The 71,167-nt window shown below is 51.1% G+C and overlaps 1 protein-coding gene across 1 annotated transcript; it reads right to left on the bottom strand.

Annotated features, from left to right (window-relative positions):
* Positions 1-5,381: 5,381 nt before the first annotated feature.
* Positions 5,382-36,326, bottom strand: SERINC2 (serine incorporator 2). The gene is made up of 10 exons (XM_054011812.1): positions 36,214-36,326; positions 20,715-20,876; positions 18,591-18,778; positions 17,458-17,537; positions 12,037-12,174; positions 11,416-11,585; positions 9,730-9,820; positions 8,572-8,707; positions 7,904-8,116; positions 5,382-6,081 (listed from the first exon to the last, which is right to left on the bottom strand). Exons 1-10 carry the CDS (start codon positions 36,250-36,252, stop codon positions 5,943-5,945), a joined length of 1,356 nt encoding a protein of 451 aa, XP_053867787.1. The 5' UTR covers positions 36,253-36,326; the 3' UTR covers positions 5,382-5,942.
* Between the last annotated feature and the right edge of the window lie 34,841 nt (positions 36,327-71,167).

Raw genomic sequence — 71,167 nt, forward strand, 5'->3', positions numbered from 1 at the left:
GTGCTGGGGGCAGAGCTGCAGCAACCAGAGCCAGAGGGGCCAGAGAAGCAGCCCAGGGAGCTGAAGGCAGAGCAGCAGCAGCAGCCGTGCTGAGGCAGAGTGGAGCTGGAGCAGTCCGGAGCTGGGGCTGGGGCAGTCCGGAGCCGTGTGCAGTCCGAGTGCGGTGAGCAGCTGGGGAGAGTGAGGGGGACCCTGGGCAATGGGCCCAGCACAGGGAGACACCTCAGCCAAGAGGCCCTGCAGGCCAGACTTGCAGGGGGATCATAACCCCGACCGGGCGGGGGCGACGCTGGGAAGAAGGGTCCTGCCACCTAGAGCCTGAGAGCGTGTGGCCACCGCCAGAGCAAGCGTCCAACCCACAGCGTCCCTGCAGCACAGACAGGGCCTGAGAAGCAGGCCTGGGACCTACAAGGAACAGACTGAACTGCCCTGACGTACCAGAGACACTGTTTGTAATGTTCCCTGCCACAGAGCAGGGTGATGTGTTTTCCTTTAACCTTTCCCATTTTTCCTTATTCTTTTTTAAAATTAATTGTTAATTAAACAACTTGTATTTGCTTTAAATTGTATGAAATGATCAGTGGGTCAGGGAGGTGCCCAGTGCAGAGAGAGTACCCCGGAGTGGGGACACCCTAGCCCCTGTCCTGGGTGACCACAGCAGGGTTGGGGGTCGAGCCCCCCAGGAATCCTGGGCCCAGCCTTGTTGGGGTTTACGAGGACTCTGCCAGACAGGAGAGTGGAAGGGGAGTCCTCAAGGGCAGGGAGGCCTCTGGGTAAAGGAAGTGGGAGCGAGGACTCAGATCCTTTCGCTAGCCCACTTCACCGGGGTAGTGCAGAAGCCAGGAAAGTTCCCCACAATAGCGGGACCATTCCCCCGCTTACATAATGATTGGCCTAGTTTTGCAACAGGCTACATAAAAAGCACTAGTGAAGTCAGTACAAACGAAAATGTCATACAGACAATGACTTGTTTATCCTGCTCTGTGTGCTACACACTGAAATGGAGGTACAGTATTTATATCCCGATCGATTAATGTTAGAACGATATGGTAAAAACGAGAACGCCAGCAATGGTTCACTCACACCGTGCTGGGACACTTGTACTTTGATGTCTGATTTTGTAAGCAAGTCGTCTTTAAATGCGGTGAATCTTGGGGGTAACGCAAGACCAATCAGACTCCTGAAAGGGGTGCAGAAGGCTGGAAAGGTTGAGAGTCACTAGGCTAAGGCTCCCAGCCCAGATTCCTGCTGCTCCTGCTCTACACAAGAGACTCTCTGCAGCAAGCAACAAAACTCCAGAGCATCCTTGTCAGGCCTGGTCTACACTAGAGCTAGGTCGATGCAAAGCAGCTTACATCATCGAACTAGGGAAGTGACTATAGTAAGATTTCGCTCCTGCCATCATAACTTGCTCTCTATGCCGACAATAATTCCACCTCCACGAGCGGCATAGAGTCAATGTCGCCGTAACTAGGTCGACGCAGCATCAGTGTAGACACTGCCTTGCTGACATCGACTGGTGCTGGCTTTCTGAAGCCGTCCCACAATATCCCGCACGGGCAGTTCAATGAGTGCAAGTGCTCCTGGTGAGGACGTGCACTGCCAACGCAAGGAGCAAGCGTAGACCGGCACCGTAAGCAACGTAATTACTGCGGCGGCTATATGCCAACGTAAGTTAGGTCGACAATTTTGTAGTGTAGACATGCCCTGAGACAGAGGGAACTGCCAGAGTCTGAGCGGTCCTGGGCTTTGAAGGCCTGGGACTTTCCAGTCCTGGGCCCCAAAGCGCAGCCAGCCAATCACGGTGGCTGCAGCTCGAAGGGAGCACAAGGCTCTCGGGTTGCTCTTCTGCCTGGAACTAGAACCAGGTCAATGGAGAGCGCTCGTGATGGGGCAGCAGCCAGCATGAGCACGTGAACTCGGGCCTCTGTCTCAGCACTGGCATGCTCTGAATCCACTGAGGAGCTTGGGGGCCAGATCTTGTCCCCCCGTACTCTGTGCTGTCATTGCCACCAGAGCACAGCACTAGCTGTCCTGCATGGGTGGCGTTACACCTTTTTTGCACTGGTATAAATGGTACAAGCTGCAGAGCAAGAGAGAGTCAGGCCCTGGATATCTGTGTGTGCACAATGGGCCCCACTGAAGTGCACTAAGTTGGTTCTGATGCTTCGTAACCCCTTTATGGTTGTGCTTTTTATACACTAGATGCTTACGGTTTTATCATCTTTTGTACAAATCCCCTCCTCCCCCCAAAGCTATAGCCAGGGGGGTTGCGGGATCCTGCTACACCGCGTAAGATTGGTGAGAGAGGGAGTAGGGGGAGCTGGGAGTTCCTAGGCTTCCTGAACTGCAAAACTGGGACTAAGCCAGATGTTGCCTCATGGTCAGTATCTACAGAAACCCCTTTGGGGGAACAAAACAGGCCCCCTTACGGACAGGTAAGGGAACACTACCCCCTGCTCTAGACATCATTCACTGGAATGAAGTATGAGACACTTCTGCATGAAGGTCACCTTCAAAAATCCCCATGAATCAGCACCTGCCTAAGTCAGTATCTTTCTCTCCTCCTGTCCCCCAGCTGCCCCACTCCTTTCTTAACTCCTGTGTCTGCTTTCCCCAGTCTCAGCCTTCTGCTGCCCTCTACACTTAACATTAATACTTCGCTCTTACATGGCACTTTTCTCCAAGAGGTCTCAGAGCACTTTACAAAACGGATCAGGATCTTTCACCTCATTTTACAAATGAGGAAACTGAGGCATGGGGAAGTGACTTACCCAAGGTCACCCAGCAGGCCAGTGGCAGAACTAGGAACTGCACCTAGGCTTCCTGAGTCTTAACCCAATGCTCTATCCACTAGGTCACACTAAGCCTTGTGTCCCTTACAGCGTCCCAACTAACGTACCGCACTGACGCAGCACTTGTCATTAGCTCTCAAAGCACTTGACAAAGGCAGGCACTCATCTTCCTCCTTTCTTCAGGTGGGGAAGTGAGGTAGGTCGCACTCTGTGCCTCAAGGCCACACAGCAGGTCGGGGGGCGAAGCTGGCAATAGAAGCCAGGTCTCTCGAATCCCAGTGAGTAGGGCTGGTCTCCACTGACAACTTACTTTGGCACAGCTGTGTCTTTTGGGGGGTGTAAGTCCTGAACCCAGGTGTGATAAATGAAGGGGGGGGAGTAGCTCCCCTTTATGGACCTAGCCAGCCAGTTAGTTAGTTATAAAAATCTCTCTTAGTAGCTGTTCTCTACTTGCTTTACCTGTAAAGGGTTTAAAAGTCTCCCTGCATAGGTAAAAGGAAGGGAGTGGGCACCTGACCAAAAGAGCCAATGGGAAGGCTAGAACTTTTTAAAATTGGGGGGAAAAAAACTTCCCCTTTGTCAGTCTGTGGTGTTCTCCAGAGAAAGGGGACAGAGCAGCGATGCTGTAAAAAGCTTTAGGCCAGGTATGAAAATCATCAGCTAGAAACTACTCATTTGAAACCTCAGATATGTAAGTAGATCAGGAAACGTCAAGGAAGACGTGATTAGGTTTATCTCTTATTTCTTTATGGCTTGTGGACTCTTCTGTGCTAACCCCAGGTGCTTTTGTTTTGCTTGTAACCTTTAAACTGGACCTCAAGAAGTTATCTTGGTTAATCCTTGTAATTGTTTTCTTTAAAAACCTAGCAAAAAGCCTAAGTTCCAGATGTATTTTCTTTTTGTGTTTTTAATAAAATTTATCTTTTTTTAGAACAGGGTTGGATTTTTGTGTCCCTAAGAGGTTTGTGCATATGTCATTTAATTAGCTGGTGGCAACAGCTGATTTCCTGTTTTCTTTCTCAGAGGGGTGTGTGTGTGTGTGTATGTACATATGTATGTATGTATGTATAAGGGCTTGAGGGTACCCCAAAGGAAGGAATTCCCAAGTGCACCTTACTGGGTTTCTCAAAGGGGTTTTGCATTTGGGTGGTGGCAGCATCTACCCAGCCAAGGTCAGAGAAAAAGCTGTAACCTTGGGAGTTTAATACAAGCCTGGAGTGGCCAGTATTAATTTTTAGAGTCCTTGCAGGCCCCCACCTTCTGCACTCGAAGTGCCAGAGTGGGGAATCAGCCCTGACACCTGGTCTCCCACATCCCATGAGTGCCCTAACCAGCAGGTGATTGGCTTTTCCGGGGTGTGAGCTTCTTCCCTCTCTCTGCCCACCACCCTCCTGTCAAACAATAGTGAAAGGTCTCAGTGCTAAAGAGGAGACATTTCTAAACTCTTTCCCACCCAGTTCTACTACTGAGCTATCAAAAGGCCCACAGCACCTCTCCTGCCTCCCGAGAACTCACCTGCTGCACAAAGCATTCCAGCCACACTGACCTCACCTACATTTGCCTGCATAACACAGCCGGCTGCTACCTGTGCCCATTGTGACCTTAGTGTCAGTTTTTCTGTGGGGACTTTGTTTGGACATTCTGCCTACTCTAGAGCTCCCTGGGCACTGACAGTACCGTGCACATCCCGCGCTGCCGGACAAAGGGATTTGCCAAAAAAAGTCTTTTATTGGTAGCACAATCTCCCTTTTTTAAAAACAAAACAAACAAGCGAAGACGTTTCCCAGCCAAAAGGAAAACCTGTCCTCACAGGCCACAGGAACCAGGATTTAGGCCCCAATCCTACGAACAGCCAGAGAGGGCAGACCCTGGCACCTTCATGGATTCCCATTGGAGCACCACATAGGGTGTAGGTTGCTCCTACATGGATCCAGTTACAGGATCGGGGCCTTAGGGTGCCAGGGGCTGAAGAGGCAGGCAAGGCTCTTTCAGTCACAGCCCAACCATTTTCATTTCTGCTCCTGGTTCTGTTGAAGCGTCTCATCTTAGACCACTAATGAGGAGAGATTTGGATGGATTTCAGCATGTCATTTCACCCTCCTTTGTCCTTGTATAACCTGTGCAGGGCAAACTACATATGGGGTAACGTGAGCAGCAGAGAGGACCCTGTGGCAAGGAGGTTTCAGAATGACACCTATATCACAAATACCATTCTTGTTCTCCAAGGCAATCGCTTGTGAGCGTCACAGAATTCCCCGCGGCGGCCTCTGGCCAGCGCCCATTGCTGTCAGTTTGGAGTCCGGGCTTCAGGGAAGAACAATTTGGAGGGAGGGGCTACAGAGTGCATTGACTGCTCATGGGAGGGGCCTGTGTGGAGACTGGACGGTGTGAGTCAAGTGTAATTTGTGAAAGGTTTCCATTCTGTTTCCGAGGCTGCAATTGGCTGTAACTGTTCCTCAGCCACATGCCTGGAGACTTGTAACCGTGAGACGGTTTGATCTATTGAAAGCTGGTTTATGAAGTTAGAATATTCCCTGGGGCCGACCACTGATTACACAGGGGTGGCTGATACTCAACCAATGCCAATTGATACTGAATTCTGGCTATTTATTTAAATCTTTGTAGGTCCATAGATAGGTACATGCTAAAATGGGCTGTGTAAGAATTATACAAAATGCCCCCTGGGTAACACGAGTCAAAGAATGCATTGTACAAGCATCCGCTTAAAAACAAACCTTCTCAAAGGTGATTCAACTGCCTCCTTGCAAAAGAGCAGCCCGGAGGCCACGCTGAAACACCAGACAAACTTGGAGATCTACAATAGTAAAACAAACCCCAAAACAACCCATAAACCCAGCAACATTTCCTCCGACACTTCCGACTTCACCCACAAGCTACAGACTTTCCCTGCTTGGCACTTTTTCCCTTTTAAAACAATAAACAAAGAAAGGCACAATTCCAAGGAACTGGTCTTGGTGCAGAAACAGGAATCCAGGGTCCATCCTAGGACTTTCCCCACCATGAGCACCAAACCCAGCTCTAGGGACAGGGATAGGGACAGGGACAGGCCTTTGGCAACAGGGCTCCTTGGCTTGGAGAGTCCGAGCTGTCCAGCAGGTTTGGACCATGGTTGTCTGCATGTCCTTTTCAGCTGAACTCCCGGCCAGGGAGTAGGATGGGGGCCACTAAGGTCCAGAGATAGAGGAGGAGACCAGCCCAGCTGGACGAGATCTTCACCCAGACTGCAGTCCATGGACTCGTCATCGTCTGGGAACCTTCATCGGGCCTGAAACACCAAACATAAGCCCCCCACAGTCAGGTGAAATCGGGGCACTGCAACGTACCGGGTAGTCTAGTTCCAGCTGGTATTTCCTGCCCATTCCCCTGCCCGTGCCCAGCTCTGTAGCTGGGAGAGAAGTAAGGAACTGAAGCCCTGTACCCAAGTGGATAAGTTGACTGTAGGGGTCAGTCATGCATGGGGCAAGGAGCGTGGGGGATTCCCTTAACTGGGACTGCACCCGTTTAAATTCACACCTTTAGTTAAACCGGTGCTTCCCTGGTCACTCCACACCAGCCCGCGTTACTGCCAATTGAAACCGCCTGCCCCCACTTGCCCTTGCTGCCCCATGGACAGCGAGAGCCGGACCCGGGCCCAGCTGGGGAGAGCACGCTGGACCCGCACAGCTGCTGGGGAGCGAACGGGGGTTCACTCTGACGCGTGCATTGGCAAGACAGACTGTCAGCGAAGGGCTGCCGGAGCAGGGACCCGAGAAGTGCCTGAGTGACTGCAGCTTTATCAATAGCGAAGGAGAGAGAGAGAGGGGAGGGGCAGGACGGGGGCAGCGACAGACACATCTTGGGGTCCCAGTTAGAGTCTCCAACAGCCAGATCATCCTGACTTACCCGGGAGCCTGCAGAGCCCCCCTCCCCCCCCCCCCCCCCCAGGACTCTCACCAGAGGTCAGGCTCCATTGCAAGTTCCCCGCTCGCGTGCCTGGCAGAGTTCAGCTGAGGACACCTCCAAGGGGACCCAGCCTGCACGGCTGCTGCAGCTGCTCTGCACTGGTTACCAAGGCAACCCTGCTCTCGTGGCAGCGCAGTGTGTGGGGGGGGGAGAGGGGGGAGCCTGCCGTGGCCGCATGCCCCCAGCGAGCCAGCCCAGAAACTCCACGTTCAGAGCAGAGCCACAGAGTCGCTTGGGAGACTGCACGCAGCTAGGGCTTGCTGATTGGCTGGGAAAGCTGTCAGTCACACCAGGCCAAGAACGCCTAATACTCATCTGCCTCTCGCCGGAGTGGCAGGGACAGGATGGGGAAAGGCATGGAGCCTTGGGCCGTATTACCAGCTCGGTAGCCAGCCAGGGGGAAACTCTCCCGGGGCAGAGGACCAGTGCAAGGCCTATGCACCACTCAAGTCCTGCTGGAGCCTCACAGGGCTCTGCCTGGCATGAATTTCGCCTTCAGAGATCTCTTGCTATGGTTGTTTTGGGAGTGTTTGTCCCTGTGCCTCTCAGTATCTGCGCTGTGGGCTCAGCGGCACGTTTACAACACAGATTGCGTCTGGGGGAGCCTTCCCTTGCCCTTGAAATCAAAGGTGACTCAGTGACATCATCGCTGTTTGATGGGGAAACCGAGGCACGGAGCAATGAAGCATTTTTCTTGCAACGCAGATCCAGGAATAGACCCCAGGTTCCCTGATTTCCAGCCCAGCGCCTCACCCACCAACCCATCAATCCCAGAACACGAGGAGATTGAAGTGCTTCAAGGATAACCCCGTTGCCTCAATGCAGGCCTAGCCTTTCCTGTAAGCAGTAATCAGGGGTCTGATGCTTCCTTAGCCCTGTCTGAGCAGGAGGGAGAACAGCAGTCAAACCATGGGCTGGGGACACAGAGACTCCACAGACTGCTCCCTCCACCCCAAATCACGGTGGAAACGCCTCCGCACAGCCAGTCACTGCTGAGGCACTACGCTGGGCTGCCAGGAAAGCCTGATCCCATGAAGGCGTCGCCCCCTTCTCTGCCCTGCAGCCCCCAACCAGAAGCACTGGCTCTTGGCACTCGCAGCGGGACCCCAGTGCGGACTCAGAGGGCGACGGTGGGGAGCTCCTACCTGTACCAGTTTGTGAGCGTCATCATGATGTAGAGGGAGGCCAGGAAGAGGCAGATGTGGAAGAAGGTGTAGTTGTAGGCCACGCCGTCCTGCTCGTTGTCATAGGCCCGCCGCGCCCCATCTTCCACGCCCGGGTCCCCGCCACTCAGCATGGCCGGGCTTTCCTCAGTCAGCATCATCTTGTTCACTTGGCTGTGGTCTGAGGAGCGGACGCTGAGAGCAGAGACATCAGGGAGAAGTTAAATCCACTGCAGAGAGGCTCAGAAGCTCTATACTCCTGCTGGCTTTGGATGATGTCTGCGGGGGAGTTCCCCTCCCCTCCTCGTTCACCCCTCTGGCTCACTCACAATGAACGGGGTCGTTAGCCAAATACCACAGCAGGCCAGGCTCTGCCCTCAGTTACATCTCGCTCAGGGGACGTCTCTGTCTAGCCCGGGCTGCACGATGCTCAGGAGAAAGCCCTGTGTGGGGGGCGCTGCCCTGGAGCTCCCAGGCCGGCACTGCTAGAACGCCTCACGCCAACTTCCGGAGACCCCCTGCTCTGGCTGCTCCGCGGCAGGGGACAGGACGAGAAGGAGCCAGGGGGGCTCCCCGCCCGGCGCAGAGACTCGGGCAGACACACTCCCCGTCGGCCATGGCAGGAGAGCTGCAGCAGCCTCAGCCCTCACCTGATGAAGAGTGTGCACAGGAGGAAGATGACCAATCCCACAATGCTCGGGGCATCCCACCACTGAGTCACCTGCCCGTCAGCCACGAGGCCAGCGGTGCTGTTCCTCACCAGGAGCGTGGGGTTACAGTACTTGTCTGAAAAGGAATTCAAAAGCCAGCATAAGCAGCAAGACCCTTTCCACCCACTCGGGCCTGCAGGGGACTGCGGCTCTGGCAGGTGGCCCTGGAGACCGGAGAAAAGGCACAGCGCAGTAACTCCCTGCTCCTCCTCCCACCATCCCAGCAAACCCGGCCCTGGCAGGAGAGGGGGTCGGGGTAATGCACTGACCAGCTCGGGGACCCCTGCGGCGGTTGCTAGCAAAGTTCGAGGTGAGAGCCAATTGCAAAGGTATTTGGTGTGCGCTGCACCCCGCTTATTTGACAGAGACCTGTGTCCCTTCCCCCACCCCAACCCCAGTCTGCTTTCCAATACAGACCTGAAGGTGAATGCCCGACAATACTGAACGACCCCGACCTCCGAAGCTGAGACCCCCTTCACGCGCTGGAATGCGGGCAACGATCCTCATGTAACTGACAATTTCCACCCACTCAAAGGCACACACACGAGCCCTGGACTGGCGCACACCCTACACCCACTGGGCTGGGTTGGATCTGGGCATGCATCACACTACCCAGCCAGTGGAGCCTCTCGCTACAACTCACCCGCTGCAGGGCTGGAAAGGGTCGGCCCTGAGCAGCAGCTACAGCTCCTGGGACTCGCCGGCTTTGGTTCTAGTTTGTAACCGGCAACAATCGCCAGCGAGGGGAGCTCAGTGCATGAGGGGCAATGAAGCCAACTGGACGCCAGATAGTAAAAGGTCACGTAGTCATTGGGAGAGGGGAGTGAGCAGGGAGAGGCCCTGGTCAGAGGGGTTAGGAGACAGACACCCCCTGCATTAGCCTTCCTGGATGGGTGCGTGCCATCCCAGGCTGCTCCAAGGCCACCTGCAGCCTGTGCTGGCCAGTCACCTGCTCCTTCGCACCCTACCGCGCCCTGCTCGTCAGAGAAGCCGGGTTGCCGAGCTCCACGGGCAGGTCTCCCCAGAGGCTGAGGCAGGGTTCGCGTGATTCACCCTCGAGACACCGGCCGAACGCCCTCGAGCGCCAGCGGCACTTACTTGGTACGTTGGCCAGGGCTGACCAGGTGATGAACAGGGTGTAGAGGGTGATGATGGAGGCCTGCAGCAGGCCGGAGTGAGGCTGAGCATCCTGCAAAGGCAATGAGCAGGTCACTCAAAGTCGGCACCGTCCCCAGCACAACCAACCACCCGGCTCAGCCCAGCAGGCAGCATCACCGCCAGCCCTGGCAAAGCACCAGGCCCTGCCAGCCCAGCCCAGGGCAATGCCAGCAAGAGGCACCTTCCTCCCAGGACTGCTGCTGAGTGTGCCCCGGCACAGCTAGGGCTAGCCTGACCCTGCCCAACAGACCCCGAGCGACCGGACTAGCCCCCTGTCCCAGACAAGCCACCGATTTCAAGCCCAGCAAGTCTGAACGGAAAGCACCAGATGCTTCAGAGGGAGGTGAAGGAACCCTGCAGAAGCAGTTCTGGGATAACCTGCCCAAAGGAAGTTTCTTCCTGACCCCAAACAGTCAGTGGTTGGCCTATGCCCTGAGGCAGAAGGCTTTATACCCCTACGTAGTGTAACTGTCGATACGCTCATCATTCATAGACATGGCTAACCCCATTCTGAATCCTGCTAGGCGCTTGGCCTCAGTGAGGTCTTGTGGCAGCAAACTCCGCAGGTTAATTTTGTGCCGGGTTATTGGAAGCATCAGACAATCCTGCGAGACGTCCCCGCCCAATCCTGATGACACTGCAAGCCAGGGGTCCTCAGTGCTGCGCGCCAGGTGACCTCCGCTCAGCAATCTGGGAGGCTGGCCCAGTGTTGCCGAGCAATGCCAGCCTATGGCACAGCCTCAGAGCATCACCAGATGTCCCGATTTTATAGGGACAGACCCAATTTTGGGGTCTTTTTCTTATATAGGTTCCTATTACCCCCCACCCCCGTCCCGATTTTCACACTTGCTGTCTGGTCACCCTAGAGCATCTCCACCCTTCCCCATCTCACCAAGCCGGATGCCAGGAGGAGCAGAAGTTCCCTTCTCCTCTTCCCCTTCTCCTGGCAGCTGCAAGGAACGAGCGGATCCCACAGCAGGGCCCCAGTCGCTCTGCACTCCCCATATCAGGCAGCACAGAGCGTGACAGACACAGGCAGAGTGCAGGGAGCCCAGCACACGCTGAGACGCTCTATATGGCCACACACAGCTTTTGAGCCATGATCTGAGCAGCCTTGCTGCAGACCATTGCTTGAATATTAACTCTGCTTCCAAGAGTCCATCACTTCGGCCAAGCCAGCAGAGACGGGTGCTGGCCCCCCTGGGGGGAGGGGGGTAATCGGAGAAGCTGGCTCCACCGCCCACCACGAATGCAGGCTGCAGAGCGTGCTGACTAGCTCCGATTGCAGACAGTGGCTGGCTGGCTTGGCAGGACTGAGGGGCTCTGTTATCCGAAATGGGGTTCTCCCCCAAGAGCGAAGTCAGGGGAGGTGTTATCTGAAAGCAGGCCAGAGCTGGGGCTGTCTCCATGTCAGACGAGGGGCTTTTGTTTCACAGAGGCTGGGCTGTACCGACTTCGGCATCAGTAACTCATCGCCATTACGAACTGGGCCTGCCGTTGCGCCAAACCCATGCGTGCAGCTCAACCGCTGTTCCCTGCTCAGCCACCAGATGGCGTGCGAGCTGCAGGGGGCGGAGCAGCCTGTGCAGCCCCAGGCTTCCAACAGCCGCCCGGTTCCCCCCTCACCTGGATCTTGGGCAGGACGGACACAACAGAGGCGATGACGCAGAAGATCAGGTTGAGGCTGATCAGCACCTTGTTCTCCGTGCAACCGTCAGGCTTGGTGTAGTAGACGTACAGCAGCACCACGGCCGCGAGGGAGACCGCGTAGAAGATGAAGGTGAAGATGAAGAGGGCTGGGGAGGAGAGAGGATGGAACTGGGTGCAGCGCTCGCTGGGGGCCTGCACAGGGGGGCAGAACCTGGCTGGGCTCAGAGTTCAACGTCACACGCCCTGCCTGGGTTTCACGCGCCCTGCACGGGTTTCACGCGCCCTGTGAAGTTTTGACCTGCTATTGGTTACCCGAGATCCCTAGAACTTACAGGAAGGGGTTAGTCTGTTTTTGTAGCTTGTGTGTGGTCACTTTCCCGGTCTTTCTGCACAGTCCCACAGCTGTAGGGAAGAGAAACGCTACCGGCAGGGAAACGTGATCCTTAAGCCACCACAACGGGCAGGAGCAGGGTCTCACCCAACTTTTAGGCTGATTGGATTTTAACACTAAAGGGGCCCCATCAACTTATCTGTCCCATTTCACGAAGAGACAGGAATCTCCGTGGGTGGATGGATCCGAATAGGCTCCGTACAGACCTGCATACCAGCCCTTGGCGTTGCCTTCATTCGCATTACGAAGCCAGATCTGACTCCAGGAGTGGGCAAAGTCAATCAGGAGGACGAGCTGGATGAGGATGAAGAGGAAGGACCCCACCACGCCGAAATAGAACCACACTGGAGTGGGGAGAAAGAGAGAAAGGAGTTAATGCTGGGAATTGTTATAAGTTCTTGATAATACCAATGAGTCCCTTGGGGATGAAGCCAATAGAAGAGACTTCTTCCTAGCTTCTCTGCCCAAGCACTGTGCTTGCTGAGGAGACACCAGCTCATGCGTGTCAGTGATGCAAGTCCACAGTGCATCCTACCGAGATGATCTCTGCACTGAGAGCAGCTCCAAGGAGAGACTATGGACATCCTCTGGGATACAAGGGAAGGTTCCCATTGCAGAAGGGAGTGCTTAAGATTCGTCAGGCTTTAGGCCAGCTTCTCTTCTCCCTCAGCCCCCACCCCGCATGCTGGGTCCTTGGCTAAACTACAGAAGAGGTGTGCTCTTAACGGGGGTTTAAAACGGCAGGGAAGACACTGCAACTTGGCTTGTAGCACAGGTTAAAGCCTACGTGGGAGCCAGAGCTGAACTCATGCTGCTATCCTGAGTTAAAAGCAGAGTTTCCAGGTCATCACTGCCATTTTAACCAGACTTAGCTAACCTGAGTGAAGGCCACAGCTTCGCCTGGGTGGAGATAAGCCCATACCCGCTTTTACCCCATTAGCAGGCAATTACACATCTAACGAGGCTAGCTTGGCCCTCCCCAGATATCTGTGGGTTATCCTAGGGCTCAGCTTAGAGCATTAGTTATTATTTGTATTGCACTGGAGCCTATGAGCTCCGGTCACAGAGCAGGGACCCGCTGTGCTAGGCGCTGTACAAACAGAAAAGAAAGACGGTCCCTGCCCCAAGAACAAACATTCAGGGAGTGTTGGGGCAAGGCGATTAATGCCTGTAAAGACCTGGGTTAATCAGCAAAACCAAATAAGATCTGGGCCCAGCAAAGAGATGTGGCAGGGTCGGGGAGGATGGGACCAACCTGGGGGAGCTGCAGGACTGGGCAATGCCTCACACTGCTGTTCTGGGGTTTGAAGAACTAGCTTGAATTTGTGAACCTGTTGACCTGTAATCTGAACTCACCAACCAAGGGAGAGTCAAACCACCAGTGTCTCGGGCTAGAGAGCAGCTCGCGCTCCCTCTCCATTCTGGTCAGCTGGATTTTTACCACTTGCTACCGGAAGAGCCTCCATCCAATGCTCCGGATGCCACCTTTGGCAGCCTCTTCAATGAGCACCCAGCAATAGACAGACCGGTCTGCCAGTCCGAGATCAAACAGCCCAGCGACAGAGTCACTGTAACAATCAATTACCCTCGTCTGAGACCGCACTAGAGACAGCCACCCCCGCCCCTGCACCAGAAAGCCAGGCTGGGACCCCAAGGATCCCGCACCAGGCCGCATTATTCCAGTTAATGGAGCTCTCGCCCTCCCTGGTTCCTTTCACAGCCAAGCACAAGCACGCTAACCGCACGGATGAACCAGATTGGGAAACACATGAACCCTTCTGTCCTGGAGAGTTATTTTCTTCTGTCGCTCTGCTGCCAGCGTGCCCATGTGATCAGACACAGAGCACTGACCCTATTACCTCCCAGTCTGCTCCCAAAGGCGGAGGCTGTGCCAGGGGCTAGTTAGATTTTTTTTCCCCAAATGGGAATTTTGCTTTGGCAGAGAAATGGGAGATAATTTCCTGTGGCGGGACTAATGGATGTTCTGTCCCCGCCCCGGCTAATGGAGGGGTTTGTTTTTATATTTCTATCACACTCACGTACGTCATCACTTGCTGATTCACAATGCGAACAACTCCAGCTAATATAACGGGCAAACAAATTCACGTTTACTGGAAGAGTGAAAATCATCCATCTTCCTTGAAAGCAATCGCTGTAGCACAGCTGCCTTGGGGGAGGGTCACTACGGACTCTGGGTACGTTCTCCACACGCCTCCTTGCTCAGTCGGCTCCGAAGCGATCGCACCCATCGTGGAGGGGGCATGTGCAATCCCACGGGGACACGGAAAGCTCCCCCGGTGCCTCCCCACTCCCATCACATCCCTCTCGCAGCACTCGGACTATTCCCATCCGTGGCCACTACCTAGGAAACTGGGCCACACTGACGATGGGTCAATAGATTTTACAGCATGTTGCAGACAGGAGTGAGGGTGTATTACAAAGGCTTATAAGCACAGCAGTAGAAGCTGTTGTAAATGGTTATAAGCAACTTCGTGACCCCCGGACCATCTGCAAAGGATTCAAACATAGATGAACGCTTCATCCACAGAAGCGTAATATGAAGCATGAACAGAAAGGGTGCATGACAAGCCCAGGGCCAGAGGACAGCGCTGTAACAGACACGGCAGCAGCGGGACATGGGGAGGTTTAGGAAGTATACTCAGGACACAGCTGGTCCCCACTCCCACCTTGAAGGGCTTTCTCCATGCTTCCAAGCCCAGCACTGAGAACTGCTGCACCAGACTGATGAGCCGGTATTGTTAACAAGATCTGGAGCCATAAAAGCCCTGCTCTCTCCGGAGAGAGGGATGCTGGGAAATTTACTCCGACCACAGAAGGCAGCTGCGCTCTAGGTAACAACTTCAGGAGCAAATAACCGTGTCCGCAAAACAGGAATGCCTTGGGCGGAGTGCAATGGGGCCGGCCCAAGAACATGCAGCCATAAGGCAGCTGCAAAGGGACGCACTTTATCAACCAGCTTACAGTTGCTGTGCATCTTGCAAGACACCATGTTGTTCCACCTGTTAACTCTTCTGGCTTGTCTACGCAGGGAAACTGACCAGAAGAGCTATTCCAGAATCAGAATGTCCACCCAGGCAGCTATAGCAGAATATCTCTAGTACTGCAAATTCACATCCTACCTTATTCTGGATTAACGCCCCTGTGTAGACCAGCCCTTACACAAACAAGAACCAGTTGCTGAGACACAGAATACAGCCAGGCTGGATTACAGCAGCATCAGTACTGGGTTTGCTTCATAAGTTACTTCTTGCTGTTGGTCAACTAAGCTATCTTAAAACCCGCCTCAGCCACAAGGAGAGAGCCATCTCCCTTCTGTGTCCTATCCTGGCTCAGCAGGGTGCACACCCACCAGCAGCGACTTTCCTATCCATGCCAGGCCGGGCGCATGAGCAGTTAATAAGGCATTAATACCATGCTTCTGTAGCTAGTAAGCACCACTGCCCTCAGCTGGGGGAAGTGAGCATTGCTCAAAAGTTTGGCAACTTGGTAAGGACACTCCCCGTGTTCCTATGTTGGTGATTCTCGCTCTTTCGTGCCAGTGAGCATGACAACGCTCTGACCAGCTGGTCAGCAAACAGCAGCTCCATTTCAGCTCCGCTTGTGTTACTTTTGGAGCCGATGGCTAATAGAGCTGTCCCCTGTGCAGTACGTGGAGCTGAGATGCCATTTGCATGCATGAGTTACTGCTTCACTACAGCTCAGAGATGAAGGCTTTGTCTGCACACAATCCTGCACTGGTACAGATCCATGTATGGGCACTATTGTTCCAGTTTAATTTACACCTGTTCCTAATCAAACTAAACTAAATGAAATAAGCCTGGTTTAAACCAAAATAAGAATGTGGCACCAGTATAATTAAATCGGTTTAAACCCACACCTTTAAGCTGGAGAAGTTCCGTGTATCGACAAGCCCAGAGAGGAAGTGAAGAATATGATGGTGACTGGCCAGTTAAATTATCTGCCTTGCTCCTAGTTCAACAGGCAATGGGCATTTTCCCTTCCCTGCATCAGAGGGCACTAAGCAGCAGAACCCTCAAGTGCTGTAGTACTTCTTAACAGTCAAAAATCAGGGGAGGGGGGGGAGATTTTAAATGTTCTGCCAGAAATCAGACCTTCCAAAGCACACGGTGTGTCTGTGAGCTATTTGTATGGCAGCATTTTTCAAACGTGGCCACCAAAGCTTTTCTTGTGGCCACAGGTTCTTGGGCTGTGATTGGGGTGGGTGGGAGGGGACACACAGCGCCCCCCCCCCAACTCCCTGGTGCTCCTGGATGCACTACTTTAGTGTTGGTTGCTGGGGCCACCAGCAGGGGTTGGGCCCTGTCCCCCTCTGCAGATACCTGGGGCACAACACTGGAGGACCAGGCAGCCGGTGAGTTCCCCATTTGCCATGAGGGGGTGGGGCTCGGGCTTTGGGCTTCAGCCCTGAGTGGTGGGGCAGCAGGCTCCGGTCGTGGGGCTTTGGGCTTCAGCCCTGAGTGGTGGGGCAGCAGGCTCCGGTCGTGGGGCTTTGGGCTTCAGCCCTGAGTGGTGGGGCAGCAGGCTCCGGTCGTGGGGATTCGGGCTCCAGCCCTGTGTGGCGGGGCAGCAGGCTCCAGTCGTGGGGATTCGGGCTCCAGCCCTGTGTGGCGGGGCAGCAGGCTCCAGTCGTGGGGATTCGGGCTCCAGCCCTGAGTGGCGGGGCAGCAGGCTCCGGTCGTGGGGATTCGGGCTCCAGCCCTGTGTGGCGGGGCAGCAGGCTCCAGTCGTGGGGATTCGGGCTCCAGCCCTGAGTGGCGGGGCAGCAGGCTCCGGTCGTGGGGATTCGGGCTCCAGCCCTGAGTGGTGGGGCAGCAGGCTCCGGTCGTGGGGATTCGGGCTCCAGCCCTGGGCTCTGGAGCTCCATGGCGGCAGGCCCCAGGCTCCAGCCATGCAGCTTCAGGCTCTGTCCCCCCGCTGCCTCCCCTGGCTACCCACTCCCCCACCCCTATCGCCCCTGGCCCCCGCTGCCTTCCCTGACCCCCATCCAGGGCCTACTTTGTCCCCAGGCTTGCTGGGGCTGAGTAAGTCGACTGCGAAAAGTGATACTTGTGTGTTTGTTAATATCACTTTTCACAACAGACGTACTAGCTAGCAATAAAAAAATTGCAATCATTTGGACGTGTATATGTGCCTGTTTGTTTTGTTTTTCCTAAAGCTAATTAAGTATCTCAGGGAAAAGTGTGAGAGCCACTCTGAGGCCACCAAATAATTTGTCCCGAGAACCCCTGTATCTATGGTGTGGTTACCCGGGGGGCTCACATCCAATTCGAAACAACACTCATTCAATTGAGATGACTGGCTCTTTTATGTCCTACAATGGGCACCCCGGGGCACTCACCTCCACCCAGGTGTAAGGCCTGCGTGAACCAGCATTGCACCAAGGCCCTGAGCTACCCAAAGCTGGGCTCCAGCAGACCACCAAGGGAAGTGGGCTTGAGAGGCCAGGGACCTCGCCGAGAACATCCCGATATTGCTCAAGACTCCAAGGAGCAGTCTGTAAGCACTGACTTATATTAAGGCACAGCCGAGGTTGCATGTAACATGCGGATAGGCATGGATGGGTTTATACATGTACGGGTCTTTACCTGACGTGAACAATCCACTGGGAATATAGAAAGCGCCCACTGTGATTCCAATCAAAATCAGGAATTTGAAGAACCAAAACCTGGATGGGAAGACAAGAGGTAAGCAAAGCCACCTGAGACCGAGGAAGGGAAGCAAACTGGTGAGCCCCATCTGGGCCGAGTCCTACGCCCACTGACGCTCTTTAATGCTACTTGGCGTTGAACCAGAGAACAGGACTGCAGTTGACTCATGCTATTTATAGTGCACAGAATCTATGGCAGGTGTTGGCTTCCTGCCCTGTTTCCAGTCAAATATAAGTCACACTTCTCGCTGGTCAGGAAAATAGTTACCTTTAAAAACACAAAAAATCTGCTTTTGTACATAAGCTGCTCTGTGATTGGCTTGGAAAACAGAATGTTTACATGCAGCAGCCAATCAGAATACAGCTATTAAATAATGCTAGACAGAAGAACTGTTCCTTTCTTGCACCAGCATTCACCAGGGAAAATAATTAAAGCTCCAGTCAGCATTTTATGGAACAGAGCAGTCATAGATCAGTGACGCCTGCTTTCAATGAGCAAGAACTGCAGTATTTATCTAGCAGCGGGAGGCTATTACCCTGCAGTAACGTCTGCTTCGACCGGGAGAGCTGCAGGGAGTTCAGGGCCAAAATTTAAAGTGTTTTGTTTATTTTGAGAGAAAATGTTACATACCTACCATTACGAGATTTACCTTTGCACCAGTTCCCCTGCAGGGTCTGCAAACTAAACAATGCAATTGGGCTAGAGCATGAGAAACAGAAAGCAAAACCGGGGCGCTGCCTAGTTATTGGACTCAATATCCTTCCCTACAAAGGGAGTGAATCCTAATTGCCTTCATTGCAGGAAATCCTTGGTGAGGTTCTGTGGTCTGCATTAGACAGGAGGTCAGACCAGATGATCTCTTTCTGGCCTTAAAAACTAACCAGCAGATTCCCACCAGGGAGATGAAAAAGCATCCGCAACATAAAGCAGACAAGATTTTTCTGAATGACTTCATTGCGAACAATCAGTGGCTCCGTTCGTAACATGCCAAGGACATTTTAAAATAATTGTGACTTAAGTGAAGTGCTTCCTGGTAACATCAGCGAGGCGAGAAGTCACAGTAGCCTCACCCATTCTGAATTGCTGCTCTGGGATCCTTACTGCTCCTCACGCAGATCATGATCAAGGCGAAGAGGAAGAAGAAAGCAGCCGTTGCAAAGCACATGCGGTACACAGACTTATGACCCAGGAAGGACTTGCAGTTGACACGACCTTGGATGCCTAGACTTGAACTGCCTCCTTCACAAAAGCCAGGAAGCTGGTACAAGGAGAGACGGGGAGAAAACGGTTCTGTGAGCACCTCAGAACATCCTCTCAGAGCAGTGCCTAGAGACTCCACCAAGATCAGGGCCACTGTGCTAGGCACTGAATTTATACAGAGGTCTTGTCTACACATGAAAATTAACCCAGAATAAAGTAAGGTGTGAATCTGAAGTGGATTAATGATTCCAGAACAACTGCATGTGTGGATGCTCTTATTCCAGAATGAGTGCCTCCAAATTAGCTTAACCAACTTCCAAAAAATAAGTGCATTCAGCTGATTTGGAATAAGGCATTCTAATTCTGGAACTGAGTTAATCAGGAACAGCTATTCTGGAATAACTCCCCATGTGGACAACCCCAAAATAAGAGTCAATCCATCCCTTGAGCTAATAGGCAAAACAAAGGGATAGGAGGGGAAGTGACCTGGCCAAGGTCACATAGCAGGCCAACAGCAGAAACAGGAATAAAATGGCGGGAGGGATAGCTCAGTGGTTTGAGCATTGGCCTGCTAAACCCAGGGTTGTGAGTTCAATCCTTGAGAGGACCATTTAGGGATTTAGTTGGGGATTGGTCCTGCTTTGAGGAGGGGGTTGGACTAGATGAGGTCCCTTCCAACCTGAAATTCTATGAACTCTTTCCTCCCATATCCCAGTCCAGTACCCTAGGCACTCCACCATGCTAGGTAATTGCTTTTCCTTTTTAACTGGGATTGTCAGGGGAAATAGGTCCCAGTCTTGCAAGCAGCTCTGTGCTGGCAAACCCTTTACGGGCTCTGTGCAGAGGCAGAGTTATTTGCAGGGCCAGGGGTCTTTAATTCTCTACAAGTTTAGGCAAAGGGGGCTGGTAGCCAGAATCTGACTGGCTTCACAATGTCCCTTTGTAGGGACAAAGTTCTCACCAGAAACGTAACTGTTCCTCTTTGGGGAAAACACTTAGTCAACGTGCTGCTGGCGAGGGTGTAGCTCAGCAGCCCTAGAGGGTGCAGCCCACAAGACAGGGACAGTTCTGGCAGTGGGGGTATCATCTCCCACCAATGAGCCTCAGCCTTAATATGGAGTGACCACTTCTAGCGGTGGGGGGAGGGTGAGTTAAGATGCACATTTTTAACAGCAAGGGTGAATCTTCCCACGGCATCTGAAGACTGGCTGTGGTCCTGAAATACATCCCCTCATTTAACCACAAGCGATTGGCCTCCACGCAGGAATTACAGGGTGACATTCTAAGAGCTGCATAACACAGGGCAAATTAGATGAACATAATTTAGACAATCTATTAATTCACAAAAAGAAGAACAGGAGTACTTGTGGCACCTTAGAGACTAACAAATTTATTAGAGCATAAGCTTTTGTGGGCTACAGCCCACTTCTTTGGATGCATATAGGAATATGCATATAGCTATATGCATCCGAAGAAGTGGGCTGTAGTCCATGAAAGCTTATGCTCTAATAAATTTGTTAGTCTCTAAGGTGCCACAAGTACTCCTGTTCTTCTTTTTGCGGATACAGACTAACACGGCTGCTACTCTGAAATCTATTAATTCAGTCTTCATGACCCGTTGGTTACTCAGCCAGTTACAATGCCAGGACGGGACTGAGGCAGCATGGCCCAATGGACAGTGAGTTGTGAGAACTGGGTGATAGGTCACGTTGTCTCACCGTGCCTCAGTTTCCCCATTTGAAAGAAGAGTTAATAACACCCTGTCTTTATAAAGCACATTAGGATCTATGGGCGGTGGGAAGGGAACATTGAGTGCTAAGTATTAACATAATTTTTCCTTTCTTCAGTGTCAGAGGGCTTCAATATTTAAATCCTCTTTCCCCCTTACGTTTTCTGACACCAGCCCCCCCAACCTCAGTTCACTCCTGGTTTGTGCCTTTGCTCAGAGGTCCCACGTCAGTGGGGTGGGGCAGGATGTTGGAAATGCTGCTTACCTTGTGTAGCTGTTCTTCCACCCCAGGTATGATCATGATAATGGAGACCAGCGTGCCCAGGAACAGGAAGAAGGTGAAGATGAGGCGGGAGATGGTGGAGTTCCTTGTGGAGGGGCAGCAGCCACACAGGAGGCAGGGAGCTGAGCCGCACAGACATGACACCTGGCAATGGAAGAGTCAGACTGAGCAAACAGCGCAGAACAAGAGATAGTACCCGGTGCCGTGGCCGATGCGCTTCCTGCCACGGGAATAGAACCTGGACTCCCCTGTCCCTGCCCCCAGGAAGAAACGGCACCTGGTTGCCTAAAAGAAGAGGGCTTCCCTCTGTCGCCCCAAACCTAACCGCGAGGGGCCATTATACAAAGGGGAAGGTACAGGCTAGGCAGGTATGACAAGGTTTGGCTGATGGGCAGAGCCCAGGCTGAGAGATTCTAAGGCCAGTCTGACCTGCATCACACCGGCCTGAGGACTGCTCTGAGTTCAGTCCTGGATGAACGGAGCAGATCTTTTACACAAACGTCCAATGGCTAATTACCTGAACGGTTAAAAATTTACACCTTATTTCCAGTCTGGGTTTGGTTAGATTCACCTTCCAACCACAGGTGTCGGCTTCCTCCTTTCCCCGGGAGTGTTCAACCCCTGCTCAGCCCCACGCCCCGCCCCCACTCCACCCCTTCTCCCAAGGCCCCACCCCCACTCCCATCTCTTCCTGCCCCCGCTCTGCCTCTTCCCACCCCCACATCCCTGCCCCGCCTCTTCCCACCCAGTTCTGCTCTCTCCCCCGAGCACACCTCATCCCCACTCCTCCCGCTCCCTCCCAGCACCTCCTGCATTCTGCGGCACAGCTGACCGTGGTGGGTGGGAGGTGCTGGGAGGGTGGAGGAAGGGGAGCTGGCTGCTGGTGGGTGCAAAGCACCCACTAACTTTTTTCCATGGGTGCTCCAGGGCTGGAGCACCCACGGAGTCGGCACAGAAGCTTCCAGCCATGGGATCTTGTTATACGTTTGCTAAACTGAAAAGCCCATTATCAAGTATTTGTTCCTCGTGCTGGTACTGATAGACCATGATCAAGTCACCCTGAACCTTCTCTTTGTTAAGCTAAATAGATGGAGCTCCTTGAGTCTAGCACTGTAAGGCAGGTTTTCTAATCCTTTAATCGTTCTCGCGGCTCTTCTCTGAACCCTCTCCAGTTTATCAACATCCTTCCTGACTTGTGGGCACCAGTTCTGGACGCAGTGTTCGAGCAGCAGTCACACCAGAGCCAATTACAGAGGTAAAATACCTCTCTTCTCGCACTCTAGAGTCCTGTTCTCGCATCCAAGGATTACATTAGTCTTTTGGCCACAGCATCGCACTGGGAAGCTCATGTCCAGCTCAGCATCCACCCCCAAGTCTCCTCTCGGAGGAACTGCTTCCCGGGTTACACAGCAAGTCTGTAATAGAGCCAGGAATTGAACCTAGAACTCCGCAGTCCCTGGCTAGCATCATAACCACAAGACCATCCTTGGGCGCACTGCAGCCTCTGGACCTGATGCTGGTCTCATGCTGATCAAATATTGCAATAATTCCATTGCAATCAATGGCGTTAAACCAGAATGAGGTCAAAGTCTGGCCCCGGGTGCCTTAGGGCACTAGTGGTAGCACGGAGGATGGAAGCACTAGTGTGGACTAGCTGCCAGTGTTTTCACCACCATGTGGTCCAACTCTGCTCCGAGCAGGTGAACAGTGCTAGACTCCCAGCCTGCTACACCAGGGCTCCCCCAGGAGCTGCCCCAAGTGGGAAAGACCAGAGCTGACACAGCCTAGCTGGGCATGGGCATGCTTTATGAGTTCTATTACCATTTGCTCCCAACCACACTGGCTGCTCAAACTATAACGGGCTTCTGCATGGCAATTTGCTTTGTATAGATAATTATCCCTAGCTTTTCTCATCTGTAGATCCCAAAGTGCTTTACAAAGAGTTCAGTATCGTTACCTCCATTTTACAGATGGAGAAACTGAGGCACGGAACTGTCAAGTGATTTGCCCACAATCAGCTAGCAGGCCGGTGGCAGAGCCAGGGATAGACCCCAGGCCTCGAGTCTCAGTACAGTGCCCTAGCCACCAGGCCATACTGCCCCCACTGCATGAGGCTTAAATGTTGGTGGCTGCAATCTTCTACTTTCACCTATTTGGACCGTGTCTGCGCTGGATTCCCAGGCTGCCAGCACCACCGGGGCCTGAGTGCAGAGCAAACAGAGTCTGAATACTGGCTTGAGAGGATACCTGAAACTGACTCTGTGATGCTGGCAGGCCGGACGCCAGCTCTTGCCCAGGCTGCAGGCATTCTTAACCTTTACTGCAGCCTGCCCCCCTTTGGTTCTCAAAATCTATGTTCTCGCAGCCCTTATCCAAAATCGGTGAAGTAGGTCAGTTCTTTAACCTACATATATCATAACTATAGAATGAAAGAGAGAAAATAAATATACACCTCTACCTCGATATAACGCTGTCCTCGGGAGCCAAAAAATCTTACCGCGTTATAGGTGAAACCGCGTTATATTGAACTTGTTTTGATCCACCGGAGTGTGGAGCCCCACCCCCCGGGGCGCTGCTTTACTGAGTTATATCCGAATTCGTGTTATATCGGGTCACGTTATATCGAGGTAGAGGTGTATAATTCTAATTTGGCAGTAAAATTAAGAATACATGAAAAATTACACACTTAATTTGTTTAATTTGTGTTTTCGATGATTTACCTTCTAAAAAAATCTGGCATGTCTCGCACCCCCAGAAAGGGGATCTCGCACCCCCAGGGGGTGCGTACACCCCAGGTTAAGAACCACTGCACTAAGAACAAACAACCTCGTAGCTGGAGACCAGCACAGGTCACCTGTATGTTCGTTTTGCTCAAAGCAGGTATTAGTCTCCTAAGAATGTATTCAGTGTTTAGACTCTGTGAAATACTTGTCAATTGCTGCCTGCGTTGATCTCCCTTGTAATGTCTGGATTCCAGGCTATAAGAAAACACATACGTTTTGGTTGATAACTTTAAAAAATGTTTGCCCTGAACTTGTGAACTCAGGCACCGGAATCATCACCCTGCCCACCCAGAAGGGCTATTGATATCAAACGGCCCATAGAGAATCCTCACCACACGAAGGCTTGGTTAACGGCCCTATCGCACTGGGAAACGCTACCTGCAAGGAAGCTCCTCTGTCGGCTTGGAAGCTGAATGAAGAAAATAAAAACAAAGCCACAGGGAAATTTTTCATCTTTTTGGCTGTTTAAACTCTAAAGGGCCAGAGGCTCTAACCTGAAACCAAAGATCTCCAGGTCTGACTCGTGGGCCTGCCCTGAAAGACACTTTGAATTGACAGATCACTACAACTCTGTCACTCTTTGGATTTAGATGGGAACTCGTTGGTTTGTGTATGTTTGCTTGTTTTAACCTGTAAATAACTCTCGTATTCCTTTTTCCTAGTTAATAAACCTTTAGGTAGTTTATTACAGGATTGGCTACAGGCCTTGTCTTGGTGTAAGATCCAGGGCACCAACTGATCTGGGGGTAAGTGACTGGCCTCTTGGGACTGAAAGCAACCTGAACCTGGTGTGTTTTTTTGGGTAAGTGACCATTTATCACTAAGTCCAGTTTGTCTGGGTGACAAGCTAGACACGAGAGTCTAAGGGGACTGTCTGTGACTCCATGGTAAGACAGCTGTGGTAATCCAGGAGATCACATTGGGTACTGGCTTGGTGAAATCTAATTCCAGAACACACCACTCGTTTGGGGTGTCTGCCCTGTTTTTAACACTTTGTCCTGTGGTAGGCACTCAGAGTCATGAGCCACTCCAGACAGCATGACAGCCTCTAGTGTGATGTGGGAGGTGGAAGTACTGTCTTGTTCAGGTTACACAATCGAAGAGGCCTCCCGGAGATGTGTGTGTATACGTTATATGACAAGCTGCACACAGAAAAAAGGGCATGTGAGGTTAAGTCATGGGGGGAATGTTACAGGAATTGAAAGTTGATTTAAATTTTAGCATTTTTGTGGGGCAAAAGCGAACTTGTAGAACCCCTAGCATGACAGACTGGCTGCTGCTTGACGGGGCTGGGAAAGGAAGTTCTCCTCTTTGGAGTTTCTTTGCAGGGTCGCACGCTTCTGTGCTTACCTGGGCTGGGCTCCGTTACCCAACCTTTCAGATTACAGACATGCTTTACCTGCCTAGTTTTAAACGTCTCGTTATATAGAAGTGACTATTCCAATATTCACCCAGATCAACAGGGTTCTTCCTATTGGTGCCTGAAACTTTGGAACCAGTCCAAGTGATGTTCAAGCGTAATCACATTAGACAGAGAAATGCCTCCTGGAGCGGATGGTGAGGCCTCACGTCACTCGGTCAGTACCTCATTAAACCAGCAGTGTGACCCTGCATGCACACAGGAAGAGCTAAAGTTGCGTGTTGATCCTTACGTTAACTTTCCTATTTCCTGGCTTTTTGAATGCTGCATTGTGCAACTTGATTGCTCTCTGAATGTGGCTCATTTGTAGGAACTTTCTAAGGGTTTGTTTTTTAAAGTAGGAAAGAGACAAGAGGATTTAAGAAAAAAGCAAAATTAAAAAAAAAAAAAAAAAAAGCATTAGTGTCTGTTATCTATGAATCCCTAAGCAGTGATCACTACCCCATCTGAAAGGAAGCTAACACGAGCAGTAGGTCCTTCTTAGGACAGCATGTCCACGAAGAAAAGATTAAGTTACCATGGAGGAGAAAGGTACCACCCTTCATTGACTGTCATATGCTCAAAACTACTGAGAGACGCGAGGGAACCAAAAAATGACCTTGTCATAGAATATCAGAGTTGGAAGGGACCTCAAGAGGTCATCTAGTCCAATCCCCTGCTCAAAGCAGAACCAATTCCCAGCTAAATCATCCCAGCCAGGGCTTTGTCAAGCCGGGCCTTAAAAACCTCCAAGGAAGGAGACTCCACCACCTCCCTAGGTAACGCATTCCAGTGTTTCACCACCCTCCTAGTGAAATAGTTTTTCCTGATATCCAACCTGGACCTCCCCCACTGCAACTTGAGACCATTGCTCCTTGTTCTGTCATCTGCCACCACTGAGAACAGCCGAGCTCCATCCTCTTTGGAACCCCCCTTCAGGTAGTTGAAAGCAGCTATCAAATCCCCCCTCATTCTTCTCTTCTGGAGACTAAACAATCCCAGTTCCCTCAGCCTCTCCTCATAAGTCATGTGCTCCAGACCCCTAATCATTTTTGTTACCCTCCGCTGGACTCTTTCCAATTTTTCCACATCCTTCTTGTAGTGTGGGGCCCCAAACTGGACACAGTACTCCAGATGAGGCCTCACCAATTGTCTTTTAAGACATAATCAAGAGCTGAACATCAAGACAAGTATGAGGAATGAAAAGTCACTACTGTAATTTTGAAGTTAAGGGTGTTTAAGGTTGTCAAGTTCTGTCCCAGATCAGAGACCAAAACGCGGCCATGTTCACAACCTAAATGGCTAAGGAACATCTCTCCCCTGTATACGTCATACATGATTTGCCCAGTGCCCATAACTTTGGCAAATCAAAACCACTTTTCTTCCAAATCAAGGCCATACTCTAATACTAACAGATGGCTCTTATACAGCGCTCATCATCCATAGAGCTAAAAAAAAGTTGAGTATTATACCCCTTTTACAGATTGGGAAATCGAGGCAGAGAGAGATTAAGTGATTTGCCCAAGTGGGAAAACCAGGAATAGACCCTGTCCACTGGACCATGCTACTTCTCACCATTTCCAGGCCAAATTTCAATTTTAAAATGTCATCCAGTTTTCCTATAGTTTAAATGGGTTAAAAAAAAGTTGTGTTTTTTTTTAAGACAGTAACACAAATATTGTTTCTCCCACTTTCTGCTTCAAAAGTGACTAGTCTCACTCTCTTTTGGTCAGAGATTAGCCATGGAAAATTTCAGTCCTAAAACTGCATGTTTTGGAGAATTATGAGTCTCTGAAAACAAGGGGCTAGAAGAGAAACTATTTTCCACCCTTCACCCTAGTGGACACTCCTGCTCCTGCTGTGTGATGTGGGCACAGTACAACCTTACTCAGGGATTGCATGACACATCCAAGTAATGTTACATCCATATTTGGGGATAAAAACAGTCAGGAAACCAGTATGTTAGCATTGGTGTAACTGAATTACAACATAACTGCTGCTGGTAACACCCTCCCATCAGTTCCCCGCACAGAACGTCACACCATGTGATACTGCCAAGGCGAGGCCCTGGAACAGTAACAAAGCAAATAGCCCTGATATGCCCACAAGTGGGACAATAGCCGGACCATACATCAATAAGGATCAATAGTTCCATCAATAAGGACAACCTAAAACGGAAAGATTAGGGCTTGTGTCTTTTTTTTTTTAATGATGTACAGAACTGGCTACAGTTTCACTTCCTTTGTGACGTAATGCTACTAATCCCCCAGGCATCTACAGAGTAACAGGAAAAACAGGATTGACGCCATCTGAATTTCTAACGTAACAACTAAGCAGAACCCACCCACCCACACGAGAAAGGGAAAAAAACTATTTTCAGACTTTTTTTTGTATCTAATTAAAAAGCAAAAATGGAATAAACCCACTTTTGCCGCACTTCACAGGTCACCAGAATTAAAAATTATGCAAACGTCAAATCAGAGAATCATCTAATATTGCCAGAGATCTTCCGACACTTGACCATACAGTCCACCTGCTCACTGAGAATTTACTTACTTAGACACACAAAGGTCTCAGTTCTCAGAAGAACAGGGGTTTTGAGTGCCAGATATAAGACCCCTTAGAAGGGGCAAGAACTCAGAATTTTCTGAAAATGAGATATCCTTAAGGTATCAAATTGGGCACCAATAATTGTTAGTCAATTTGGAACATGTTGGCCAGAGTTTATCCTGAGCTAGGGTGACCAGATAGCAACTGTGAAAAAACGGGACGGGGTGGGGGGTAATAGGTACCTATATAAGAAAAAGTCCCCCAAAATGGGACTGTCCCTATGAAAATGGGACATCTGGTCACCCTATCCTGAGCCTACAACGTTTTTGAACTGATCCCTATAACCAGCCAGTGAGAAGGAGCTCACATTAGCGAAATGCCTCTCCCTGGAAATGACATTGGGGGGGAGGGATAGCTCAGTGGTTTGAGCATTGGCCTGCTAAACCCAGGGTTGTGAGTTCAATCCTTGAGGGGGCCATTTAGGGATCTAGGGCAAAAATCTGTCTGGGGATTAGTCCTGCTTTGAGCAGGGGGTTGGACTAGATGACCTCCTGAGGTCCCTTCCAACCCTAATATTCTATGTCTTCTATGTCTTCTAGTAGGCTCCATGTCTAGTTGGCAGCCGGTATCAAGCAGAGTGCCCCAAGGGTCGGTCCTGGGGCCAGTTTTGTTCAATATCTTCATTAATGATCTGGAGGATGGCGTGGATTGCACCTTCAGCAAGTGTTAGGGTTACCATATCTCATAAATAAAAAAAGAGGACCCTCCACGGGCCCTGGCCCCGCCCATTTCCCCACCCCTAGCCCCGCCCCAACTCCACCCCTCCCCCGCCCTAACTCCGCCCCCTCCTCCCTCCCACTCCCAGCCAGGGGGAAAGGGCTGCCCCAGAGCTACCGGCTTCAGGGTTTGCCGGGCAGCCCCCAGACCCTGCGCCCCCAGCCGGTGCTTCCCCAGCGCAGCTGGAGCCCGGGAGGGGAAGCGCCCAGCTGGGGGCGCAGGGTCTGGAGGCTGCCCGGCAAACCGTGAAGCCGGTAGTGCTCGGGCTTTGGGCAGCCCCCTTGCCTCCGGACCCTGTGCCCCCAGCCAGGCACTTCCCCTCCCGGGCTCCGGCGGCGCAGGGTCCGGAGGCATGGGGGCTGCCCAAAGCCGGTAGCGCGCGGGCAGCCCGGCTCTTAAACAGAGCCGAAGAGTCGGGGAGGAGCAGAGCCGCCATTTTCCCGGACATGTTTGGCTTTTTGGCAATTCCCCCCGGATGGGGGTTTGACTGCCCTAAAGCCGGACATGTCCGGGAAAAAGAGGACGTATGGTAACCCTAGCAAGTGTACAAATGACACTAAACTGGGAGGAGTGGTAGATACGCTGGAGGGTAGGGATAGGATACAGAGGGACCTAGACAAATTAGAGAATTGGTCCAAAAGAAATCTGATGAGGTTCAACAAGGACAAGTGCAGAGTCCTGCACTTAGGACATAAGAATCCCATGCACTGCTACAGACTAGGGACCGAGTGGCTAGGCAGCAGTTCTGCAGAAAAGGACATGGGGATTACAGTGGATGAGAAGCTGGATACGAGTCAACAGTGTGCCCTTGTTGCCAAAAAGGCGAACAGCATTTTGGGCTATATAAGTAGGAGCATTGCCAGCAGATCGAGGGACGTGATCATTCCCCTCTATTCGACATTGGTGAGGCCTCATCTGGAGTACTGTGTCCAGTTTTGGGCCCCACATTACAAGGAGGATGTGGAAAAATTGGAAAGAGTCCAGCAGAGGGCAACAAAAATGACTAGGGAGCGGGAGCACGTGACTTATGAGGAGAGGCTGAGGGAACTGGGATTATTTAGTCTGCAGAAGAGAAGAATGAGAGGGGATTTGATAGCTGCTTTCAACTACCTGAAAGGGGGTTCCTAAGAGGATGGATCTAGACTGTTCTCAGTGGTACCCAGATGACAGAACAAGGAGTAATGGTCTCAAGTTGCAGTGGCAGAGGTTTAGGTTGGATATTAGGAAAAACTTTTTCACTAGGAGGGTGGTGAAGCACTGGAATGGGTTACCTAGGGAGGTGATGGAATCTCCTTCCTTAGAGGTTTTTAAGGTCAGGCTTGACAAAGCTCTGGCTGGGATGATTTAGCTGGGGATTGGTCCTTTTTTGAGCAGGGGGTGGGACTAGATGACCTCCTGAGGTCCCTTCCAACCATGACATTCTATGATTCTAGGACAGCATCACTACACTGAACATATAAAAGATATGTTCAGTTCAGCTCTGTTGTGATCATTTGTGGGGAGAAAGATGCAAATTAATGTTTGCTGAACTGAAACACAGGCTGGGGGAAGGTCAATTGCTTCCAATTTTTAAATAGCTATTGTTTGTTTTTGATGATGCAAACATCGGGAAACTTACAATTTATGCAAGAAAGTATTTCAAACAAAGCAATGCTACTTTATTTCACTTCTTAGTAATTTCCTTGGGTATTTTCTGATGTATTACTACTGACTAATGTAGGTCCTGATCCAGCAATGTCCTTAAGCACATGCTTATCTTTAAGCACAAGTAGTCCTGTTCATTTCAACCCCAAGATTTATTTTTTGTTTGTTTTAAAACGTATAGGGCCTAACAAAATATGAGATCTTTATTATTTTTAATTTGGGCTTCCTTTTTATTTGTGCTCTGAGCCTTTAGAGCACACTTGATTCACATTTTCAGGCTTTTCTCCACAACTGTGAGAGCTAGATACTTACTTTTCATTTTTAAATGAAAGCTGGGGTTCTCGTGCAATGACTTTTCAAGCATCTGGGGCTTCCCGCTAACCAAAACAATCACAAGAGTGCAAGACCGAAGTTAAGCACGTGCTTCAGTGCTTTGCTGGGTTGGGGCCATAAGCAGTTTGGGTAGTGCTTGGGCAGCAGGATGTTAAATGTATGGATTGTTATTGATTCCAAAAGGAAGTGTACTGGGAGCAAACTCTAATTAAAAATACAGCTGTTTTGAGTTCCTTGCTACATTTTTGTTATCCTCAAGGGAAAAAAAATACATCCACAATATTCTTGGAGAGTGTTCCAAACAATAGAGAGTCAAAAATACACAAGATTTTCCAAGAGGTGGGTCAGTAGCATATGCTCAAACCCTGCAAAGAACTCTTCTTCAGAGATGTTTCAAGGGGACCAGGAAACACCACCACATAGCTTATGCCCAAGAGTTCTGCCTACGTAACGGAGCATAACAATGCACAAATTAGTCTTCAGGTTTAATGTGAAAAATGGTTTTGAAACATGTTACCAGTCTGTCTTTAAAATCCACGTACCAGCACATCTATGGAGAAATGCTAAAAGGTTCTATGATCTCGTATACGCCCACCCTGCATGGGTGTGAACTTATGGGGGACGGGGTGCTGGTGAAATCAAGCAGATTTTATACCCGGGTGAAGGAGGATCTAATTAAGTAAAACCCAGTTGGTACAAGTGTCAGAATTTAGTGGTTCAGCTCGAGAGAGAGCAGCAGCTGAATAAATTGTTTCTTAAGTGAACCCAGCTGCAAAGTCACTCAGCTTTGTGGATCATCTGAGAGCAGACGGAGACTTTTAAAGGCGTTAACGCCAGGACGTCTAGAGATTTGTTATTTTAAAATAGAATCTCTACCCAGTCAAGCTTTACCTCTCCATTCAGCTCACTTCCCCCATACTAGCAGGGCAGAAGTAGCAAAATAAATACAGCTGGCTTCATTTCAGCAGACCGCCCCCAGAGCAAGCTGGTGGTGGGGAATGTCTCTAGCTAGAAAGCTATTCCATGTGGGGGAAGGGGAGTCACAGACACCTACAACATGAACAGGCTGTGGCATGCTGCGCGAGAGAGACTCTTTCAGGGTAAAGGCCCAAGTCCTGCTCACTGTACTCACACAAGTAGCCCAACTGAAGTCCAGCAAGATCCGACTCCGAGGTTTCATCTTCACTGTTAGCGACCCCACTGTAAAAACCTAGTGGAGTCTTACCATGAAGCAGGTGAGGTCATCCGCAGGCCAGGCAGGTATAGTGCTGACCTCGCGGACGGCGCTACAGGTGTGTAGCCTCCACTAGGATTTTACAGCAGGATAGCCAACACTGGGTAAGTTATCCCACAGCAACACACTCTTTAGTGGAGAGAGAACAGGAGTACTTGTGGCACCTTAGAGACTAACAAATTTATTAGAGCATAAGCTTTCATGGACTACAGCCCACTTCTTCGGATGCCTGAGTATGGAGCTAAGAGTGCTGTCCAGGCTACTATCAGCACCAGACTACAGGGCAATGTAGTCACACGCCTGGGAGACATTACTCCTGACAGCAAAGCTACATTCACAGCCGAGACTGTACTTTCGTTCCCATTTCCAGCGGATCAGTTTCAAACAAAAGAACTTCTGGGCTGAAAGTTTATGTAGCTGTTTCTTATTTTTGGATCGCCCAGAAACAGTGATTTTCAGTCAAAAAAGTGATTTGCCGTCTTCTCGCTACAGAATGTGTGATTTACTAAGCTTGAAAAAGAAAAGTTGTTTAAATAAAGAAGTTGCACAAAGGAATTTAACATGTGACACATGTGCCAGACATTACTTTCCTTACAGACCAAAGCGTGCTCTGATCTATAAACATTTATTTCAGTGGCCTCTCATGTTCTTCTTTTTAAAACCAGTAAGAAATTAAATTACCCCCTCTCCCAAAAGTGCAGCATTACAGCCAAGAACCAACAGGCACAACAGCCAGGAAACTCCAGTTATAGTTCTCATACTGAATTTAAAAGGTGACCTGCAAAATATTAATAATGTGGTTGGCAAAGGCGTAACATTTAACATCTACAAGAATGTAAACAAGGGGATAATGTTCCAGCGGTTGAGTATAGCAGAACTTTGCATATCCCGAGTAGTGAGTCTAATTTTAAATTCTCTGCCAGGACTATTCACTACCTATTGGTTAAATGCTGGGTGCTCTATAGCAGTGGTTCTCAACCCGGGGGACATGTAGCCCTAGGAGTACGCAGAGCTCTTCCAGGGGGTCCATCAACTCATCTAGATATTTACCTAGTTTTACAACAGGCTACATAAAAAGCACTACCGAAGTCAGTACAAACTAAACTTTCATACATAATGACTTGTTTATATTGCTCTGTATGCTATACACTGCAATGCACGTACAATATTTATATTCCAATTGATTTATTTTATAATTATATGGTAAAAAAGAGAAACTAAGCAATTGTTCAGTTATAGTGGGCTGGGACACTTTTGTATTTTTATGTCTGATTTTGTAAGTAAGTAGTTTTTAAGTGAGGTGAAACTTGCGGGCAGGCAAGACAACGACTTCTGAAAGGGGTGCCGTCGTCTGGAAAGGTTGAGAGCCCCTGCTTTATAGTGTTGCATTAACAGTTTTTTTGTATTAAATATCTGTAATCTCCAGTGTAATTGATTCCCTGATCACTGTGGTCTTTTTGATATCTTACCATCGCTTTCCTAGTTCTCAGAGCAGGCTACTGCATTTAAGATAGAACATAAGAACAGCCATACTGAATGAGACCAACCGTCCATCTCGTCCAGTATCCTGCCTTCCAACAATGGCCAGATGCTTCAGAGGGAATGAACAGAACAGGCAATCATCAAGTGATCCATGTCATCTACCCTCAGCTTCTGACAAACAGAGGCTAGCAACACTCAGAGCATGGGGTGGCATCCCTGCCCATCCTAGCTAATAACCATTGATGGACCTTTCCTCCGGGAACTTATCTAGTTCCATTCTCGTACGTGCTTGGAATTTAAAAACTTTCTAGACAGAAGCAGTTTGGCCATGACCACTTCACCTGAGCCTGCTGAACCGACTCATGACAGACCTCTCTCCTCCCCTGCCCTTTTCGATCATTTTTCTTCCACCGCTCACCAGTGCATCCTCCAGAAGCCCGGGAGGAAGGGTTGCTTTAGGAAGACAAAAATGAAACTGAGCAGCGAATGTGTTTGGTCATATCACGGTACCAGACACTGGGGGCCAAATTCTGCTGCACTGTGTAAATGGCTCCAAAATAGACTCACTGCTGTGTGCTCAGATATCACAGTATAGGACTAGATCCCAATTGGTAAGAGGATCACCCTCCACATGGATTATTCCCACTAGCAGCACAGATCACCTGTGCCAGGGAGGCTGCGTCATTCCTGTCACTTGGTGCGGGCCCTGCATGCATAACCGTAAGAGAACAGATCCTCAGCTGGTGTCAACTGCCACAGCTCCACTGAAGCCAACGGAAATACCACCATTTATGCTAGCTGCGGATCTGCCACAGTGACCACCACCCCAGCTTCCAGGCTGCCCCCTAGAATGACCCTCTGGCTTTTGGGGGAGAAAACCAGAATTAGGGTTGCAAACTGCCAAAACATGCTCTCGGACTATAGACTGTTTATCTGGCACTTACAGACGTGCACACAGAATTTGTGCAGCTAGAGTCGGCTATACATTTCCTATCTAAGGGCTCCAAACATTATTCAAAAATCATACAAACTGTGAGCTTTAAACGCCCTAAAGCAGAAGGCTGCAGGCCACTTGTTGCAACTGCCTTTGGAGCATTGAGTCAGGTTGTGAAACCATCTCAGTTCCAGCCAGTATCAGCCACCTGATACTGCTCTCAGTTGTGTTGCAATAATTACTAGGCCTGGTGGCTACAAGTAGGCCCCGGTGATCCTGTTCTGAAGTTAATTTACATTGGCCTCCTTCCAACAGGTGATCACGTAGAGGTGTGTTTGGAGGAAAACAAACTGGTGTTTAAACTTCCATCTTGGGTGGGTCCCTTTAATGACATCTTGGTGCTTTCACACACAAGGAGGGTGTGTCTATTGCAAAGGCACATGTGATTCAATGAGAGAGAAGATTCAGGGCACATACACCAGCGGTTCTCAAACTGGGGGGTCGGAACCCCGCAGGGGGTTGCGAGGTTATTACATGGGGGGGTCGCGAGCTGTCAGCCTCCACCCCAAACCCCGCTTTGCCTCCAGCATTTATAATGGTGTTAAATACATAAAAAAGTGTTTTTGGGGGGGTCACACTCAGAGGCTTGCTATATGAAAGGTGTCACCAGGACAAAAGTTTGAGAACCACTGACATACACCCTTGAAAAGCTGTCTCAAGTCCCAATTATACATAGATTTTGTATATTATATATATGTGTGTGTGTGTGTTTTCAAGCTCCTAAGCATTTTCACACAACTACTGTGCCTATCATAGACAGGACTAAAGCGCTGGAAACATTTGACTGGGAAGATAGACCATGCCACTGAAAAGTTGGATCAGATGACAGTGTTGCTAAAGAAAACTCCCAAACAACATTACCCCAAAAGTTTAGAAGACCTTCCCACGCATTAAAATTACACATGGCCCAGTCTGAATGAAAACTAAAAACTGATCAAGCCCTGGCATTTAATAGACACGCATTACTTATTTTAACTTGATCTAACTAAAATACCTACATTAAAGAAAAAAAACTAGTAATGGTTGGGGATTCTTTTTGGCTATCTGAGCAGTGGAAGGGAGTTTTCCCTTTTAAGAGTTCTTTACTTTCTGTTGTGAAGAATTTATGCTAGTGCCACATTTATCCATGTCGCGTCTGATCCCGCAATGAGTGCTCAGTCTTGTGTTCGCGGGATTGGGTCCTGATTCCTTACACCTCACGGTTGTATTTGTCTTAACAAAATCTGCAATTTTGTTTTCAAATGTCAACACGTAAAAACATGACACTGCTGCTTTAAGCCACAAAGCCACCCAGCCTTTCTCGATGAAGAACTCCCTTGAGGTTTGTCTCATAAACAGTCACAAAAGATGCATGCCACAAACACAAGCAATTTCTGGCGTTGAAAGAACAAGAAACAGATTTCATGCGAGTTACTCTAACTGGCTATACAGTCCACCCTCATTGTGTGTGTGCGTGTGTGTGCGTGTGCGTGTGCGTGTGCGTGTGTGTGTGTGTGCGTGTGTGTGCGTGTGTGTGTGTGTGCGTGTGTGTGCGTGTGTAGGCAAGCTTTGAGTAACGACTAACTAGTCGCTTTAACTATAAGCCATATAAAAGTTCTGTATTATTTTACACACTCGGGTTTTTAAGTTTAGGGAGATCAGGGAGAATCCAAAATTTGCAAAGAATTTGTAGATAGGAAATTAAATATCACGATCAAGCTTTGAAATAAATATTTTAGACACTTTAGAACTATTTAGAGACACAAAAAGGCTCCCATACACGTTTCATGTTGCACAATATACGGTGCTACACTGACTTCCTCCTGAAGTTTCAGGAGGTTGGAAAGTGACTAAGGAATTACAGCGACTGAAGCATTGTGTCTAGAAGAGAAGCGGAGAACACGGTCATGTAGTAAAGAAAGAAAAGGATCAAGCTTTCAAATGGCTCTTTATATTTACACAGAACAAAAAGCAACTCAAGCGCGGGGCACAGCCAGCGAGGCGCGGGGCACAAGGCTTAGCAGGCGAGAGTCAAGTTCAGGGGGAAGAGAAGAACAAGTCTGAGCCCCTGCACACAGGCAGCTCGCCGCCCTCGGGAACCCATGGATCTCGGAGGGAAAGAAAGGCGCAGACGGCGAGAGACAATCTGCCGGGGAAAGGGGGACGGGGAGAAACAGAGATCGAAGAGGGGATGGAGGAAGAGAGGCAGCGGGGCGGAGGGAGGGGAGCAGAGCCAGGGTCCCGGAGAAGGGACGCAGGAGCCCCGGGGCATGCCGAGAGGGCGCTGCCCGGGCAGGGGCACTCACGCAGCTGAGCAGGGAGCAGACCCCCAGGCAGGCCCCCATGGCGCAGGACGCTCCGGGCGCAGGCGGCTCGCAGGGTTACAATGTTCCCGGCGCTCGGCTCGTTCCGCCGGGCCCCGCCCGCCGAGCACCTGGCTGGCCGGGCGGAGTCACGCCTGGGCCGGGCGCCGCTGGGGGCAGCACCGTTCCGCAGCGACTCACGGCGCCAGCAGCCTCCAGGGCCCCGCCCGGGGCTCGCCGCTGTGCCAGGGGCTGGGGCGCGCAGTGTCACCCCCTCGGCCCCTCTTCTCGCTGCCCAGGGCCTCGGGGATGGTGCATGTGGCCGCAAAGAAGTCAGTGATGGATGGGGTTAGCCAAAGGGCAGGGTCACTGGTCACTGGGGTGCATTGCGGTGTGAATCCGGGGCACACCCGCCCATGTCTATACCGCAGGAGAGTCACTCTGATGTGTCCGACCTAGGCATATGAGGGACCTCTACCCTGCAGTGAAACCCCCACAGCTGGCCTGGGTCACCTCACTCCGCCCAGGGCACAGAGGTGTAAAAAATACAGCGTGGACGCTCCCTGCTCAGGGGGTCTCAGCACCCAGGCTCCAGTCCAAACCCAGACCTCTACACTGTGATTTTATAGCCCTGGAGCCAGTGTCCTGGGAGCCCAAGTCAGCTGACCTAGGCCAGCCCGTGTGTTTTATTGCAGTGTAGACATACTCTGAGTGCCCCCACTCAGAGATGTTGATAATGTAGGTAACCTAAATTGCTTCCACTATAAATCAGTTCCTTAAAATCTAGCCCTAAATCTCTCCCAAGCCTCAGTTTCCCCATAAGTACAATGGGGAAAATACCTCAGAGGGGTGTTAAAAGGCTTCACTGGTTAATGTTTATGAAGTGCTGCTGTTAAGGTGTTTAGGACTATGTCAGTCTTAAGTTCTGGTGTGTTATGAGTGGGTTAAAATGCATTGGAGCTGGTGGGCGGAAGAGCTGCCTTTAATCCAGGATAAATGTAAGAAGCAATTGAATTCCTTCATGGAATAGGTAGCTGAAATAATCGGGGCCCCTGCCCAAAACAAAGCCATGTGCAAGGCTAGACTGGGATCCGAGCTAGGCAGCCCAAGGGGGTTCCACTGTGATCTGCTAACAAGCGCTGGGGCAGGGGATTGATTGGATTGGAGCAGTGTGTCTGTGTGTGAGAGAAAGAAAGAGAAGCAGCAAGAAGCAACACAGAAACAGACCCAGAGAAGGAGCAGAATGCTAAGGAATAAACAGAACAAGTACAGGGACCATGGCTCATAGAAAAAACCTAGAGAGAAAACTTTGGGGCTGAGTGCTAGCTGAAAAGTGGCGTGGGACTCTGAACAAAGAAACCATCTTCTGTTTAATTCCTATTGTGTTCAGGAAAACAGGTCTTTGCACATTCTTTGTAAATAAACAAGATTGCATCAGAGAAATACCTGATTCATATCACCCATTTCTCCTCCTAATGAAAACAACCGGCAGGGCCTCCAAAATTGGCAAACTGCTCAGATCAAAAAGGAGTAACAGTTGCTATGATGATGAGGTTGTTAGGTGAGCCAATCAAATGCAGATTTCCACATTCTCCTCCATACTGCTAGGAAAGCAATGAAAGTACACGGAGAAACTCTAGGATGCGGAAACCCTGTAAGATATGGTTGTATAACTGATCCATGGGAAAATTCTCCCAAGGTAAGAACAGGCAGAGTCCTAAAGAAATGAGATTGCTGGGGATCAATGTAATCTAGGAAGATGGTTTTCCCATCTCCCTGTACAGTAGAATTAATTTCTTAGAGATCCAAATGTGGCCACGACGTGTCCCAATGTATCTAAACAGCTTTAACCACAGGAGTATGAGTTTCATGTGGCCTCTGCAGCTGAAAAAAAAAAAATCAATGAAAAACTATCAATGAACAGCTCTCCTCCATGGATGGCCACAGCCCAGGAGAACATTTCTCTGGCCTGCCAAACAGACCAGGAATGCAACGAAACAGCCAAAACTATATCCTGGGGGACTGGATGGGGAATGTGGAGAACCAGCATATAAAATGCGAAACCTCAGGGACCTGTGGATTTTCATAGGAATTTCCAGTATGGATAAGACCTGAGGTCCATTCAGTTCAGCATCTTCTCTCCAACACTGGCCAGTCTCCGCCCTGTGCCTTAGTTTTCCCATCTGTGAAATGACGCTAATGATTCTGATGTCCTTTGTAAAGTGCTTTGAGATCTATGGATAAAAAGTACTGTATAAGAGCTAGATGTTATTAGTCAGCTGTGGGATAATCAGTCCCCTATGAAGGTCTCATCCTAGTCCCTATTATACTAGAAATCTAGTAAATATTGCACACAAATAGAGATACAGCATCTCTTTGGATAGGTTCTGCATAAGCCTGAGCATAAACTAAACTGCAAATTCTGAAGCTTTTTACTTCTATTCTTTTGTTCAGACTCCAAGCCATCAAAGAGGTTTATTGTTGCTGTGTAAGCAACTGAAGTACAGGGTGCTGTTCATTATTTGTTTTGCGAACAAACCATTTTATTCACCTGATTATAGACTTTACAGACAAACTTTAGACACTCATCTTCTAAATTCTTGGCCTCAGCTTTTAACTGCCCCTCTTACCCAGCACAAGGGCTTGAAAAGTTTCCATTTAAAAGGGTTTTAAAACCCTATTAAGTGTATTCCATGAAATCAATTCCCTGCAGTCCCTGTTATCAGAGGAGTGGAATCCACTATATTTATATGGCAGGTGTTTTACCCTTTTCCTGCACTGCCTGTGTTCATATTAGCTCTTATGTCAGGTGCAGATGCTAAGATTCCCACCATTCGATGATGATTCCCACTGACAATTGCTTTTTCAGATCTGTCAGTTACCCAGTTTTCAATCCATTTAACATGTGCTTAATTGATACTATATCATGCTAATTTCTGTAATTAGAATGTCACGTGGCAGTAATTCAAACACCTTAGAAAAATTTAAGTATGTTACATCTACACAGTGACCTTTATCAGCCAAAATGGTGATCTCAAAGAATGCAATCAGGTTTGTTTGACAAGACTATGTTCATAGAACCACATTGACTGGCATTAATTCTATCCCTCTCCTTTCATTCTTTACTAGATCTTTGTCTGTTCAGGTTGTAAACTCTTCAGGGACCATCTCTCATGGCCTGTCTGTACAGCACCTAGCACAATGGGGCCCTAGTCTGGGTTAGGGCCTCTAGTTGCTACTGCATTCAAACAGTAATAAGAAGAAGCTGGGGTGGTTTGAAGCTGGGGGTCCTTTGTTAGGGAACTGGAAGCCCTATAAGCAAGTTCCTATTCCCAAGGATCTGGTGTAGTGTCTGCCTTACCTGATATTGGTGAATAATGAGCAGGTGTCAAAATGCGGGTAGGACCAATGGCTTCAGAGCAACCGGGAATAATGGGGGCGGGGGGCTGATTCTGACAGTGCTAAACCCCGAGAAGCGCTGGGAGGAAAATGCAGCCTCTGCTAATGGTGACTAATGAGAGTCATTCCAAGCAAGCTGGAAAACTGCTTTGTGCGAAAGAAAACCTAGGAGCAGGGTAACAATGCTGCAGTGTCTGGTGTTGGCTGATTAACAAAGAAGACGACTCCAGAGTAATCTGCAAAATGAAATTATAAAAATCTCACCTGAGGCAACGGATACATCTGAAGGTAAAAGCAGGGTGTTAAATGAGGCAGTATGTCCTAGTGGCTAGAGCACTGGACTGGGACTCTGCCACTGGCCAGCTGGGTGGCCTTGGGCATGTCAAGTCACTGCTCTGTGCCTCAGTTTCCCCACCTGTAAAAAGAGGATAATGATGGTGACCTCCTTTGAAAAGCACTTTGAGACCTACTGATGAAAAGGGCTATAAGCTGTTGAAATGCTAAACTGCAGCTTTCCCTTGAACTGGAGAGGAGAATCTGCGGCTTAAAAAAAAAAATCACAGAGCTCAGAGATGGAAGAGAGAGAAACCATCTAGTCCACGTCTCTGCCAAAGCAGCACTGTTCCCTATTGCACATTTACCAAACTAGATACGTACCCAGCCCTTATTGCCTTCCTGCTGAGCATTGCCCAGTGCCTATGAGAGAGGAGGGTTTTACTAACCCCACTGTCTAGATAGGAAACTGAGAGACAAAGTAACTTCCCTACGGTCTTACAGTAACTCAGGGCAAAGTCAGGAATTCAGCTCAGGTCTCCTGCATTGCAAGCCACTGTGAAAGCCCCCCTTGTCCTGCAGTCTTATTGAAAAATGGTTCTTCCGCCCCTTTCCTCCAGGCGACCATTCCACGCCCTGACAAATCTCACTGCCAGGACTGTTTGCATGTTCATTATCTTAACTTTTCCCTTTCTTGGTTCCCCGCATAGCTCCTAGTTACACCCTCTCACACTAGCCAGAATAACTCTTCTCCCTACTTGGCGTTCACACCCTTCAGGTCCTAGGTGGCTTTTAACATTGCCCAATCACCTCCCCTCACTGCCCCCGCCCCTGCCCCTGCCCCTCCTGTAACCACCTTGTTGCATAGCCAAGCTAGGCATGGATTTCTCCTCATAACCAGTCCCTTCACCACTGCCCCATATAATCTGTGTTGCTTTTCTCCAAACTCCCTCCATCAGTGTCTTCTGGCAGAGAGATGCCCAGACATAACTGATTACCCCTGTTTGTCTAGTTCAGCACTGCTCCGGCAGGAGTTGTGCTCCGGCCTGGGGCTCCCTTGACCTTGGTGAGGGGGTTCTCATCTGCCTAGAAGGAAACAGCTTAACTGTTACTGTCCCCCACTCAGTAACGCTGCGTCCCCAGGTGGGTCAGCAGCCGGAGGGATTTTACCTGGGACCTGTGAAATCACAGGGGTGGTGAAAGGGCCCTAAGGGAGTTATGCACCCAGCTGTCATTGTGTTTCCATGGGATTTGAGGTTCCTGATTCCCCTAGGTTCCTTAGGATACTGAAAAATCCCATTGTAGAGCCAGATTTTCAAAAGCACTCAGCAGCTCCCACTGGGACACTGAAAGTACAGCCCTTTAAGTTAGGTGCCTAGAGGGGAGCAGTGGGGTCATTCACTATGGGGCGGGAAGGGCAGCAGTTGTTCCCACAACCTTGGTTTGCTCCCTCCACCTCCCCACCCCCAACTTTTAGGCTGCGGCTGCCGATTTGGCCCAGCTGCCTCAAACCTCTCCGTCCTACCCCAGCACGCTAACCGGCAGGCCGTACCGTGGGACACGCATGCACCCTGTTCTGCAGCTTCCAAAAGGCGGGCGTTTCCGCTAACATTCAGCCTACATTTTCCTTCGTTTGCATCTAGGACCGTGCTGAACAGTTCCTCTGTCTCCTCACAGTGAGTAGTGTCTTACTCGTGGCGTTTGGTGCTACTCAGTGGCTCAAATACATCCCTCTGAAGAGGACCAGCCCAAGGAACTGCTTAGCACAACGCCTCCAAAGCGGTGCCTAGTCCTCGTGCGGGCTCTCTGCACTGCGGGGAATTTCACCCTCCGTTGGCCTGATTTTCAGAGGTGCTGAGCACCCCCAGCTCCATCCAAAGTCAATGAGAGCTGCGGGTGCCCAGGCATGGGAGTAAGGGTGACAGGATCTGACCCCGAAGCCAGAGGGGAGGGGGCAGCTTTCTGCAGAGCTGTGGGGCCTCACGAACCCTCCCTTTTCGATGCCCCATTCCCATGTTCCATTTGCTTTCTGGGAGCGAATTTGTCAGTCAAACCAAGTCTCTGACGCCCTAAATCTGGCTGGCTGGGAAAGTTCTCTCAGCTGCAGTGTCTTGTTGCTCATTTGCACTCCTCAGCTGTTCAGGTGGTTGCTGAGCTAAATTTAAACCCACCAAACCATTTCCTGTGCAAAGTCTCTCGAAACTATTCAGGCTCAGGGACCTAAAGTGCGGCCACTTCTTCAAGGCAAAGGCAGATGAACAACACAGCCCTGAGTGAAGCCCCGTGAATTGTCCCCAGCTAAGGTGGGCTGGTCTCACCTAAAACCCTCTGTCTCCATGCTCCTCCTCTTAGATCTGACAGATCCCTCTGGGTCCTCACGCCTCGTTTATGTGGGTAGTGTGTTGACTCTGGGGGCTTGTCTACACTGACATTGCTACACTGCTCCGCTGCAGCAGATCTGCCATAGCAAGACACTACCTGCCCTGACAGCAGCAGGGTTTCTCCCGCTGGCGTAGGTAATCCGCCTCCTCACGAGGCGGTAGCTAGGTTGACTGAAGAATTCTACCATTATCCTAGTGCTGTCTGCACGGGGATTTAGGTCTGCTTAATTACTCCACTCGGGTGTGGATTTTTCACACCGTTGACCCAGGTAGTTAAACCAACCTAATTTTCTAGTGTAGGCCAGGCCTGAGTTCCTACGAAATTCAGAAACTCTGCAGTTTAGTTCCTTTCAATGAGTCAGTCTTTGCCATCTGGAACATCTTTCCACCCTATCAACTCCTTGGGACACGTCCTCCCCCTTCCCCTGCCCCCTTGTCTCTTCCTCCGCTGGTATCTACCCTTTCACTCTGGAACTCGGTTATTTATCCCCTGGGAAGCCCTTTTGTGTGCATGGAGTATGAAAGATATTATGCAAAATGAAGCAGGCTGGAAGAAGGCCTGATTCAGATGGCAAACTAGCAACACGACTTTGGGAGTGAAGACTGACTGTGATGAATTTGCCCTTTGTTAGGCAGTGCACCCAAATCAACGATACATGAGATTTTGGGCTGTGCATCCAGAGAAGCCTGGAGGATCTATAGGACCAAGGGTTTCTGACATTACGTAAGTCACTAGACAAGAGAATGAGTCTGCTTCTGGCAAAAAGCACAAGTCTGGTCACAAGAAAAATGCTGAGACAGAGACAGAAGTGTTGAGTGCGGATGAGTTACACATAAAGACCCGCCAGCCCTTGCCACTGTAAATTAGAGAAAAGGAGACAAAGATGCCATGGAGACGTGAAAGGAAAGGGCTGGCCTGAGGCCAAGGAGCTCTCGGAGATGTTAGGAAGAGGTCATGGACCAAAGGTGAAGGAGGGAGCAGTATCCAGGCAATGCTACTGGAATGTCTTTCCCTATAGGCTGGTTGGGGTCTCAATGGAGCAAGCTATCCAAAGAGAGCACAGTTCCAGGGGGAGGGAGTATTTGAGGGTCCCCTAGAAGAGGGGGCAGTCGTGCAGGGCAGCAGGCACTGGCTCTGCTGGGGGAGTTCAGGTGCTGTAGATTTGTGATCCCTGCATTTGTAAAGAGAGCAGCTAGTCGTTTTTTGCATTGTCCTGTTTCTTTCTTCCTATCATAGGGGGCCTGATTCTGATCTCCCTGACACTAGGGGATCAGCATTGTAACTCCAGGGACCTAAGTGGAGTCACTCCTGATTTACACCAGGGTCAGTGTGCTCAGGATCGGGCCCACACATAAGTAGCAATGGCTTTGTTGTCAGGTCTTGTACACACTCATCCTTTCCCAGCCTGACTGCACCAGCTTTCGGGGCGGTCTCTCAGGAGGCCTTGGCATGACTAACTGACGATGCAGAGTCCTAATTGTGTAACACTAATGTCACCAGATTTGCCCGTTACTTTGGGGTACGCTCATTTATTAGGGTTACTCTTCTGGGGGCGCGGGGAATTCTGTAATTCTATCAATGATCTGTTTGTGTCACGTGTGTTTTCATATGGAGCTCTGTTCCTCCCTTCTGCAAGGTCCCCTCCCAGTGGAGCTATCCCGCAAGACCTAGGTTCCCTAGGGCTGGGTTCCTCTAGCCCCAGAACCGGATGAACACACAGACACACACACTAACAGAGCAAGTCTGAGCGGACCGGGTTAATCAGCACTTTCAAGCTGACCCCTTAGATGTCCCTAGACTCGGTAGTCTGGGTCGAGCACAGGGCCGGCTCCAGGTTTTCTGCCGCCCCAAACGGCAAAAAAAAAAAACCACGCAGCAGCACGATCGCGCCGCTCCACTCTTCGGCGGCAATTCGGCGGCAGGTCCTTCACTCCGAGAGGGACTGAGGGACCCGCCGCCAAAGACCTGGCCATGCTGCCCCAATAGGGGCCTGATATGCCGCCCTTGGTATTGGCCGCCCCAAGCACCTGCTTCTTTAGCTGGTGCCTGGAGCCGGCCCTGGTCGAGCAGCACTTTCAAACTGCCACCCTCATATGTCACAGGTTCAGCACGTCCCTATCCCCACTTTCACGTCACAATTGTACTGGTAGCAACCCACTTGCTGAGCAAACCCCACAGTATTTTTGGGCACTGCAGGGATCTTTAGCTTAGGTAAAAGAAGCGTTGCTGAAGAGTAAATGGGGAAGCTAAAAACACAAAAGAGTAAAATTCAGAGAGAGAGAGAAGCAACCAGCTGAACCATAGAAGTTCTTTATTGAATAATAGTGATAACTACACAAGGGGAGCCTAAACCAACTTAACAGTTACATTATTAAAGGTTACACAAGTCATATATAGAAAACTATACCTGCCTGAGGTAGAAAAGAAAACAGAGAGAGAGAGAGCTGGAATCTCACCAATCCATGAAGCTTGAACTGGTCGGGGTTCCCAGGTGATGGTGGTAGCTCAGGGTCCTGAGGGCAGGAGACAGGCAGAGCCTCCAGCATGATCAGTCAGGAGAAGATGAAATCCCAGTGGAACTGATGCAGAGTTTGGATCCAAGCATCAGAACACTTACTTGGAGCGTGTGTAGGGGTTTTTGTAGAGAAACAACAATGGTTCAAGAGAGAACACTAGATTTGTTTAGGGGTAAACTGATGACTCAAGGGTTTTCTTTAGGCTAGACAACAGGAGCTGATCACTCTTGTCTATGGGTGGTGTTTCTTACCAGGGAGCTCACAGTGCAATTAGGTTGCTTCAGTATTTTGGATACCAATAACGGATTTATTACTAGAATTGATCTGATAACTGCTGAGCTGGGTGTGTGCAGGTGTAGGTGCATTAGCATCTGGAGCAGAGATTCCCATGATGCAGTGCTTCCCTGCTTTTCTGGTCCCAGAGTTCCATGTGGTTCTCTGTTCTCCATTCTGTATGCTAATGGAGATGCCTTAATCTTGTCTCCCTTGTCAGGAGGGGTCTAGGTGTGTCTCCCAACGCCCTTCACTGCTCTCGGCAAGTCTTTTCTCTGATCGGTTTTGGTTCAAGCAGAGGCTGGGGTGTGTATGTGTGTGTTTTTCATGAGTCAGACAGGCTGGATACTGCGCCCTGGTTCTCCGAGAACACAGAGCTGACTGGTATCACTAATTATAGAAGCACTTGCCACTTGTGAATTCCTTTGGAGGTGGGTTTCCATGGAGCCCCGCTCTGGGCAGGGACATCTCCCTGTTTTCTGCCCTCTCTTACTCCGAGTACAATAGCAACCTTTTGCCCTGGTTTAGCGCCTGTCCTCCCTGTTCTTCACCACAACAGCAAAGACCCACATTTCAGCACGCCACCCCGTTTTAGAGACGGGAAGCTGAGATACTGAGATTTCCCCCTTCCCCACCAGGTCAGAGAGGCCATTGGCAGAGCCAGGAACAGAACCCAGACATCCTGGCTCTGCTTCATGCCCTAATCACTAGACCTGGGGTTCTCAACTTTTTTCTTTCTGAGGCCCTACCCCCAACATGCTATAAAAACTCCCACAGCCCACTTGTGCCACAACTGTTTTTCTGCATATCCAGTAGATTAAAAGCCAGGGCCAGCATTAGGGGGTAGCAAGGAGGGCAATTGCCTGGGGTCCCACACCACAGGGGGGCCCCGTGAAGCCAAGTTGCTCAGGCTTGGGCTTCAGCCCTGGGCGGTGGGGCTTGGGCTTCAGCTTTCTGCGCTGGGCCCCACCGAGTCTAATGCCAGCCCCTCTCTGGTTTATTTTCATGGCCCCCCAGGGGCTCCCTGACCCCTGGTTGAGAACCACTCCGCTAGACCACTTTAAAACCAGTATTCTGGCTATTGGCTCTCCTTTCTTACCCTTTGTCGTTCCCTGGAGCCACGCGGCAAAAGGGTTTGTCTAGACCCGAGTCCTTTTAATTTGAGCTCATTGATTGCAATTAGTTCAAGTTAGCAAACAGTGTGTCAGTGCTGGTCTGCCCCCACGCAGACATTTGTTCCAGAACACACGGGTTTGTGCTTTGCTAGGCATCACCTAGTCTAGCTACATTAAGTGAGACGGGTACTAGGCCCTATATGCTAACAATTGATTACCGACTTGGGATAAGCAGACACCCCTGCCAAATGGGGGCGTGCTGCCCTGTGCTGAGAAGGAAAGCAATGGCTGAACAATATAGCACGTCAAGGAGGGCCCCCACACACTCTAGTCCTTGGGATCAGGGGCCACTGTTAGACATTTTGGCCTCTGAATACATTTAGCCCGCATCCAGCATCAGGCTTGTCCCTGGCTCAGGTCAGGTGTCAGCCGGGAGTAAGGAAAGTGGTGGGACTCTACCTAAGAACTGCCTATAACCTCACACTCCCCCCACAAACCCAGTGCACCTGGGTGGTTCTGCTAACCTGACAGGAATTAAATCATTTATAAGGGGGTAAGGGTCTGTCTCTGCTGCACTGGGGAGTGAGCCTCCCAGCCCGGGGTAGACAGATGCACACCAGCCGTGTGGATGTTCTGGATCAGGCTGGAGCTTGGGCTGGGGGGCTGGAGAGCCTGAGCTTCTGCCCAAGCTGGAACATCCATGTTGCTTGAGCCCCGCTAGCACAAATCTGTCTACCCAGGCTGGGAGAATCACTTCCGCTGTGGTGGAGACAGACCTCTCATTGAATTTCATCGGGATTTTGACACCCAGCTCCTTTCGGTCCTTTGAAAATCCCACCCACCATGGGCATTGTTGACATTATGCGTCAGACTTAACTGGGGGCAATTCTCTGAGCTATGGTTTCAGGCTGTCTGCAGACTCAGGCAGATGGGCCCCCGTCGGATCACATGTGGAATGTTTTCTTTGCAACCATAAGGGTGGAGGTTTAGGGACTGATATGCATCTCATTTACACTGGTGTAAATCAGGAGTAACTCCACTGAAGTCAATTGAATTGCACTAGTGTCAAACCGGTGTGAGTGAGGCTCTGAATTTTGGTTTTGGCTGTTGCAGACGCTGCCGGGAAGGCAGCCCACCAGGTACCGGCTCTCTCCCACACCTGCCTCGGGGAATGCATCAGATCCTCTTCATCCATTTGGCCATGTTTCCAAAGTAAATCCAGATTTAAGAGGGTTTGCCTGGCAATATGTCTGGGTTCTAGAACTGCAGGAAACACCCCATCCCTACATACTTTGTGTTGCCAAATGCCTCCAGCCAGGCATTGCTGAGGAGGCTGGGGTAATGGACTGGGAAGAGAAAGTGTGGGGGTCACCAGGGTGACACATGGTGCCTGCAATAGCTTTGGGGAGCATATTGCATAAGTATCTGAAAGATCTATGTCTGCAGCTCACGGTGGGAGCTCCGCCAGGAACTACGAACAGCGGAAGGTGATTCAGGAGAATCACTCAGGTTGTAAACACCTCCAGAGAGGTACCACCCCGAGGGGGGAGAGAGGGGGGCTGCATACACCGGTTCATACTGGATTTTCCAGACCAAGAGACCTAGAAAGGGCTTTTGACATAAAAAGGCTGGGTTTACATTGCTTCAGGGACTTCTTTCTGATCCAGCAAACGGACAGGACCTCCAGTCCAAGGGCCCCGCCCTTGCAGAAGAGTTGGAAAATCTTCGGCCCACTGAGGCCCCATAAGGCTGATGGGTGACCTCTGGTGAGCATTTAACATGCATATGGGAACTTGTATTGTTTTTATGTTTTCTTAGTAATGCTTTTACCTTGAGAATAAAGGTGCTTGCCTGGAGGAGCTGGATGGTCATTTGTGACTGCTGGCAATACACGGGTCATAGCCTTTGGAGAGAAAGTAATGTGCAGGAACTGGCCTTTCGGCAGCCTGTCTTGCTGGTGATATCACAGCGCAGGCGAGGAACCACCCTTAAAACCCCCCAGTCAGAAGGGAGAGAGACACAGGTCTCCACCCAAGAGCAGTGATGCCTGGGAGCTGGAAACCTTAACTGGATGCCCTCGAAGGACCATGGAGGGGGAAATACAGGTGCATTTACCCTGACACTGACAACCAGTTCCCTGGCCTGCTCTCAGGGAGCTGTCTCCTGCCCGGCTGGCGTCCCATGCACTGAGGGGCAGGGCAGCTCCAGGTTGGCTGTGTGGAGTTGGAGAGGCATTTCAGGGCCTGTCTTCATCTGGAGAAGCCGTACAGCTCCAGCCTTTGCAGCGCATCAACAACTTGCCTGGTAACTGGGATCTGGGAGCTCGCTCTGCTCAGCAGTTGGGCTGCAGAGAGTGCAGTCTGCCGGGGAGCTAGAGAGGGGGAACTGATGTAGACTTGCCAGATGCCCAGCCCAGCTGCTGCGTGTTTTCAGAAGGGTGGTGAGGGGAAGGAGTCTGGCTGGCTCGGGGGATTAGGAAATGGATACACAGAAACTTCCATCTCTAGGTCATTGCTCTGTATTGGGCCTATGTCAACACAGGTTGAAACTTGTTGCTATGGTGACTACTCAGTGGTTTGTGGGCCCCAATCTACTGGGCCTTGCTCCAGTACCCGGAGGGCAGGGGCTCAGATTGCAACACTCAGCTGGTGCTCATTGTCCCCTAGGCAGAAGCCTGTGTACACCATGGAGCCTGACCTCCCTCCCCTCTCATCTCTGCAGGGCAGGGCAGGTGACACCCATTGCTGGGTGCTGCTTTCGCGGCTGCTTTCCCAGATCTGGGGATAGACAGAGGGTTCCTCCCCAGGCCTGCTAATCCCAACACCTTTCGGCTGCAATTAATTCACTGGCAGTGTGCATGTGTGCACATGTGCGCAAGCACACACGCGCACACACACACACACAGACACGTCCATCAGACACACACACACACACACACACGTCCATCAGACACACACGCACACACACACCCTCGGCCTTCCAAGTCTTTGGTATGAGAAAAAAGTTGGCTGGACAGAAACGCCTGTGATAAATGATTCTTTCCTGCTGTGAGAAACAACCCAGTAGGTGTGCAGGGGACTGGACTAGACGACCTCTCGAGGTCCCTCCCAGTCATAGGGGACAATAGGCACTCTTTGTCGATTGAATGGAGTTAGAGGGGACACAGTAGGAAACCTTGGGCAGGGAGGGAACTTGGGGAATAGCTGATTTCAGGAGCTATAGGCCAAACCCTGCCCTGAGTTATGCCATAATAGATTCATAGATTACCAGGCTAGAAGGAACGATTGTGATCATCTAGTCTGATATGTTATATACCACAGGCCATAGAACTTCCCCAAAATGACTCCTATTGCAGATCTATTGGGAAAGATCAAAATAAAACATAAGGAAACATGGTAAAGGGCTGGGATCTTATTAGGATTATAGAGACTGTGATCTGTGCCCTCACACAGAGCACATACAGGTGAGTCGCATCATACGCGCATTTAACTTATGCGAATTCTACTATACGTTCTCAGCAAAAAAAAGAAAAACAAGATACCTGTAAATAGTGCGGGTGATTCCACCCAATGAGCGTATGCCCCGGAGTGAGCGTGAGATGGGAGACGTGAATCTGCTGTTCCCTCAGTCGGTCTCAGTTCCCGTGTGCCTCTCATAGTGTGAGCATCTCACTGTGCTGAGTGTGATTCTAGTGTTTAAAGATACGCGTTTTTTGTACAACATGGCCCCTAAACACAAGCCAACTACTTCATCTGGTGCTCAACCGAAGAAACAGCGATCTGTTCCAATGCTGGAGGAAAAACTGGCTGTGTTGGACTTATTGAGAGATGGTATGTCCATCGCCAACATGGCGCATAAATATGGCCGCAATGAATCTAGCATCCGTCCCATCAAGATTCAAGAGAGAGAGATTAGTCAAGCCGTGGCATCAAGTGCTTCAATAACTGCTAAGGTGATAAGCCAGGTGCGTGATAAGACTTTAGTGAAGACTGAAAAGGCATTAGACTTATGGCTGGAAGACATGAACCGTAAACGTGTGCCTATCGATGGCACCACGTTGCGAGAAAAGGCTCTTAGCCTGTACGCGCTGTTCAAACCTCCTGCCGAAGAGGGACAGCCTTCTGATGAGAAGGAATTCAAAACCAGCCAGGGTTGGCTTAACAGTTTAAGGAACCGCTTCAACCTCAAAAACGTTCAGACTCCTGGTGACGCTGCATCTGCCAATGAAGAGGCAGCAAAAGCCTACCCCAAACAATTAAAGAAAATCATAGAGGAAAGGGGTTATCTTCCGGAACAAGTTTTTAATGCTGACGAGACTGGGCTCTTCTGGAAAAAAATGCCCAACCACACTTACATTTCGAAATCAGAAAGACAAGCCCCTGGCTTCAAAGCAGCTAAAGACCGTGTGACTGTGTTGCTTTGTGTAGGGTTACCATATTTCAGCAAGCAAAAAAGAGGACGGGAGGAGCCCCGCCCTAGCCCCGCCCCTGCCCCTCCCACTTCCCGCCCCCCCAGAACCCCCAACCCTCCCCCCGTTCCTTGTCCCCTGACTGCCCCCTCCTGGGACCCCTGCCCCTAACTGCCCCCCAGGACTCCACTCCCTATCTAAGCCTCCCTGCCTCTTGTCCCCTGACTGCCTCAACCCTTATCCACACCCCCACCCCCAGACAGACCCCTGGGACTCCCACGCCCCATCCAACCACTCCCCACCCCCTGACAGCCCCCCCCAGAACTCCCAACCCATCTAAACCTCTCTGCTCCCTGTCCCCTGACTGCTCCGATCCCTCTCCCCACTCCTGCCCCCTGACAGCCCCCCCCCCAGAACTCCCAGCTCCCCACCCCCCCGCTCCTTGTCCCCTGACTGCCCCTTCCTGGGACCCCTGCTCCTAACTGCCCTCCAGAACCCCACCCCTAAGCCTCCCTGTTCCTTGTCCCCTAACTGCCCCCTCCTAAGACCCCCTCCAACTGCCCCCCAGGACCCTACCCCCTACCTGTACCCTGACTGCCCAAAACTTTCTCCACCCCCCCCAAAAGCCCCCCCCCCGTTTCTTGACTGCCCTCTCCAGAACCTTCCTGCCCCCGGTCCCCCTTACCCTGCTGCTCAGAACAGGGTGTTGGGCTCTGTGCAGCCGAGCCGGACACGTGGCTGCGCTCCCCAGCACAACAAAACCCGGTCCCTGGCCCTGCACAACAAAACCCGGTCCCTGGCCCTGCACAGTGCTGCCGGACCGGGTTGCAGGAGAGGCCAACTCAGAATGCAGGGCGGCTCCGGCTCCTCTACAGCTGCTCAGGAGTCCAGCCCGGGATTTTTCTGCAGCCCTCCCAGCCGCTCGCTCTGCCGGGGGAGGGGGAAATCCCGGACATTGTGAGTGCTTTACAAATTCCCCCCGGACGCTATTTTTAGCGCGAAAAGGAGGACATGTCCGGGGAAATCCGGACGAATGGTAACCCTAGCTTTGTGGCAATGCGGCTGGGCATTTAATAAAGCCGGGCTTGCTCTACAGGGCTGCAAATCCCCATGCCCTAAAAAGCAAGAACAAAAATCTCCTGCCTGTGCTTTGGCAATCAAATAAAAAGGCTTGGGTGACAACAGCATTATTTCTGGATTGGTTCCACAAGTGTTTCATTCTGGAGGTCAAGCGGTACCTCGAAGAGAAAAGACTTGACTTTAAAGTGTTGCTGATCATAGACAATGCTCCTGGCCACCCTGCGGCACTCCGGTTTGCACATAACGACATTGAAGTCATCTTTCTCCCCCACAATACCACCTCCATCCTCCAATCTCTCGACCAAGGAGTGATTCACTGTTTCAAGGCAACGTACACAAGGCTTACCTTCTCACAGATACGTAGCGCTATGGATGCTGATCCCAATCTTAATGTGATGGAGCATCGACTAGCTCTTCCCAACCAAGCTATGTATGGTTCAGCAGGGGAGACTGAATTAAACATCAGAGGCAAAAAAAAATTCAGCTGAATACAGCCAGTTCAAAAACAACTTATTGGAAAAAATATTTGTTCACCAATAAAAAATAATGCGCCTTATGATCATAGATCTATGACTTCTGTTAAACATGGGAATGTTTGACACTTCAAGGGGAAGAAAACAAAAGACTCAAGGGAAGTGGGATACCAGGGGGAAGCACTAGCAGGAGAGTGCAAGAGGCAGGACAATCAGCGAGTTATCTTAAGTGCCTAGATACAAATGCAAGAAGCCTGGGAAACAAGCAGGGAGAACTGGAAGTCCTGACACAGTCAAGGAATTATGATGTGATTGGAATAACAGAGACTTGGTGGGATAATTCACATAACTGGAGTATTGTCATGGATGGATATAAACTGTTCAGGAAGGACAGGCAGGGCAGAAAAGGTGGGGGAGTTGCATTGTATGTAAGAGAGGAGTATGACTGCTCAGAGCTCCGGTATGAAACTGCAAAAAAAACTGAGAGTCTCTGGATTAAGTTAGAAGTGTGAGCAACAAGGGTGATGTCGCGGTGGGAGTCTGCTATACACCACCAGACCAGGGGGAAGAGGTGGACGAGGCTTTCTTTCGGCAACTGACAGAAGTTACTAGATCACAGGCCCTGGTACTCACTTCAATCACCCCGATATCTGCTGGGAGAGCAATACAGCGGTGTACAGACAATCCAGGAAGCTTTTGGAAAGCGTAGGGGACAATTTCCTGGTGCAAGTGCTGGAGGAACCAACTAGGGGCAGAGCTTTTCTTGACCTGCTGCTCACAAACAGGGAAGAATTAGTAGGGGAAGCAAAAGTGGATGAACAGGAGTACTTGTGGCACCTTAGAGACTAACAAATTTATTAGAGCATAAGCTTTCGTGGACTACAGCCCACTTCTTCGGGTGCATATAGAATGGAACATATATTGAGGAGATATATATACACACATACAGAGAGCATAAACAGGTGGGAGTTGTCTTACCAACTCTGAGAGGCCAATTAATTAAGAGAAAAAAAAAAAAAAACTTTTGAAGTGATAATCAAGCTAGCCGAGTACAGACAGTGTGATAAGAAGTGTGAGAGTACTTACAAGGGGAGATAGTCAACGTTTGTAATGGCTCAGCCATTCCCAGTCCTTATTCAAACCTTATTCAAGCCAGCAATGCCCCTCTGCCATGTACATTGGCCAAACCGGACAGTCTCTACGCAAAAGAATTAATGGACACAAATCTGACATCAGGAATCAAAATACTCAAAAACCAGTGGGAGAACACTTTAACCTGTCTGGTCATTCAGTGACAGACCTGCGGGTGGCTATATTACAACAGAAAAACTTCAAAAACAGACTCCAAAGAGAGACTGCAGAGCTAGAATTGATATGCAAACTAGACACAATCAACTCCGGTTTGAATAAGGACTGGGAATGGCTGAGCCATTACAAACGTTGACTATCTCCCCTTGTAAGTACTCTCACACTTCTTATCACACTGTCTGTACTCGGCTAGCTTGATTATCACTTCAAAAGTTTTTTTTTGTTTTTTGTTTTTTTTTTGTTTTTTTTTGTTTTTTTTTTTCTCTTAATTAATTGGCCTCTCAGAGTTGGTAAGACAACTCCCACCTGTTTATGCTCTCTGTATGTGTGTATATATATCTCCTCAATATATGTTCCATTCTATATGCATCCGAAGAAGTGGGCTGTAGTCCACGAAAGCTTATGCTCTAATAAATTTGTTAGTCTCTAAGGTGCCACAAGTACTCCTGTTCTTCTTTTTGCGGATACAGACTAACACGGCTGTTACTCTGAAACTTGTCAAAAGTGGATGGGAACCTGGGAGGCAGTGACCATGAGATGGTTGAGTTCAGGATCCTGAAGAAAGGAAAGCAGCAGAATATGGACCCTGGACTTCAGAAAAGCAGACTTTGACTCCCTCAGGGAACTGATGGGCAGGATCCCCTGGGAGAATAACATGAGGGGGAAGGGAGTCCAGGAGAGCTGGCTGTATTTTAAAGAATCCTTAGTGAGGTTGCAGGAACAAACCATCCTGATGTGTAGAAAGAATAGTAAATATGGCAGGCGACCAGCTTGGATTAACAGTGAAATCCTTGCTGATCTTAAACACAAAAAAGAAGCTTACAAGAAGTGGAAGATTGGACAAATGACCAGGGAGGAATATAAAAATATTGCCCAGGCATGCAGGAGTGAAATCAGGAAGGCCAAATCACAATTGGAGTTGCAGCTAGCAAGGGATGTTAAGAGTAACAAGAAGGGTTTCTACAGGTATGTTAGCAACAAGAAGATCAGGGAAAGTGTGGGGCCCTTACTGAATGGGGGAGGCAACCTAGTGACAGAGGATGTGGAAAAAGCTAATGTACTCAATGCTTTTTTTGCCTCTGTCTTCACGAACAAGGTCAGCTCCCAGACTGCTGCACTGGGCAGCACACTATGGGGAGGAGGTGACCAGCCCTCTGTGGAGAAAGAAGTGGTTTGGGACTATTTAGAAAAGCTGGACGAGCACAAGTCCATGGGGCCGGATGCGCTGCACCCAAGGGTGCTAAAGGAGTTGGCTGATGTGATTGCAGAGCCATTGGCCATTATCTTTGAAAACTCATGGCGATCTGGGGAGATCCCGGATAACTGGAAAAAGGCTAATGTAGTGCCCATCTTTAAAAAAAGGGAAGAAGGAGGATCTGGGGAACTACAGGCCAGTCAGTCTCACCTCAGTCCCTAGAAAAATCATGGAGCCGGTCCTCAAGGAATCAATTTTGAAGCACTTAGAGGAGAGGAAAGTGATCAGGAATAGTCACCAAGGGCAAGTCATGCCTGACTAACCTAATTGCCTTCTATGATGAGACAATTGGCTCTGTGGATGAGGGGAAAGCAGTGAACGTATTATTCCTTGACTTTAGCAAAGCTTTTGATACGGTCTCCCACAGTATTGTTGCCAGCAAGTTAAAGAAGTATGGGCTGGATGAATGGACTATAAGGTGGATAGAAAGCTGGCTAGATCATCGGGCTCAACGGGTAGTGATCAATGGCTCCATGTCTAGTTGGCAGCCGGTATCAAGCGGAGTGCCTCAAGGGTCGGTCCTGGGGCCAGTTTTGTTGAATATCTTCATTAATGATCTGGAGGATGGTATGGACTGCACCCTCAGCAAGTTTGCAGATGACAGTAAACTGGGAGGAGTGGTAGATATGCTGGAGGGTAGGGATAGGATACAGACAAATTAGAGGGTTGGGCCAAAAGAAATCTGATGGGGTTCAACAAGGACAAGTGCAGGGTCCTGCACTTAGGACGGAAGAATCCCATGCACTGCTACAGACTAGGGACCAAGCGGCTAGGGAGCAGTTCTGCAGAAAGGACCTAGGGGTTACAGTGGATGAGAAGCTGGATATGAGTCAACAGTGTGCCCTTGTTGCCAAGAAGGCTAACAGCATTTTGGGCTGTATAAGTAGGAGCATTGCCAGCAGATCAAGGGACATGATCGTTCCCCTCTATTCGGCATTGGTGAGGCCTCATCTGGAGTAGTGTGTCCAGTTTTGGGCCCTACACTACAAGAGGGATGTGGAAAAATTGGAAAGAGTCCAGCAGAGGGCAACAAAAATGATTAGGAGGCTGGAGCACATGACTTATGAGGAGAGGTTGAGGGAACTGGGATTGTTTAGTCTGCAGAAGAGAAGAATGAGAGGGGATTTGATAGCTGCTTTCAACTACCTGAAAGGGGGTTCCAAAGAGGATGGATCTAGACTGTTCTCAGTGGTGGAAGATGACAGAACAAGGAGTAATGGTCTCAAGTTGCAGTGGGGGAGGTCTAGGTTGGATATTAGGAAACACTATTTCACTAAAAGGGTGGTGAAGCACTGGAATGGGTTCCCTAGGGAGGTGATGGAATCTCCTTCCTTCGAGGTTTTTAAGGCCCGGCTTGACAAAGCCTGTCTGGGATGATGTAGTTGGGGACTGGTCCTGCTTTGAGCAGGGGGTTGGACTAGATGACCTCCTGAGGTCCCTTCCAATCCTGATATTCTGTGATTCTATGATTCAGTACAAGCCTGACCCATATTGTTGACTACATCAAATTTAATAGGGTGTAATGTGCACTGATAATGCACAATGTGCATTATGTGTGTAAGTGAGCCAAATGTTCCATTATTGTTTTCAGCGTTGGTATCTCTCGGGCATTGTAAGATGAGTACAGTGTGCAATTCATCAGCCTGGATACAATTTACTGACTTGGGGGAAATTGCCAGAAAATGGTCCGATCTGAGTCATTTCCCCACAGCCCCACCAGTTGTAGAAGACGCTGTTAGAACAAAAGGGATGACAAATTGCATTACTGAAATGAAAATCAAATATGGAACTTCACAAGAGGTTTAAATGTGAAGGGTTTAGTAAGAGCTTTGCACAAAGTCTGAGGGCTTGTCTACGCCTAAAACACTGCAGCTGCGCCACTGAGCGCTTCAGTGTAGACACGACCTATGTCAGTAGGAGGAGTTCTCCCATTGGCAGGGGTAATCCACCTCACTGAGAGGCGGTAGCTAGGGTGACAGAAAAATTCTTCCTTCAATCTAGCCCTGTCGACACAGGGACTTAGGTTGCCTTAATTACACTGCTCAGGGGTGTGGATTTTTCACACCCCTGCCTGATATAGTTATACTGACCTAATTTTCTGGATGGGTGTCATTAAAGACCCAGTTAAAGGACTTGGGTGGAGTAGCTGAGCTCCACAGAGATGCTTCAGAACTGCATCTGAAAAAGAAGAAAGGCCTTGCACAGGAAAACAGGACAAACCCTGAGGCCTGCTCTATGCTAGAAAATTAGGTTGTCTTAACTGCATCACTCAGGGGTGTGAAAAATCCACATGCCTGAGTGGCCTGGTTCAACTGACGGAAGTCCCTGTATAGAGAGCACTAAGTCCCCATGTAGACTAGCTATTGCCTCTCAGGGAGGTGGATTACCTACGCCAATGGGAGGATCCCTCCCGCTGACATAGGTAGTGTCTACACTGAAGCGCTACAAGGGCATAGCTGCAGTGTTTTAAATGTAGACATACCCTGAGTGTAAACATGGTGCCAGTTTTCCAGACACATAACTTTTAACTTTCTTGCCTTTGCCTTCCCACGGAAAGGTTGCTAAAGTAAATCCAGAGTGACTCCTCCTCAGAGATCCTTTTTCATGACATAGGCAAGTCCAAGGCCCTGCAACCTGATTTTGTAATGGATGGGCTCCCCGGGTTTCCCCGTTGTCATGGCAACTCCGAGCCCTTGTTGGGAATCAGCTCGATTGGATTCTTTTGTTTCTGCCTTGTCTGGACTCTGATTGCATCTTGGGGCATCTATTTCACCTCCCTGCTTTCAGCTGCCCACAGCTTGCGCTGTTCTCATCAAATCCATGGGACAGCTGCCCTCCCACATGGACTCCACCTGAAATCATTGGTCTGCCAAGCTTCAGGACCCCTGCAGCCTGCCTACTCTGCATGTCGAGTCACAGAACCAGAACAAGTTCTACATGGTTTGATAGGGACCCAGTTCTGGGCATGCAAATGGGCGGAGGGTGCACAGGGTCTTCTTTTCCCTGATACTCCTCTCCCAGGCATCATGCAGGGGCCAGCTGAATCGTGAGTGTTCATGAGCCTGATCACAGGATGCAGGGGACGGGGGCTTTGTCTTCTCTGCACAGAGAGGTGTGTTTTTACACTTAGATCACTGACTCGGTGTAAAAGCCTAATGTAGACAAGGCTCTGTTGTTTTTACCCCAACGTTGCTAGTGCAAGTCAACCCCAGGAGCCGGCCACATGGATGACCTCAACTAGCTTCATCGAGGTATAAACTACCTGTGCTTTGCCTCCACTAGGATTTTCCATCCAGTTAGCTATCTTGATGTAAAAAACCACCCCTTTTTGCCATGGAGATGTAGCCTGTTACAGCTGCCAGTGGTGCTGTGTAGCATGTGGGGAGTGGCTGGGTGAGGACATGGCTGCAATACAAAGTGGTGAAATGACTCACCCAAGACCACAGAGTAAGTCAGTGGCAGAGACATGATTAGAGCTCAGGACTTCCTGGCTCACAGTCCCTGTTATTAATTATTTGCACGGTGGTAGCTGCTGACAAGCAGGCAACTGAAGCCTTTGTCATGTGGCTCTAGCGAAGACTGTTTCACAGTGGTCCCCAAACTTTTTACCTTCTGCCCACCCTTGCCCCGCCCATGCCCCCCCAGATGGGGCTGGGAGCAGAGCTGCGGCTCCAGGAGGGGGGGATGTGGACAGGGATCAGGAGGCCGAGACAGGGACAACAGCTGTGGGCAGGTGTGGGGCCAGCATCTGGGAGCCCTGGGCATGGGACCAGCAGCCAGGGCCACGGCAAGGAGCGGAGCTGGGTAGCGCTCCCTCCTGCCCCCCTGACCCCAGTCCCAGCTGCACCCCCTGCACATTTCTTCATGCCCCCCTAGGGGGGGCGTGACCCATAGTTTGGGGACCTCTGCTTTTGCTTATCTCCTGGATGGAAAAGACCACGAATGCCCATGTTAGAAATAGGATGGGAGAGAAGAGAGATTTCCCTGCTGTTGGAAATCAAGTCGCAAACCCCGGCCTGCTAGGTTCATGGAGTAGGGCCGCTTGAACCCTCCATGCAGCAGCCTGCTGGCCAGAGCTTCCCTGGGACCCACAAAGCCCCGCCCTAGCATGAGTCTCCGCCCCTGAGGTCTGATTGGCAGAGTGTCAGAGCAGCTGATTGGTCCATTGGCCCTACTTAGCCAGCTGCAGGCCCAGGAAGCTGTCTGAACCAATGGCTCCACCCTGCTCTGGACTGTGTGCTGTGTGCTTCCCGCTCCTGCTTCTGCTTCTGCTGCCCCAGCTCGGTTTCCTGGCTTCCCAACCCAGCTCGGTTTCCTGGCTTCCGACTTGTGGTTCCCGATCTCCAGTTTGTCTCCTGCTTCTGACCTCCCGGTATCCTGACCCAGCCAACTCTTGACTCCTATCTCATGGCTGTGAACTCTGCCTCCAACAAGTCTGGCTGCCCAACAACCCAGCCGGGATACTTACGTACGTTGGTCAGATCAGGCACAGAGATGGAAATAACCTAGAGAAAGTTTTCATGGCGGTGGGTCATTATATTAGGGGATGACACACCCCAGTTTGTTACACTCGAGTGCCCTGTCCCTTTATCTTCCGTACACCTGCAATGTACACCAATTTCACTATCTCCATGGAAACCGTGCACCCTCATTCACGGTTTCACCTCAGTTGAACCCTCTTCTTAGCACAAGGCACTTGGACAGTCTATAGTAAAACCAAACTGGAGTTTGTTTTACAGAGCTTAGACACAGATTCAAATAAAAGCAAGTATAAAGGTTTGGGAGCATAAGGTTACAAGTAAAAGAAAAACGTGATACACAATGTAGATCCTATGCTAATTAACAAGTTACTTTCCTATCTAATAAGGTGTTTCTCCTTCTTAGAAATCCTGCATCTTATCAGGGGGTTAGATTAGATGGCCCTTGTAGTCCCTTCTAACCCTATGGTTCTGTGATTCTCACCCAATGGTTAGTTCTTACAGCACTTGTCCAGTTCAGAAAGACTGGACCCACCTTTCCTGAGACACCCCTGCTGACAGAGTCAATTCATCTCTCACCCTCGGGGTCCCCTACTTAGAGATGTTTCTAGGGCTTCTTTTGTCTTTGTAAATGCCCAAGCTGGTACTTGGTCCAGACAGCAAAGCCAGGGCTGGCTCCAGGGATGTCCATAGTTCTCAGTGTTAACTTAGTTAGCCCCGAGATCCGCCTCACCTCCGGGGACAGGTTTCACTTTGACAGTTTTGAAACCTAATATTCTACATTTGACATATCTCATAAGCTATTTCCCGGACACATATCTCTCCATCACCACGAGGATCAGCTCATTTTTAGCTTTCGGTGGGGACCACACACAACCCCTTTGGGTGAAAAATGGAGAAGATGGTCAGACATGGATAATATACCTGCCTGGGCTTGGCTGCATCACAGGTACCTGCCTCAAAGAGTTTATAATCTAAGGATAAAACAAGAGACAACAGAAGTAGACAGACCAATGGGGGAGCACAAGGAAACAGTGACCCAATACTGGCCAGCGTGATTGGCAGGGGTCTCTGAACACTGGCAATCTCACCACCATCAAGTTTGTTGGAGGCCTCACAGCCAGGGAGGATTTTGGGGTGGGATTTGAAGAAGGACAATGTGGTGGATGTTTATGGGGCAGCCTGGGAGAAAGCACAAAGGTGCTGGGGCTGGCATCATGGGCTGATCGGAGGCAGGAGTTGACATCTCAACAGTGATAGGTAGGGTGGGGATAGGCCATGGCGGGCTTTGAAAGAGAAGTCAAGTACCTTGTGTTTGGTGCAATAGAGAAGGGGCAGCGGTGGAGAGAAGCAAAGAAAAGGGTGATGTGTCATCAAAGCAACAGAATAGCAAAGTCCGGTGACCACACCAGCTCCCTTGATGGTGCAGTATTACATGAGGCTCTGACAATGCACCAAGCTTTTCCCACAGGATCAGAGTGCTAACTAGCCTTTGTTGTGTTTCTTTCTCCTCGGTGTGAAGGGCATTTAGATTAAGGGAAAAGCAAGTAAAGGAGTTTCTTCAGGAGAGAGCATGGTGTGTGTGTCCCCTCTATAACAGGCTGCATCGGAACGGAATATGCAGCAGAGTCCCAGAAATTTAAAGGTGCAGTGCACAAAACCAGTTCCATTAGCAACAGATGCTATAACCTTCAGAGGCTTTGATGTGGGGCTGCAGCATCCTGGACTTTTCACATGGTGGTGAGTCAAAGCTTTACGTGAGAGCAAGAGAGGGAGCACATTATATAACAGACATTTGCAGAAAATGTTGCATCTGTGCTAAATTTCCTGCCAGCCTTCATCCATTTGTGCTGTGAATACTTGTGCAGTGGGGCTGAAGGAATGAATTATTCAGAGTAACCTGTGTGCTGAACCCGCTCCATACTGAGGCTGTGTGAGAGAAAGCAGGCGGCGATTGCTTGAGTGTCAGCGGCCTGAGAGCAGGAAAGGAAGGGAGGCAGCGGGTCTGAACAGAGCAGGGCAAGCAGGATAGATGGGCAGCCCCTATCTCATGGCCTTCCCTGCAGTTTCCATCTGGAGTCAGGAGCATCCAGCCTAGAGATCTAAGATTGGGTTTATACCGTCACCCAAGCATTTATAATTCAGGGGATGAGATGAAATGTGATGCATGAGCCCACTTTGGAGCCCTAAATTTAGCTAACAGCGTAAAAGCATAAATATGTAACAGCAGCAGCAGCAACATGTGGGCTTTCGATCAGTGGGGAACACAGGTAATAATGCAAGGAAGAAAGAACTCAGCAGCTGGCTGGTTAGTCAATGGAGAATCCTGTCCAGAAAGTTATGCTCTTGGTATTGAAAATCAAACCAGCCTTCCTACTCGAGATTTGTCCTAAGCCCAAATGAAAGACACCACATTAGCTTAAAAGACTCAGTCCCAGGCACCCGATGGCATCGGTGGTAAGAAATGCTTTCTACTATCCGTGGCTGTGTAGGAATCTGCACCCTTCCCTCTCCTGCGAGGACCTTGGTTCTGTGACCTGTGTTTATCTCCTCCTGAAAAATAGGGAGACAACCATCCTGTCAGCATCATCTCCCCAAGGGAGGATCAGCAGTCCCATTGCTAAAATTAGGCAAAGTACAAGAAGTCTGATCCCAGTGGGTACTGGCCCACTGAAGGCAAAAGAAAAATTCTCCTTGACCTCAACAGGCTCTAGGAAATGCACCATAGGGTGCAGTAGCAGGGATTAGAGACGGCTGAATTATTCATTGCTAATAAATTACCCCATGAATTTAGCCTTTTTCTCCAATTGTGAATCATTCATGAGCCAACCGTGATCTTTGCAAACAGATTCATTATTCCTAAAGATCCACTGACTTGCTCATGCAAACAAGTGGCAGGTTGTGTGTGTTTATCAATAGGTCACTTTGCCTATTTGCTGTTCATGGTGTGTGAACAGTCATCTAAGTCATGTCATACTGTTACGGCTCAGTGATTGGCTGACAGAAGCTTTTGAAGCAGGGGAATAATGAACAGAAGGCAAATAAACAGTAACACTCTATGCACAAACACGCTTGTTCACCTGTGAATCCTGGGGTTCATCCAAAGAGCGATTGTTCCCCAAACACCCACTCACAAACAGTGACTAACAGGGGTGTTATGTTCATGGCATACACACAGCAAAGTTAGAGAATTTTATGTTTTTGTCTTTCTGGACGGTTGCAACGTAACACAACTTTATCCAGAACCTGAGCACACAAGAACCAAATACAGAGAGAGAGACAAAGCAGGCTGCTCCCTAAGGCAAAGAGGCACCACTGACCCCACCTTGCTGTAGGCTGGCTCTGCAAACTGACTGACTTCGCAAGGCGCAGATTGCACACTTCCGTACAGAGCCTCCTAGCCTGCAGCAGGATGGGGAAACCCCTCACAGACTTGGTGTTTCTGCAGCATTCAGCCAGCTGTAGCGAGGAGTGGGTCTGGAGCGTATCGACAAGGGATCTCAGACTTTGTCATAGTGTGGCCCACATCTCAGTGGCTCTTTGTTCCCATCTCCTGGGCAGAGCTTTGAAAGAGGATTATGAGCATTGAAAATTTTCAATCCCAACTTTTTTTCTGTGGGGAACTGGGTTTTTGCCAAAACATTTTTGCTGAATATTTTCTGCTTTCTTGAAAATGTTTGAATTTTCAGCGGGAAACCAAACCCCAACATTTCAATGTGTGTTTTTTTGACAAAAAGTACAAATTTTCCACTGGAAAAAAATCTCCCTAGTTTCCAGCCCATTCTCGTGGTGGGTGTCTGAAGGGACGCAGGGAGAGCCTGCTGTTCATGACGTTTTAACATCACGATTGTTATCCGTTGGAAAGCAGGGCCGGTCTGGGTCCTGACCTAGGGTTACCATATTTCAACAATCAAAAAAGAGGACAGGAGGAGCCCCGCCCTAGCCCTGCCCCCGTCCTGTCCTAGCCCCGCCCCTGCCCCTTCCACTCCCTCCCACTTCCTGCCCCCTCAGAACCCCCAACCCTCCCCCCCACTCCTTGTCCCCTGACTGCCCCCTCCTGGGACCCCTGACCCTAAATGCCCCCCAGGACTCCACCCCCTCCCTAAGCCTCCCTGCCTCTTGTCCCCTGACTACCCCCTCCTGAGACCTTCCCCACATCCTAACTGGCCCCCTAGGACCCTACCCCCTACCTGTCCCCTGACTGCCCCAACCCTTATCCACACCCCCACCCCCAGACAGCCCCCCCCAGAACTCCTGACCCATCTGAACCCCTCTGCTCCCTGTCCCCTGACTGCCCCCTCCTCCTAACTGCCCTCCAGAACCCCATCCCCTACCTAAGCCTCCCTGTTCCTTATCCCCTAACCGCCCCTTCCTAAGACCCCTCTCCCTAACTGCCCCCCAGGACCCTACCTCCTACCTGTACCCTGACTGCCCAAAACCTTATCCACCCCCCCCAGAAAGCCCCCCCCGAACTCCTGACCCCCCCCCCCGCTCCTTGTCCCCTGACTGCCCCCCTCCTGGGACCCCTGCTCCTAACTGCCCTCCAGAACCCTACCCCCTACCTAAGCCTCCCTGTTCCTTGTCCCCTAACTGCCCCCTCCTGAGACCCCCCCCACCTGTACCCTGACTGCCCAAAACCTTACACCTCCAACCCCCAGACAGCCCCCCCCGAACTCCTGACCCATCCAACCCTCCCCCCTGCTCCCTGTCTCTTGACTACCCCCCCCCCCGAACCTCCCTGCTGCTTCTCTGGCCCCCGGCCCCCTTACTGTGCTGCAGAGCAGCGCGCTCGGCAGCGGGGGAGGGGAGCAGGGTCGGAGCTCCAGACTGCCGGAGGCCGAGGCCGGCCGGCGATCTGTGAATACAGGGAGGGACGAGGAGGGAGAGAGAGGAGGGGACTGGTCTCAAGTTGCAGGAGAGAGGAGGGGGGAAGTGGAGGAAGGGCTCTGGCTGCCGGAGCCCCTGCGAGTAACACGATCCGGCCGGCTGCCCTGTAAGCCACGCACGCTCTGCATGGGGGGGAAATCTGGACATTGACAAATTCCCCCCGGACGCTATTTTTAACTCAAAAAAGCCGGACATGTCCGGGGGAATCCGGACGAATGGTAACCCTATCCTGACCCAGCCACAAGGACGCTGCCCTCCTGGGGCAGCTGAAGGGAGGAGAATTATGAGCTCTCAGGCGGGGCAAGGGATGGAAATTGTTAACACAAGCTCAGAAAATGGGGTAAGGGGCCTTTCTGTACAATCTGCAGCCTCTCGTGAGATGTCCAGAGCAGAGAGTTGGCTAGTTGGCTGCAAACCACAGACACCAGGCCTTAACCAGTCATCTGGCGTGGGAGATAGAGCCCAAGCCCTAAAACCACAGATCATCATGGGCAGTAGAATCAGGGTTTGTATCTTCTGGGGAAATCTATCTAAGGTCCGTATATGGCCTGATTACCTCACACTCCTTAATGTGTTCATCTCCACAAAGCTCCCTGTCAGGAAAGATTGGGGAACAGAGGCACAGAGAGACTAAGAGCAAGTCTACACACTGCACCGATGCAGCGGTGCCGCTGTAGCACTTAAGTGAAGATGGACTTACGCTGGTGGGAGAGCTTCTCCCAGCAACATAGCGCTGCCTACACGGGGGGGAAGTCGGTATAACTGCGTAGCTTGGGATTTTTCACCCCCTGAGCGATGTAATTACACCCATATCGGTCAGTACTATAACCTGGCCTAAGATCATACAGGAAATCTGGCAGAACAGGGAACTGAACCTGGGTCTCCTAAGTCATGGGCTAGTGCCCTACCCACTGGGCATTCCTTCTGACCAGCCACTGGAGAGTGCAGATGTACTGCAGCAGATCTTATTGCATCCGGAAGAGGGCAGCAATGCACAGACACTCCCCCACCCCACCCCAAGGATGTTACAGGGGGCAGACCCCTTATTGCAAGCTGGATTCCCAGTGACATCTCCAGTCTTGCAGAGTCACAGATGCTGGGAATGGACCAGCCTTCTCCAGCCTTCCAGGCCCATCCCCACTGCAGCATGTTCTCCAGCCTTTTGTCCAGTCAAGTTTTAACCTCTCAAGCGACTGACTGGGAGACGGTTTCACAGCCGAGCTCATCTCACTCCTCAGACGCGTTTCCACCAGTGCCGGGTTTACAATGGCGCCATGGAGCCGGGCCCATGCTCAGAAGGGGCTCCGGCCTGCTCTGCTTGCACTGTGCCCTGAGACCCCGCCAGCCCGCTGGTTCCCCCCCATCCCGCCCACCACTTGCTCCTTTCGGCCTGCCTGCCCGCCGGTTGAGGGGTCCTCTCTGTCCCCTGGCCCCACCCGCCGGCTTCTCTCTGCCTCCTGGCTGGACACCAGTGCACCTCTGGCTCCAGGCCGTCTCTGCTTCCCACCACCTGTGGGGCCCCGCCTGTCTCCCCGGAGCTGAGCTGCCTGGGACTGATGCAGAAGCCTGGCCTGTCTCGGCCAGTTGGGGGGCAGGGGACAGTGTGGGGGGCTTGGCTGAGCCCCTCCGGGCAACTGGGTCCTGAGGGAGCCTGGCTGAGGCAGGCCCTGGCCTGGTTGATCGGCACATGCCACTCCCGAGGGGCCAGGGCGATTCCCCACCCAGGGACTAGCCCTGGCTGAACTGGCAGCTCAGCCCAGCAGACACAGATGCAGGGCTGGTGAGTATGGCCAGGGAGCAGGGCGTGAGGGAGTGGGTCTCTGGAAGGCCGGGGGGGCTGGGGGGTGTGTGCTGCTGGGCTGTGAGGGGGTGGGGAAGATCTGTGTGTTGGGGCACTAGGGAGCGGGGGTTCTGGGGAGGGGGTGCTGGGCAGTTGTGGTGGCAGGAAGGGGCTGGGCATGGGTGGTGGTGTGCAGGGCGCTGTGCTTTTGTGGCAGAGTCAGGGGAGGGGGCGCTGGGTATAGTGGGTCCGGGAGGCTCTGGCCATAGGGAATCGGGGGGGTGTTCCAGTGCTGGGCGGGGGGATGTGTGGTGTGGCACGGGCCCACCCCCGAGGGAAAGGGGCATGCTGGCAGCACACAGCCGGTGGGCCATTGTGTGCCTGGCAACTGCTGGTTTGTAAATAGTGCCCTCGCACTGGGCTGGGCGAAGCTGCCCCTGGCCGGCCCCTGACTCCGGGGACTGACCCCCCCGCACCATGCTCCATTGCCCCATGTTTGGCGCCAGGCCCACAAAAGGTTAATCCAGCCCTGGTTTCCACTGCAAGTGGCCTTTTGCTTCATTCCTTCCCCTTGCTCCACCCTAACCAGCGCCTCACCCTCCAGGACACTGCCTTGGGTTACCATATTTTGTGCCTCCAAATGGAGGACACTCCCAGGGGCCCCGCCCACGCCCCAACTCCGCCCCCTCCCAAAGTCTCCGCCCCCTCCCCTGCTTCCCGCGAACATTTGAGTTGCGGGAAGCCTGTAGCAGGTAAGGGGCAGTGTGAGGGGAGGAGGCTCGGGCCCTGGGGTGCCGGCCCTGGCCCCCGGCCGACCACCCCCGGCCCGCCCAGCACTGCCGGCCCCCGGCGGCCCGGCACACCCCCCGGCTCCCGGCCCCGCGGACCCCCTGGCTCCCGGCCCCGGGGGCCTGGACTGGCTCCCAGCCCCGCGGACCTCCCGGCCCAGCGGCCCCGCGGGCCCCGGCTCCCGGTCCAGCGGGCCCCCCGGCTCCCGGCCCAGCGGACCCCCCGGCCCAGCGGACCCCCCGGCCCCGCGGCCCAGCGGATCTCCCGGCCCCGCGGGCCCGGACTGGCTCCCGGCCCCGCGGACCTCCCGGCCCAGCGGACCCAGCCGGCCCCGCGGGCCCCCCGGCTCCCGGCCCCGCGGGCCTCCCGGCCCCACAGGCCCGGACTGGCTCCCGGCCCCCCTGGCTCGCGGCCCCGCGGCCCAGCGGACCCCCCGGCTCCCGGACCCTGGCCCGGCACCGCGCCCCCGGCTCCCCGCCCGGCCCCGCACCCACCCCGGCCCGGCACCGCAGGCCCGGCCCGGCTCGGCACCATGGCCCCGGCCCCGCGGCCCCGGCCAAAGAGGCCCCGGCCGAGCCCACCCGATTTTCCCGGACATGCCCGGCTTTTGGGGATTTCCCCCCGGACGGGGATTTGAGCCCCCAAAAGCCGGACATGTCCGGGAAAATCCGGACATATGGTAACCCTAACACTGCCAATCCCCTCTGCATTGCCCATGCACCCTCCAGCTCCCACCAGGCTCTCTTGGGCTTTGAGGGGCCAGCCAGCCGGCCTCTCTCCGGCCTGCCTCTCTCCAGCCTTGCCTGCCGGGATGTGTTTGTTTCCTATGGAGGTATTTGCCCCAGGCACATTCTGTGTTAATGCCTGTGGCTTCGCTCCATAGCCACCAGCGTGTGCTCCAGCACTGGGGGAGCAGGTTGGGCAGAGGGGCAAGGTGAAGCGCTGGGCACTGAGCGGGGAGAAATCTCCAGCCCCAGGCGCAATCATTGCCCCGCTGTCATGGGGCGGGCTGGGTGGAGAATGGGCATGTCTGAGCTACCTGCTCCCCTCGTAGGCCTCACTCCAGCTGCTAGGCAACGCTCTCAGTAGTGCAGGGTCAAGTCTGCTGCGCTCCCCTGCTCTGCAGGGTCTGGGGCTTCTAGCCCGGGTGCTCTGCACCTCCGCTGGGCTGGATGAAGCCCTCGAAGCCACGGCCCGGTGCAAAGCAGGAGGCTGTTTGTCCCGCGTCCCTTTGATCTGGATTATTGCTCCAGCAGCGTGAGCGCAATCAAAGCATCCTCCTCCACCTGCCCGGTGCCTCCCCAGGCTGGAGAGCCACAGGGCACACAGGCAACGCAGCTGGTGATTACAGACCTCTCCAGAGAGGTCCTTGTAGTTACCAGCATGCCAGGGGAAGGATCAGCTTCCCCAGGCAGCCCCCTGTGGTTCCCACAGCGGACTGGAGAGACCTCAGCATGGGGCCTCTCCTAGGCAGGGCCAACTCCACACAGGCAGCAGGAAGGAGCCTCGCTCCAGCCTTCATGCTTGACAGGATGACGTTAAGGGGACGGGAAGGCGAGCTGGCAGCCCGCGTCTCGCAGCTAGAAGCAGGTTGCTGCTTAGCAAATCACAGAGGATTTAACTAGGGAGGCAACTAAAGAGACGTGACAGAGAGAGACGCAGCCGGGACTCGCCTAGAGTTTAGGGAACTTCTCTTCACACTAAGTGGCTGAGTCACCGAGTGGGAGAAAGGCGCGGTCGCTGCTGGCATGTGGCCAAGGGTGGGGAGTGACGAGTGACTCCGGGTCTCTGGAGGTGTTGGGGCAGGGGCTCCACATTCAGAGCTGGGGGCTCCACTAGGGAAAAGGTCAATGTACGGAAATCCCCTCCCAGCGCTCAGGTCGTCTGCACAGCCACATCCTGCCGCTGCTTGGATTTTAATGTGTGGCTACTGGGGCAAATTCTATGCCAACATGCACCTCGTACGGCCCCCTGGGGGCCACCAGCAGCAGCGGGGCTGGGAGTCAGGGGAGAAAAGGGTCCACTGAGCTATAGATTTTGTTGTCGCACGAAAAAGAAACATGAGCTATATTTTGTTTTGGTTGTGTTGCATATGAAGTGGACAGGGAAGTGAGGGAACAACATTTAGGGAGTGGAGGCCTTTACTTCAATTCATGCACCGTCCAAATCTATCGTTTTCCATAGCACCAGAAGAACCATTGGTCGCTTGGGTGAATCTGGTTAGTGGAACTGCTTCTAGCTGAGGGTTTAAGAATGAATTTAACTTCTTAGAGCCAAGCACGGCTTAGGGGTTGATCCTGCCACCAGCCCTGAGCCCGGGACTTCCGTGGCCGTGAGGGGCACTCAGAGATTTGCAGGACTGATCCTTCCTTGCAAGGTGAGAGCTGTGCACTGTGGTGTATGGAAAACTGTATTAAAAAGTGTAAGCTATCATTTAAAATCCTCAGGGGTTTCCTGGTCCTGCTTGCAGTCTAGGAGGCTCTGTAGGGAAGCGTGCTAACAGTAGTCAGTTTGCAGACAACCAGCTTACAGCAAGGTGGATGAGTTCTGAAGAGCTGCCTTAGGGAGCAGCCTGCTTTGTCTCTCTCTGGTTTTGGTTCTTGTGTGTTATGGTTCTGGATTTTAAGAAATAAAGTCATGTTACACTGCAGCCTTCCAGCATATATTTTATAAGATGCATCTGAAGAAGTGAGTTTTTTACCCACAAAAGCTTATGCCCAAATAAATCTGTTAGTCTTTAAGGTGCCACCAGACTCCTCCTTGTTTTTGTGGATACAGGCTAACATGGCTACCCCCTATACTCTATATTTTATATCCTACTACTCCGTGTGCATGTTAAAAACATAACATGAACTAGAGCTGGTCAAAAATTTTCAGACGCAATGTTTTTCCATCAGGAAATGCCACCTTATCCAAATCAAAACCTTGTGGTGGAATGTGACAGTTTTGATGGAATTTCATTTTGAAAAATAAATCAAAAACAAGTGCTTAATGTCCGTTCTGTATTTTCAAAGGGGAATCCAGTTTTTGTATCAAAATGACTTTTTATTTAGAATTTATTTTATATTAAATTACAGATTATAATATACCTTTTTCCAATGTCAGAATCAAAACAAAACATTTGAATTGACCCCAAACGATTTTTTCCCCAGATTTTTAAAAATTCGACATCAGAATGAAAACAAACCTTGAAATTGCGGAATTTCCCAGGAATTCACTGCTTCTTGCCTAGCTCTGCTGTGCCCGTGAAGCAGGATCACCTCTCTGTCCTTGGCCATGCCCTTTCTGAGAGGGTCTTTGAGCTTCAAACAGAAACAAGTGTCCCCACTACTGCATCTACCCAGTATTGTATTGAATGACAAACCCTAATCTCCTGGCGTATGTGATGCAGTTATTATACCTCTTGTGCCAGCCATTGCAGGAGCTGCTTGGGAGCCTCCGTAAGTGCAGCTCAGAGGGGCAGGCTGGCACCAGAATTAACACCCATACTGGAAACAACACGTGCAAAGCCTGATTCTGTCTCTTCCCTAAGGTCTTGTGGGTAAAGCACAGGACAGGGGCTTGGGAGACCTGGATTCTCCTCCTGGCTCTGCCATAGCCCATCTTATCTGACCTTGCCGAGTCACTTACCCTCCCCGTGCCTCAGTTTCCCATCTGTCAAATGCAGATAATAATGCTTGTCTGCCTCCCAGGGTTGCTGTGAGGCTGGAGAAAGGCCTAATTAACGGGTCTAATTAAGGATGGATATTGGGGAATGGGGACCGAGTATGTCAATGATGCATTATAACAGGGGTGGCCAAACTGCAGCTTGCGAGCCGCATGTGGTTCTTTTACAGTTAAAGTGCGGCTCGCGGAGCCCCGCACCCCATCCCCATTCTCTACCTACCAGATTCTGGGGGAGGAGCTCGGGCTTCTGCCCTGTGGTGGGGTCATGGGGCTAGGAGTTCTGCCAGAGACAAGGTTTGCCCCCCCCCAACAGCTTGAGTCACACACCCCCAGGCACACACCCCCTTACCCTTAGCAGCCCCTCCCTGCAGCTCCCAGTGGTAGTAGTACCACGTGGCAAGGCAGCGGCAAACAGCTGGGACTGCAGGGTGAATTTGGCCACCCCTGCACTATAACATTAATAAGTGGGGGAACGTCTTCAAACTCTGGGTCCGGGCCCTGCAGCCCTTACTCACGCAGCCACAGACTGACCCGTCACAAGGGTTGGCCTCTCAGGGTGTTTGTCCTGTGGGACAGGTTTGCCCCTCCCAAGATCGGCTGGGATAATCATAGTGCACATGCCTTTCCTTCACCCGCACGTCACACCCAGCAGGTGGCGTGTGGTGCTGCGTTAAAACATGCTCCCAAGGGGGGGGCCTCTCACAGGCCCCCAAAGGGACACCGGACCCAGGAGCCATGTCTCTGGGACATGGGGTCATTGACTTAAAACCCAGAGGATCCCTGGAAATCTAACAGAGGTGACAACTCTCCCGAGATGTGGGGCAGACCTTGGCACTTGCTTAGGACAGGAAGTGAAGAGAAGTGGTATATCCAAT

Source organism: Malaclemys terrapin, chromosome 22, assembly GCF_027887155.1.
Source record: "Malaclemys terrapin pileata isolate rMalTer1 chromosome 22, rMalTer1.hap1, whole genome shotgun sequence".
In the NCBI taxonomy this organism is placed as follows: domain Eukaryota; kingdom Metazoa; phylum Chordata; order Testudines; family Emydidae; genus Malaclemys; species Malaclemys terrapin.

Coding starts and splice junctions, on each gene's coding strand:
- SERINC2 (XM_054011812.1), bottom strand. CDS start 36,252: ATGGGGGCCTGCCTGGGGGTCTGCTCCCTGCTCAGCTGC. Junction 8,117..8,571: donor CTGTGCACACTCTTCATCAG/GTGAGGGCTGAG, acceptor CTCTGCTCTCAG/CGTCCGCTCCTCAGACCACA. Junction 6,082..7,903: donor ACGCTCACAAACTGGTACAG/GTAGGAGCTCCC, acceptor TTGGTGTTTCAG/GCCCGATGAAGGTTCCCAGA.